This window comes from Aulonocara sp. 'chitande type north' Nkhata Bay, linkage group LG6 (genome assembly GCF_057382095.1).
Source record: "Aulonocara sp. 'chitande type north' Nkhata Bay isolate Kocher_YH1m ecotype deep benthic linkage group LG6, A_spYH_male_GT1.1, whole genome shotgun sequence".
NCBI lineage: Eukaryota > Metazoa > Chordata > Actinopteri > Cichliformes > Cichlidae > Aulonocara > Aulonocara sp. 'chitande type north' Nkhata Bay.
Genome location: NC_141349.1, coordinates 11305754 through 11366701, shown reverse-complemented (window position 1 = coordinate 11366701; position 60948 = coordinate 11305754). Strand labels below are relative to the sequence as shown.

The following is a 60948-nucleotide window of genomic DNA, read 5'->3' as shown; positions in this document are numbered from 1 at the left end:
CGAGAGTTGCGGTGTCCACCGGGGGCGAGGGCTGGTCGCCCATTGCTACTAGCATGTCAGTTTGGCTAGCATTGTTCATCACGACGGCCGTGGTCTTTCGAGATTGTATCTTCGTCTGCTTCGACATTATTTAACTTCCAAAAAGCGTATTTAGGACTGCTGAGTATTCCCAAAGCTCTCAGTCACTAGTTTAGGTAAAAATATAGACAGTAGTGCGCATTACACTGTGATAAGTACAGGTGGGAGCGGGAGCACAGTGAAAGCACGTCTTCTAGCCTACCATATTCACCGGAACCCCCATGGTTTTGTTTTTTTGTTGAGCTTTATATATTTCAGAATGCCTAGAGTTTGTTTGTTTCCCATGTTTTGTGATACAGAACATCTCCTCTCAGACGGCTGTTGTCTCATAATGGGTCATTACCTGGTCTGATGGGGTGTTTGTTCCATTTATAAATCAAGTGATTGATTTGTGAAATGAGAGATGGCCTCTGACCTGCTGACTGGTGTCTGATCTTCTCTGCTCCCCTCAAATTTGACAACTACTCAGCTAATGTGATGGTGGACAGGAAGTCACTAAACCTGGGACTCTGGAAACACATTTCTAGGGATAGAAAAGTTAATGTAGATCGTTTCAGGGGATAAATATGAAATGATTGATTTGGTGATTATACTAATATAGTAAGAAAATAATGTATGAAAAAAAAGATTTTTTATCTATACACTTAAGCAACGACCAGAGTCTTAGAATTGCACTTTCACCAGGTTTTACTTGACTGAACAACAGAACTTCTCTGTCTCCTTTATAAGGGGTCACATCCTGAGTTACACAATGAGTCTTTCAAATGTGTGCGATAACCCACTGCATGTGTAGTCGTGCTGAGACCGCGTGGTCTTATTTTTATTACCCCTTGATTCAGCTGTGACCTGCTTATCAAGTCTTTTTACAAGTACATCATAATTATCTGCTATGTGCAGACATAAGTTGAGCAATGGTTTAACAAACTTTCCCATCAAAAACATGAAGGTTTAGCTTTAAGCTTATTTGTCCAAACAACAAAGGATAAACTGCCAGCACCTGGACTGAAACAGAACATAGTAGTGTTGGATGTAAGTAAAGGAAATACAAGTATAACTGTGACTATGGAACAAATCTCCTTCAATGTTAAACCTTAATGTTAACCTGATTGTGTTTATTAGAAAAATCAGCCATTACAGTGTCTGTGATTGCTTCACATAGTTAACTCTGGTTGTCTGTGGGTTTGTGTCAAACTTGGAGTGAACAAAAGCATAAAAACTGTGGAAGATGCAGACTGTGAAAGTCTAGTTTATTTCATGAATACAATTATTTTTTACAGTCGCTAGAACAAAGTAGCGTACATTCATGATAAAGTAAATACCACAACACAACATGGACAGTAAGAAGTAAACTGAATTGTCTTAGAACTTATTATATTCTTTAAGCTTAAAAGCAACACCCAGGATTAGACTGTTTGTGTTTTAAGCCTTTTATTCAAAGCTAGTATGTGTCAACACTTCTTTCTGCCAGCAGCATTATTGAAGTGACACTTTAACGACACTTTACCTGCTGATGCTTCACATCACAATCTTTATGACGAAAAAGCTCAGATGTCTGTGCTGTCACTTGTTATGAAAATGGACAGAACCTGGGCTCAGGCTTCCTCTTCTTCTTTCCTTCCTCTTTAATAATAACCATAGATCAGTAAAATAGCCATATTTTTAAACAAATGATTGTGATGAAGAGAATTTTTTTCCAGTGTGCATGAACTCAAAATCTTTTAAGTTTAAATCTTTTTTGTTTACCAACAACTGGGGAAATCCAAACTTGATGTACCAGGTCAACTGAGCGAGCTCCTGTCTTGACCTCCCCTCTGCCGAGCGTGTACACACGCACACACACACACACACACACACACACACACACACACACACAGAGTATCATCATAAATGCCATGATATCTTTCTTGTTCAAATAGTTTATTCACTTAACAAAGAGGTAGCTCGGAAACTCAGTAAGAAGGAGGAAAAATAGTTTAAGGACACTTTCTCAAATAAAGAGGATTTCATCATCTTTCTGTACATAATGGGGCGATTGTGGCTCAAGAGTTGGGAGTTCGCCTTGTAACTGGAAAGTTGCTGGTTCGAGCCCCGGCTTGTACAGTCTCGGTCGTTGTGTCCTTGGGCAAGATACTTCCCCCGTTGCCTACTGGTGGCGCCAGTGTCCGGCAGCCTCGCCTCTGTCAGTGCGCCCCTGGGTGGCTGTGGCTACAATGTAGCTTGCCATCACCAGTGTGTGAATGGGTGGATGACTGGTTGTGTAAAGCGCTTTGGGGACCTTAGGGACTAGTAAAGCGCTATACAAATACAGGCTAAATAAAAGAAGAGATACATCAGAAACAAATCAGTAGATCCAGAAATTATAGAGGCAAACTCTTTTCAGCTGTAGAGGTACACTTCATGTACTCATTAGCCTACAGTTCAAATGCCTGTGTTAGGGTGCATTGTTTCAGTTTCATTAAGTCTTCTTGCAGTTACATGATAATTATTATGCTGGAGTGATCAAAGCTCATAAACATCTGAGTTACACAATGAGTCTTTCAAATGTGTGGAATATCCCAGCTGTAACCTTTGCTTTCAGTTTGGTTAAATTCATCATTCAGATCACAGACTAAACAACAAGTACAGTAGGTCTTCCACTCCGCAATTAAAAATAGCAACACTCATGTAAGGCTTTATTCTCCATAGAGTCAACATTAAGCAACATTAAATAACGGATCTTTCATCTGAAATAATTACAGTTTGTATAAATTTACACCGAAGACCAAAATACACACACATACATAAAACCCATAAATCACTTAAACCTATTAAAACACATGGAAAATTACCTCATTTGTTGTGCTATTCAAAGATGTGTATGTGTGTGTATTCAGGCCAAGTCATAAAGAAAACAATAGAGGTCAATATACCCTATGTTCTACAGTCGCTGCAGATTAATGAAATATAGTGGAAACCTGAAGATCCTAGGTATAGTAGTTTGTGGGAAATAAATACAGTGAAGTGACCATTTAGCTCTTGTGGCATGAAACTGCTTAGTGCATTATTATTTGCTTTTCTACAATATTTGTTTAATAATTGATTGATTTAGTGCATAAAATAGTTGATAAATAAAATGTTAAATATCTAATCATCATATCAAAAATCATATATTTGGAGGGAGTGTCTTTGACACATGCTGACTGCATTCTTCTTATAACCAGAACAGGAAGTGAGATCAGAGGAGAACAAGAGTGAGCAGTTTGGTGAAAGGAACAGGAAGGATGAAGAAGAGGTGAACATCCACACAGTTTAAAAGGAGACATCATGGCACAATAAGAGCACAAGCTCTAAGATGAAGACTGGTAATGATTAAAAACTGCACTAAATAGTATCATTCTGTGACTTCACACTTTAGGTAGTGCAAACATTTACCACTTTATATTAATTTTACTATATGTTTAAATAAATAAAAACAAATAACTTTAAAAGGTGCTGTTATTGAGTGAAAACTCAAAAGACTTCAGGGCTGTTGTAAGCCCTGTATGCTTCAAGATCCTAGCAACACCCTCGCCAGCAGCAGCAAACTGATATGGACCAGTTTATGCCTTTTATTCGGTTGTAAACTCTGATATACTTTTATAATTAACCTTTGGGTGACTGCACAAAGACTGAGAGGGGATGACAGAGAGGGAGAAAGATGGAGGAACTCAGCACATATAAGAAACAGGTAAGAGTGGACATGAAGTCAAAGTCAGGGACATGTCCGATAATAAAGACCTTCCACCTGGCTACATATATGTCACTTCTGCTTTGCCCACATTCATCTATGGTGATCGCTCATAACTAAGCAGGGTGCTATGCTCTTATCAAACGACGCCTTTAAAATAATTATTACAAGAATATATTTTTCGTTGTTGTTTTAGTTGAATATAAAATGTTTGTGTGTGATTGTCAGTACAAAGAGGAAGCGCGGACAGAGAGACTGGAACTAACAGAGATCAGGTGGATTTTTCACAAAATCTACATGCATTAAATGGATGCGTTGTGTGCTTTTCAGTAGCACTCTGCTATTAATGTGAATAATAGCATTTAGCAGCATTCACATCACTGTAAACTTGAACAGGATGAATGCTACTATACTGATGTGACAGACTACAAATCTGTTCTCCACTCTCTGAATTGGTGTACACGAGTCTCTGTGCTGAGTCTGCTCAACAAAGTGTTTGGGTTTGCATGAATTCAAAAGCTGCCATTTAAAACCAGCTCTATTACCAGTTTTCTTCTTGTGCAGGTGGAGTCGCAGGGGGATTTTGAACTGTCTGTATTGTATAATGGTACTTTAAATACTTGATGATTTGGTGGACTGGCCTCTATGTGGTTAAGAGACTGAAACAATGCCGTGCAGGTTTCTCCTCTGATCTGCTTTTTCTTAAACTGTTTTTGAAATTTACTGGTCAACATGACTGTGCCATTGCATCGGGTTTTAAACTAAAGTGACCACCGTAAAGCTGATGTATTATATTAAAATCTGTTATTCTTAGACACTGCTGTAGGTCATCCAAAAATTACATTTCTTTTGAAGGCAACACTAAAAGCATGACATTAAGACTGAGCTGAGCCCTCCTAAAGGTTTGATGCTGGAGTCGTCCCTGATTGAGTGCTTCTCACACATTTATGATTTTGAACAATTTACAGAAAATAATATCAACAGTAAGTACTTTTAAAGATTAAACATATAATAATAGTTGCTAAATTCATGCAAGTCAAATAACTGATTGATCAACTACAGAAACAAAATTGTACTTCATGTGTTTCATGAGCACAAATCTTCATCTGTAAAATAACAACTAAAGATGTCAGATATTTGTAGTGAAGTTAAATGTACCAATTTCCACTTAGAAGCAGCGGAGAAGAAGCCACAAATGTGATGGAAAGACCAAATAAAATAAAATAAAGTACAAATTCCTTACATTTGTACTTTACTGTAGTAATTGTACTTAATATCATCTGGCAAAAAGGACCCAACAACCTTCATGCAAACTTCACAGTTTCTGAACAACTGAATGATCTACTTGATGCCTGAAACTACATTGAAAACACACATGACATATTTATATTTTAACAATCGAAAGTTCACATGTAGAAACAATTCACACCGAAGCAGTTTCTTGCAGAGCGGACTGTTTATTTTGAATGTTATTTTAATTTTATTATTTTCCATTACTCCGTGTAATGACTTGATTTATCCAACCAATGTAAGAGCAGACCTTCAGAGAAATAGTTGGTCCGGTACAGGCAGGTTCACAACCACCAACATGCACACCATGAATCTTGTTGTTTTTGGCCATCACTCCACCACCAGAATCACCCTGAGAGAGAAAACATAAATATTTTGTACCAAAACATCTGATAATGATACAGATAAAATGTTGGCAGCATGGTAACTCACCTTACATATGTCCACTCGAGGTTCTTTGTAACACATCGTGTTTCCATTTGGCCATAAGAATGCTGAATTACATGGATGGAGGTTAAGCTCACACTCAACAACATGCATCTTTGCACACTGGAGATGAGGCGGTTCATCAGGGACTAGAGAAAAAAGGAAAATAACAAAAGCTACTGCATGTTTCATGCAAGGAAATCAGATATTGAAAGAAACATGATTTGCCTCATTTCTGGAACAAAATGTGTTCTTTAAAAGAAGCTGAGCAGCATTTAAAAAGGAGGGAAATTGACAGTATATCCACAAAAAAATGAAATAAATACTTTATGTCATCACAGTTTTCAAATAAAATGGAAAAGTAACTATAACAGGCACACAAGACAAAATCAAAGTATAATATAAACTAAAAAATTGTGAAATAATCAAAACAATACTGGTCTTACGTTTGTTGTAGTTTACATCAACCGTATAGCCACCATGGCCTGCAATCTGAATGACATCCATCCTACAAATTAAAAAATAAATAAAATTCCATCTCCATGTCTGCAGGCTGAGTATTTCCAGTTCACTCTAAGTCAGCTAATCTTTTCAGATTCAAACATTTTATTAAAACATTACATTTCCTTCCATTTCCTCATGCTCGTGTTTTATTGTCAGTTATTATAGATCATGGATGTAGCTCCTAAGCAGGTACCTAAAATCAAAACCAGAACCCTCTGCTCAATATTCAAGTCTCAGTTACATTATTGTTAATAAAGAAGCTCTGCAGTCACTAATGGGGGTTTGTAACTTCAAAAGCATGATGTCATTTTGTTCATAGACTACAGATGTTGCTACATTTTTTTGCTCTTCCTGGAAGTTTAAAAAACCAACCAACTAAACAAGAAAAATACATATTATGTCAACATATTCCAGAATTCAAACTTTACACTTAAAAGGTTACTCAAAACTCACTTTTTGCGACGTGTACATTTAGGGAAGACAACAGGCTTAATCTTATTCTCTGGTGGGTCGATTTTCAGAAGCATGATGTCATGTTTTCCTGTTTGGTCCTCAAAGATTTTGTGATCAATAATTGTCACCATTCTTCCTGGACCTGGATGAATTCCTACATATGCAGACATAGTCCTAAACAATGGAAATGGTAAAAGAACAAAATACCAGTAATGATTTTTGTCTCTGGACTGGTTTTTTTTTTTTAAATATGTGAAACAGTCATTTCTCACCATCCAGGTTGATCTTTCCAGCAGTGAGCTGCAGTTAGAACCCACTGGCTGTGGATCAGAGAGCCGCCACATAGATGATGGTAATGTGTTCCATGGGTCAGAGTTATGTGCACGTGATACAGACGATCATTTTTCTCACAGCTATGGTCGTGAAAGATTCTCTTGTGCAAATCCACCTCTGTGCACACCGTGAAACCTGAGAGAAGAGTAATATACTTACAGATGGTTGGCTTACCACCTGAACAACATATTGTGCAGCAACTATACTCGCAGTCCCAATTGTTCTGTTTCACAAACTCTTTGCCTTTTTCAGTGATATAGATGCAAAGCTCAGTGACAGTTATTTATTTGCTTCAGTAGCTCATTAGGGTCTGTCTCAAACTTTTTATAAAAGCAGTATAAAAAAAGCATGAAACATCAGTTGTTCAGTTAATGTGATATTGGCTCACTTGATATAACAATTTCTTTTCTTTTATTTGTCTTGTACATATCGTTATTGCACTTCCATAAGTGACAACATTGAACACCGATGTTTGACAGAAACGAATCCACAATGTCTCATTCACTCAGTACAAAACCTTGAGGCTGTTTTCCTGCCTTAGTGAACAAAGATATGAAATGCTATTTGATTATGAGTAAGCTCAAAATGAAGTTCATTGTTCTGTGACATACAGCTGTCTTACAGCCTTAAAACTTTTTGTGTGGGCCTCTTTCAGTGGTCACTTATTGCACTCTTAGTTGTTAATACTCAGTATTCAGTTTTCCCCCATGCAGGTTAATCAGTCATGTTTGCATGGTTGTAAAATAAACATATTCATTGTTAATTATTGATAATCAATAAGTACATAACCTAAGAAGTTGTTTCACATCCTCCTGAATCATATCTTGATATTGTTACCTTTTTAATAATAGCACAACTTTAATCAATTGAATTCTTTCACCTCAGGTGTCTATTTCCAAATCCACTCTAAGCTTCTTCAGAGCGGTTGGTGTGTGTGTGTCCAGGTGGCAAAGACCTTAAGGTCAGATTTGTGATATTTGGCTGTATAAATTAAAATATGCATACTATGTGATGTGATTGCAGAGAGATTCAGATGGTGCAAGAGGAGATTTAATGGTTCATTACCTGGACACAATTTAAACTACCATTTATCACAACTACCACCACCATCACCCAGGACCTGAAGTGGGAGCCCACCATCACCTCCGTCATTAAGAAAGCCCAGCAGAGGATGTACTTCCTGAGGCAGCTGAAGAAATTCAACCTGCCAACACGGACGATGACGCAATTCTACACTGCAATCATCGAGTCCATCCTCACCTCCTCCATCACTGTGTGGTACGCTGGAGCCACTATCAGGGACAAACAGAGACTGCAGCGTGTTGTGCGCTCTGCTGAGAAGGTGATTGGCTGCAGACTCCCATCTCTGCAGGACCTGTACACCTCCAGGACACTGGGGCGTGCAGCTCGGATCACAGCTGACCCTTCTCACCCTGGACACAGTCTTTGACCTGCTCCCCTCAGGCAGGAGGCTCCGGTCCATTCGCACCAAAACCTCTCGCCATAAGAACAGTTTCTTCCCCTCTGCTGTCGGACACATGAACAATAACCGTATGACTGTTCCCACCACTAACACATGACCCTACGCTGTGTTCACTGCATCATTCCATGTTTGGCACTGATCACCACCTGCACTCATGTATATATCATGTATATATCTATCTACTTAGCACTTTTAATTCTTACTCTTATTTTTATTTTCATGTCTATTTAAACGTAATTTATAACAGTATGTTTGCACTGAAGCACCGCAGCAATTTCCTAATGTTGTAAACCTGCTCAACATTTGGCAATAAAACCCTTTCTGATTTCTGAACTAGCTTGTAGCAGTATTTCTCTCTTTCTCTTTCTTTCCCACACATGCATGAGCGTGCAGTGGCGTGTGAGCACCTACAGAGTTAGTTTTTCGAATATATTTCAAATATGGACCCAAATGCAGAACTCAGGAGACAAAGGATGAACTCAAAGATCAGCTTCAATGCAGTAGCAAAAAATACAAAAACACAGTGGCAGGGCAGCAGCAGGGAAACTGGATACTAGCAAAACCAGGGAAACACTGAGGAAGGAAACAATACAGAGAGGGAGGACACAGCAACCAATTAAGACAAACTGAGGGAGTAAATACACAAGGAGCTCAGGACAAACAGGAGACACCTGGGAGGGCAGCTGAAGCTAAATAAGAAAACGAGACAAGCGACGTAAAACTAAATAAAAACCACAAGAGACAACAGACTAACACAATAAGTAACTTGGTGTGCAAGAACAGAAACACAGACGTGACACAGAACGCAGGACAATGGAGGAAAATAAACTCACTGAACTATTTTTACAAATTACAAAAGGAGATAGTCTGAGAAATAAGCTCGAGGCTACAAAATTCAAAGTAACCAGAACAAACTAAGCATAAAGATGAAAGGTGAAAATTTAAATCACAAATAAACTAAGAAACAAATTGAAACTATTTAATAATAACAGCAGTATCTTGGGCTACGTCCACACGTACCCGGGTATTTTTGAAAACGCAGATTTTTCTATGCGTTTGCACCTTTCGTCCACACGTAAACGGCGTTTTCGGTCACTGAAAACGGAGATTTTTAAAAACTCCAGCCAGGGTGGATATTTTTGAAAACTCAGTTTTTGCGTTTACGTGTGGACGAGAAAAATGGAGAAAACGCAGCGTCAAAGGTGTGCGCATTTTTTGACGTCACACTGTGCGCCAGGTTATTGTTTCGGTGAAATGAATTTCTACAATGGCGGACTTACACAAAATACCATTACTGTTCATTTTACTCTCTGCAGTGTTTAAATGCTTACACAGTTACTGTCCCTCCACACATAGGACTCAGTTCTGCTTCTATGCGCCATCTTTGTTTACTCTTTCCCACCCAGGCTGACTTCTGATTGGCCAACATTTCTACATGGATAGGAATATAGCGCCATCTGCTGCTTTGGCATGTTCCTAGCAGCGTTTTCCTTCGTCTTTGGCTTTTACGTGTGGACGGGATTTTTAAAAAAACCGAAAACGGAAAATCTCCGTTTTCAAAAACACCCGTGTACGTGTGGACGTAGCCTTGTTTTGTGTTTCTGGCTTCTAGGGATTCTAGAAGTGGAAAAATGTACTTGATGGAAGGGAAGAGCAGTCATGCTGTCAAAATGTAAAGTAAAACATGAGTTGAATCTATTAATTTACACACTTTTCTTATTTGCCTTTCCATCATACTGTGTCATAATGTGCTATTTCTTCTCTGCTGTGCTGAATTTCACAATAGAAGACGACCATTTGGCAGCCACTGTGCAGAGCTGTGGCCCAACTCCAAATGTGACCAGAGCTCTTATCCATCCATTTAGTGGGTTTATCAGCAGTGATCAGTCCCATAGATATGGGCTAGTCGGGCTTTCTACACCTGCTAGTCAGTTCAGAAGGTTGTTATCATCCATTCAGATGGAGGATCACTAACAGGAGGATGGGAAGACTCCAGAATCCATTCTCACTGATCTCCGGTGGATACGGCAGTGTTTACAAGTGAGATGATTTAAATGGACAGCATTTATAGAGTGACTATAAAAAGTCAGCAAGTCTGTGTCTGTGCTGAACCATTTAGAATCAGGTTTTGAGTCAGGCTGCATTGAGTGTGGGACTTAAAAGCATTAGGCTTGAAGATGGTATGAAAATCTCTACTTACCTTCTACGCTATATTTTTGTTACTGATTTATTAATACATTTTACATTGTTTCTTTTGTTTATCAGTAGAGAGAACACAGATTTCAGAGGCGCAAAGAGAAGCACTGTTGCTTCATACTTAATACTTTAAAGCTGCATTAGGGGAAGACAAGAAGCAGAAGTACTTCCAGGCACAGCCACAGTGAGGGAGCAGACACCTTACACTGAGTTCGGTGCTGGACCAAGGCCAGGAAGATCGTGAAGGACCTCAGCCATCCCAACAACAGACTGTTCTCTCTGTTGAGGTCAGGAAAGCGATTCCGCTCCCTGAAGACCAACACAGAGAGACTGAGGAGGAGCTTCTTCCCGCAGGCGATACGGTCTCTCAATCACACCACCACACAGTACTGACCCACACATACAGTTCTTACACACACACTGGACTTTCTGGACTTTGGTTTTGCACAACACTGGTCACTATATTCTTCATTTCCGGTTAATACTTGTACAGCTGCTGTTATTGTGTATATATTTATTTATATTTAGATTTCTTCATACATTCTTATATAGTTCTATATTGTGTATTTTGTTGTACAGTTATTTTATTTTCAACTTTAATTTATATATTTATCTTTATCTTATTCTTCCCAGTTAAATTTACCCTTCATTCTAATTTGTGTTGTACAGTTATTTCATTTTTAACCTTAATTTATATTCTATTCCTTCCTAGTTAAATTTACCCTTTTTAATTTTTCATATTTATTTCCTATCTTATTCATAGCCTTTTCCTTTTTTTGTTTTCTTTAGGTCACGAGCAGTTGTCCAAGCATTTCACTACATATCGTACTGTGTATGACTGTGTACGTGACAAATAAAATTTGAATTTGTATTTGTATTTTGAATTTGTATTTGTATTTGAATTTGAGTTCAGAGAAGTCAGAATTTCAAGAAGCGTCTGAAACAGCTCAGGTTTGGAAAGAAGCCTTTTATGTTGGGTGTTATAAAAAATATACACATATTTATAATAACAACTATAATATTATTATAAATAGTAGTTATTCTCTTATTATTATAAATAAATATCAAACATTTCAGTTGATTTTCTATCACATATATTGTGTTAGCCCTGTGATAAACTGGCAGCCTGTCCTGCTTTTGCCCTGTGGCAGCTTCAACCTCCCACTGTCACGATCCTGGGTCTTTTGACCCAGCGTTTTAAGTTTTAGTTTATTTTTGATGTTTATGGTTTATTTTTAAGTTCATCAGGTTATCTAAGCTCATTTGTTTATTTAGATTCCTCTTGTGTCTTCTACCCCTGTGTTTTAGTCTCCCTTTGCCCTCTTATGTTATCAAGTTTATATTGTCTTGTCTGCGTCTCATGTTTCCTGTTTTATTTTGAAGGTCTGTGTCCTATTTCAGTGTTGTCAGCTTTGCTTCCTTTGTCTCCTTATGTCAGAGTAGTGTCAGCTGTTTCCCCATGTGTTTCCACTTCCCCCTAATCACCCTTGTGTGTATTTATTCTGTGTGTTTCTGTTCATTCTTTGTCAGGTTGTCTGTTGTTCCATGTCTCCAGGGCCCTGTTTCAGGAAGCCGGTTTAGTGGAAAAACTGAGTAAGTATACCCTGAGTTAACGAAAACTCTGGGTTTTCGGTTTCACAAAGCGAGTTCAGCTGCAGCCTGAGTGAGTCACTATGACGACACACTCCGTGAAGCTAACCTGCCCCCTAGCAGGTTTACTACAACTAACCCTGACTGTCTCCGCCCCTTTGTCGGAAACCTGACAGTAGGAAGTGTCAGACATGGCGTGCCACTTCCTTGAAGAGCCAGTAGATCGTGAAGCCCAAATTCTCCGCAGAGCTCTCCGCCGGGAGAGAGTGATCAGAGCGCGTTTGGACATTTTATCATTTCCTGATGATTTATACCTGTATACAAAAAAAATATTTCATAGTTCAGCAATACTGATCAATCTAATAAACTTAGACCTACACCATCCTCCCTATTCTGGTATTTTAAAGAGTACTTAGCATAAATATTAAGCAACCTAACTAATAGGGTTCCAACTCCCAGCAACAACAAAAATAAATAAATAAAAAATAGGGAACCACCCCTCACGCTCCACCTCATGATGCTTAATCGACGTAATCAACCTTAATTTGATGCAGTGTGAAAAAAAATGCACAGAAATCAATTATTTTTCAAGAAATATTAAATAGATTCAACATCTTTCTTCAACAAAATTGCAGACTGCACAGATGGTACCTTCCCAAAGGAAAAAGTACTATAGCTTACTAGGGTATATATATTAGACTTAATAGTCACTATATACAGTAATTGACTTCTATTCATTTTACATCAAATTAAAACTTTGGGTGTCAGATAATTATTTATTAAAAGCTAGACATTTTAAATGAGAATAAGAAAGAAAAGTATGTCTTTGTGCCCCCTTTTCCCAGTTAATGCCCTATCGGCCCCCCTGGCTAAACTTTGCTAGATCCGCCCCTGCACAGTTACCAGCCGTCAGCTACGTAGAAAAAGATCCTGGTGTAGAAAGTAATATTAAATAAATTCTAACAACAGCTTATCAAGCTTAAACGTGCTGCTGTTGTTCAGCCGCTGGTTTCCTCTTTCTGGCGCAAAGTGGACCAAAAACAAACAAGAGAGACGGACTCGCCACAGAAAAGCCGATCAGCTGATCATTAGCAGTTTCACGATTGAAGTAGCAGCCGGAGAGCAAGAGGCAGTCGCTCGTTAAGCTTAACGTGGGAATGCTTTACAAACATTCAGAGATGGACTTACACACTTGCTTTACTTCTCTCGGGGATAACTTTGTGGAGATGAAATGCCAGGTTGCTAGCGAAGCTCCAAATGCTATCCAGACCACCGACAGGTCCCGCATGCCACAGCCGCTCTATCACGTGATGCATACTGCTCCGACGTTCTGAGGCGAGTTACGGCGTGTTGCAAGTTTTGTGAGGTGCTTTCGTGATATTTAATGGATCGGATTACATTTTTTATTTTTCTCCGATATCCGATCCAGTAATTTAGGTCAGTATCGGACCGATACGTAATATCGGATCGGTCCATCTCTAGTAGAAAGCATCGTTTGTTTGGAACGCGTCATCACTGTTCATAAGAGTTAAATTTAATCAAACCTCATTTCAGGATCTACGTGGCTCCTCATCACTCGCCGATTCATCATTTTATTTAAATATCTGAATTTTCAGAATGGTGATCCAAGCGGGACACAGAGGCTGCTAGTTTTAACGCACCAGAATGCCGCAAATATAAATAAAAGTCTGACTATCCCGAGAGCCTAGCCGCAGTGACACCTTTCTTTCAAATGGATGCCTGCAGGTGCGTTGGAGCCGACTTTGCTACCCGCACAGAGCGTTTCTGACAGTCGGGCGCTGCTTATGCAATAAAGAAAAACAACAATACAGCATGTTTCTCTGCTCCAAGACATCCGCGGTCCTTTCACAGGGTAAGCATGTCTGTTATACCCAGCGCATAAATGTCTGTATGTCAGCGCTGATTAAACCCTGTTTAAAAAAAAAGAAAGAAAAAAAGAAAGAAAAAAAGAAATGTTTACGTGGAGGCTGTTGGCTCATTGGTGTCAGATGAACTTTTTTTCAATCACTGCACTGAGGGCATTAAAATAAATACAGTAACCATCAAAATAAGTTTTGTTGATAAAATACATTTCTTGAAACCGTCCATTGTTTTGTCCGAACTCTAAACACTGAATCCAATTTTCAAACTAAAAGCAGTGCTTTCAAAATTTACACTAAAGCAAAAAACCTACAAGAACAAAAAATAAACAAAATAAAATTATAGTACATAGTGACATGTTTTATTTCTCATAACACATCATTTCCATCTTGTCTTCAGTCCTGCATTTTTATACTTCTAAGACCAAACTGAAAACTAAACTCTTCATATTCACAAACACTATTTGTTTCAGGATTTCATCATGATTCATTTTCCATATGAGGCAGTGCTTTCAAATTACTTTTGAAGTAGTACAGAGAAATTACTCTTCTCCTCTTCTTTTAAATTGCATCAATATTTTCCAACTGAGCAGTAAAAGGACACGGAAGTCAAACATGAAGCATCAACGTGATGTTTAGATGTCGATTAATATTACAATAAGAGACTAAAGTAACTCGCTTTGAACACTTCAGTTTTCTCTCTTGATGCTGCTGTTTGTTTCCTCCTCCACTTGTATTTTTCTGCACTTCAGTGAATGTGCATAGCGCCCTCTGTTGTATGTTTGGGAGAACTGCACTGCATTGTCATCAAATGAAACTGTGCAGAGGTGGAAAATGAGCAAAGGAAGCACATCAACTGAAGAAGCTTCTTGGATCAGAAGTTAAACATCATCCAGAACCTTAAAGAAGTAAAGTCGCTTTCTTTCCAGGCTCCTTAGACAACCATGACCTGGATGACTGAGAACCTACAAACACACATGAGCAGCAGTTTATTTAATGTGGACCTGAGCAGTGCCCAAACCAACAACCAAACAATTTTTATTGGACCCTACTTCAGCCAATCAGCAGTCTTTATCTGTTTCAGCATCAAACACAAACCACACCTTGAAGAGAGGTGACAAATCCACAAACACCTTCAAATGTAAACACACATCACACATGATGAACATGGATCCTAACATAGTTGATACTTTTTTTTGTAAAGCCTGATACTAAATGTATGCAGGCCACCTGAACTGCTTCGTCTCGAGTGCCGCCCACTGGGTTGGTCACTAGAACTGTGTGTTGCCATCACTGGAGCCGTGGTTGGTCTTTTAGATTATTTAGACTGGGACTGTTTTTTGTTGATTAGGCGGCATGGTGTCCTGACGGCTGCCTCTGTTGTTTTTTTTCCCAGGAGGAGGAGAGTGGAGCACAGGTGGACAGCAGCCACGGAGCAGAGAGCACGGAGTTTTGGGTGAAGACATGACACAGGAGTCGAGGGAGCTCAAGAGATTATTGTGTTGTCTTATTTACTCCACTGTAAATAAAGAGCACTCTCCATCGCACGAGTCCTGCTTTTGGGTCCTCCTTCCCCACTTCACAAAGACTGAAACTAATTATACAGGTAATAATAAAGGAACCAAAAGTTCACATCTATAGCTTTAAATTTGGACAAATCTGTCAACACAACCATCAAGAATAGAATAAAATACAAACAAACACTAAAACTAATGAAAAATTACACATGATATATGAACTGTGGAAACTAACTGAACAATAAAACTCAGAATAAACAAATTCAAACATTATATGAAAGGTATAAACTGATTTGCATCTTATTGATTTGCAGGCTCACTTTGCTCCAGGACTTGACGACTGGCCCAACCCGTACAGTCTTTGTCTCTTAATACTGAATGTTGAAAACTGATACTCATGGACACCTTATTTCAGCCTCTTTACTTTGCATAAGAGACCCAAAGCTTTACATCAACATGATGTTGTCTAGTGGACCAGCACGTCCATTACATGTTTTGCCGTTATTGCTGTTTGTTACGAGTTCAAATATTGAGGGTGAGCACAAAACAATAATGGTCCAGAAGAGCTTCGGTCAAACAATGATTTTAATGAACACGTGCGTGGGGAGATGAACACTGCCCACAGACAGCATCGATCTCCGCCCAATGATACACAAGCAGTTGTTTTATACCATCAGGGTTTACTTTTATGACGCCCCCTCATGCGTCAAGCAGATACAACACAGGCATAAGTTTCAAAACCACAAATGTTCTGTTGACGACTTTGGACACATTTAAAAGGACATCTTCTCCGTCTGGAGGCCAGGTGCTTCCTATTAATCTTCTAACTCTCGCTTATCTCCTGGAACAAACTGTCCCTTAGGCAGACACAATTTTGCAGTCACAAGCTTTTGCAAACTATTATTTGAACTCTTACACCAACAACGCCGTTAAACTCGCCCTCCCAGAAGCCATCGTCCTCGTGGGTCTCTCTGCTCAGGATGGGGATGATGGCGCCTTCTGGGAACGACAGCTCATCTTCCGTTTGTCCGCGTAGTCGTACAAAGCCTTTGCGAATGAAACTGCAACACAAACAGTGGCAACGAGGGTATTAAACAAAGCAGGAAATCAAAACTCCGATATTATCTGGTGGAGGCGGATCTCACTCCTCGAGTCTCCGTTGACGGAGCCGGTTGGGAGTTCGGTTTCAGGTTCGGTGGAGTTGCTGGAGGACTGGGATCGGGCGTCCAGCGCGGCCAGCGCGGCCAGCGACTGCAGCATGCTCAGCAGGCTGTTGGAGGAGGGCAGCTGCAGGTATTTCTCCGGGACGTAGCCCACCTGTCCGCTACGGTTTCTGGCCTGGAAACACAGACAATGCACACAGACGATGACAACAGCCAAAAATGTTTCAACAGGAAAACTCCTAATGAGAAAAAATAAAGTCAGATGTAAAGAGTAGGGCTGTAACAATATCACTGCATCGTCGCCAGAATTTAATAACAGCCACAAAGAGAATAATAGGAGAGCTTTTGTTCTCTCTTCCTGAATTAACGAGAAATCTAAAATCCTAAACAAGCCTCTGCTGAATTCATGAAGCTTGATTTCATGAACACCGGTGGCCTCCCCTGCCGCTGCTTACTTATTTTCATTCAGATTGAAAACACTCAGAGGTATTGGGATCTCTGTTGGGGCATGCTGTGGGGAATCACAGCACTAAAACAGATCTATATAAATGATATTGCTCACATTTTTATGTATGATTATATTCATTAAAATAAATACCCCATTAAAACACTATATCTGTATATGAAAAGATAATCACCTAAGTAAATACACATAAAATATTGGCTCAACACGTGGAACATTTGCACAATGGCTCACAGGAAAGCCAGACTTACACAATAAACAAAAGTAAAACAGCAACAATGCACAATGTTCCTTCAGGGAAATGATCTGAAAACAACCACACACAAAGTACACAATGACTACACACCAGCAGCTCTGCAGAGGCGTTTATAAAAGAATGACTTCACACAATGATGGGAGCATCCACAGCTGACATTTCTACATTTAAGTAGACACCACTGACCACCCGAAAAATGTCCTCAAAGACTTCTCAAATTTTCTCCCAAAGGTCCAGGAGCAACTTTGTAACAGTCTGTGACAAACAAAGTGAAAATGATAACTAAGTAGCTGGGAGATCATCAAATTAACATTTTATATCCATGACCAGGTCACTCCGCAGATCTCAAACTGATCAAGAGTCCACGAACCGCTGTTAAAAAGCAGAAGCTGACAAACTGTGATCAAACCGGAGCGCTGCTGAGGCAGGATTGGATCACCATCAATCAGGATTTGGTCCAGATTTTCAGTAGCTGCACTTAAGGTATGAATTTAAAAACTGCCTCATTCATGAATTATTGCATTCACAAACTTGGGTGCCATGCCCGCCCACCTGCCTGCCCGGCTGGGTGACGAGAATCTCCCATCAGCCCTTTACGGCTGCAGGGCCAAAAAAGAAGCAGAGAACTGTGTATTTGTACATTTTTTGATTTGTCTTTATGTTCAGCAGAGCTTCTACCACCCAGGCCAACCTGACCTGCCTCAATGCACCGCAGGCATTTTAGTTGAATTATTCTAATTCCTGAAGCCACATCAGTTCAACTGATCCCAGAGAAACACTAAAACGTCCAGTAGATAGTCTGTACCGGTGCGAGGTCTTATAAAAACTGAAACTAAATGTTTGTCAAACAGTCTAAGAGCCAGAGAGTGAACTAATACACAAAACAACCAAGCCTCAAACATGAGAGTGCATCTGCTACATAACTGTGTTTGTGTTATTTTTGTACCTTGACCCAGTCCTCCATGTCGCCATCATCGATGACCTCCAAGATTTCCTGCTCCTCGATGGTCAGCTCGTCTGGCTGAGAAGCCTGCAGAGAGACAAACACGTTCATTCAAATTAAAGCTGCGATGTAACAGTTTAACCATCTTCATTTCACCCGTGATGTATATTTTTTCAAATACCGCCACACTGGTGAACGGACAAAAATGCTCACTGTGGCTTCAATAACATCAGCCAGAACACTGAAGAAAACACTGAGACCATGCCTGCATTTATACCACACTTTACTCAGGACTCAGGTAATATAAAACAACTAATACTCCAAAGCAGCACAAAACTCAGACTTAAACTAGAATTTCTGTACAAATTCAAAGAGCAGGTGTTTTAAACCTGGACACAGAATCATTAGTGCCACAAAGTTTGGGAAAGTAAATCTAAATGGGGGTTAAACACGACTGGAACTGATTAAAAACAGCCAAAACAAAAAGTGGCTTCACTTCAAAGTCAGAATTATAACTGGTATCCCAGTATTCGCTGCCTGTCTGTTGTCAGACGCATTTGTGTGACCATAAATACCACTTAAGTGGGAAAAGGAACTTCTGGTCATCTCTGCTTGGACTGCTGACTCAAGTGTCAAAAAATGATTTGATAGAGGAACTTGTATTGGAAAAAAGAGGAGCAGGGTATTGATCCCTGTTGATTTACCCGTCAGTCTACAGTCATACCTTTACCTATGACTAAAATCTGACACAAATGAGCATCTTCTGAAGGATGTCACCAGTCCTTCACCTGGTGACATGTTAAAGATCCACGTCCAATCCAAATATTTAATTAAAAGTGGAGGTTGTGCATTTATTTAGGAAGATAAACAGTCTGATAAAGTCGGAACAAACACGAGCTGGAAATAGTCCCACGGTGAGGAAATGAGACGACACATCTGTAAATAAAAACTAAAAATGGGAAATAATCTAAGTTCCTGTGCAGGGCAAGGAGTACAGTACAAAGTTCACTGTTCTGCCTTCAGGCTCATAGTTCAGACTAACAAAGATAAAGACCAATCACGCAGGACTTATTATGTTTCCTGCTTTGACTTCTTACCCAGACTGTTCCATAATGTGTGTGCAGCACTTTTGTGATTAAAATCTATTTAAATTAGTTGTTTATTTCAGTGCAGACAGATTATTGACACTCAAACAATGGAGCTACTTTGTCTGTTACTTACAATTTTTTAGAAAATTAGAACATTTTTTCCTGCTTGTGTATCAATTTAGAGGAAAGGTCATCACCCAGCTTCTCAAGCTTCATACTCCAGTGATCATGAATGTCTAAAAAAAAAAAAAATCTTTTCTGCATCTGGTATTGTTGAGATGTTTAACTCTGGACCAAAAAGGTGGATCTGCTCTGCCTAAAGCCGCTTTGAGCATCAAGGTCCTGAGCCGAGTCCAGTCCGGGCTTTTGTGGCCACGGCCAGCTCAGCTTTCAGGATGCCCGTGAGCTGCTTGTTCCACTCGTCTGATTTTGTATTGATTGTTGTCTAAACAAATTAATCTGTCATCTGTTGAGCTTTGTTCCACTTCTCAACAATCTCCTCTGATCTGTGTTCATTACAGCATTTTACCTGTGGTTTCCAACCTGTGCAGTTCAAACCTGAAGGATCCACATTTCACTTCACTTTTCTGTAGAAATTGATTTTCCGGTAAACTGATTAACACCTCCTGCCAACTAAATTAGTCAAACACGAACCTTATTTTATGCTACAAAATTTGTATTAAAAGCAACCCAAACACTTTGAGATTTGGATTTTAATAGTTTCAAAAATTATTCTTCAAGTTTTACTTGAACATTTTAGAGAAATCATGTTAAGTTCTAAATTTTTAAGGTTGGGGATTTCATTCCATGCATAATAAATACGAGTTTATTTTCCCCAATAATCACTAAAAGCAATCGCATGTGATATTTTATGCATTTAATAATGAATAAAAAGAGAAAAACATCAGTATTTACCGTACTGCTTGCTGGAACGCCATGTTCTTCTGCACAAACAGCTGCTGTTGAAACTCCTGCAGAACCTGCATGCGTTTCAAGGGAACAGACAAAAATATACATATATACTTATTTAAGGTTTATCACAAGCTTACAAATCAGCCCATGTCTAAACCTGCATAATTAACACTTAGTAAAGCCTTTAGGGTTCAGGCTTGCTCCCTATTTAGTTTTAATTTCTTGCCCACATTTATTTCTATTTAAAATTAACTTTGAAAAAAAAAAAGACCTCCAGCTGAATGAATTGTGGCCAGTGATCCGTGTAGCTTTGGGCCACATTTATCATTTTTTATTTTCCATTACTCTGTCAGTTTATTTCTGTTGTATTAAGTTATGTGATTTGCTTATAAAATGAACCCAAATCAGCTTTTTATTATTTTAAACAAGTCAAATAAAAGAAAACGCCAATAACAATTAAGAGAATGACCATAAAGCCGTTTCTGGTTACTATCAGCTGATCTGAATGCTGATGACCACTCTGGTGTTTGTGGTCACAGCCTGACATTAAAAACGTATCACAGGCTCGAGTTCACCGCCTGCCTATTTTCACACAGACTATTTTTAACTCTCCAGCTGCTGAAAGCTTAAAGAGACAGTTAACAAATTACATAACATATCACTGTAAGTAACACAGGTGAAGGTACAAACAGTTTTAATTCTAATTTCAGGTTTTTTCTAAAGCCAGCTAAAGCAGCCGGGGACTGGACCACAACCTGGACCACAAAGCTCTCTGCCCACCCGAGGGAGGACGAAGTACCTGTGTGGATATTTTAAGCTGAACTCATGGGGCACAGCTATTAGCTGTTCTGGAAAACAAAGAAACCTCCCCAGTACTGGTCCCAGGCTAGTAACTTTGGTCTTTTGAATTGTACTTAAGTTTGGCCCCTCATCAAGAACCAGTTGCCTTGGGGAGACCATACCAGGGGACAGCATAGCTTCTCCTCCTCAACTGCGATCATTCACAGAAAGGAAAGGAGCCAGTGTAGGTGGTTTGACTGGCATCTGAAATAGGAGGCCTCCAGAATTTGTGTGACCATAAATACCACTTAAGTGGGAAAAGGAACTTCTGGACATCTCTGCTTGGACTGCTGACTCAAGTGTCAAAAAATGATTTGATAGAGGAACTTGTATTGGAAAAAAGAGGAGCAGGGTATTGATCCCTGTTGATTTACCCGTCAGTCTACAGTCATACCTTTACCTATGACTAAAATCTGACACAAATGAGCATCTTCTGAAGGATGTCTGACCTCTGCCTTAGAAACACGATGAAGAGCTGAGTTATTTGGAAAGCTACTCGTTTACACCGAAAGGCACCAGAGTGGCGGCTCACTGTTCTCCAGGAAGAGCAGGAGTAGGTGGCTGGGGAGGGGGACGTCTGGGCATCATGACCGGACTCAGATAAGCAGCAGAAAATAGATGGAAGGAAATCAGGTTTAGTAATATCAGTTTTATATTCTTTAATCTTGTACACCGTATAAATGCCTAACATTTTAATCAGGCTTCCTGTAGAAACAAGATGCTGCTGCGTCTCTGCTCACATGGAGAGGCAGAGGTTGAGGTTGTGTGTGAGAAATATATTACTATGAATTACTAGGCTAACAATTACACCAAACTGCCAGGCTTGACACCATCTGAAAAGTAAAATGAGCATAAAATGAGCAGCTTACCCAACCCAAGTTAAACAGTATCCCACAAGTAGCTCATTTTACTTTTGCTCCCCCAACTTATTTAATCAACCAGCCACAGTGTGGAGCTGACATTCCAATCAAGCTTAATCAAACAATTAAGCTCTCTCTTTCATAGATATAAATAACTGCTGCTAGCTATGACGTTTAAGGAGTGAATAGTGAACTTCTTTTAATGGTGTGTTTAATTAATTTTATTTAATAACTTGTGACCTTTGAGTCCCTTCCTTGCAAGAATTATGGCCAATGACGGAAATGTATGTATTACATTTAAGATTGGAAAACAATGTTAATGCCACAAACGTGAGTTGTCATATACATCTGTGAGTTAATCTGCACAACCGTGTGCACATGTGCTCTGTGCATGTACACACACAAAGAATTGACCTTCGTTCCTTAAATTTGTAGCATTGCCTCTGTGCTGACTGATGGTGCTCAGTGGCTTTTGCTTCTTGCTTTTAAATCAGATGTCACTCTCAACATAAACACAAGCTACAGCAGCCAAGCAGTCTTAGCTGAGGAAACAAAGATACATTTCCTCATTTAATGTAAAATATTGTGGTGATGTTATGTTATATTAGGCAGGCAGCTGCCCAAATAACACTGTGACAATCAAAAGTATATCTATTTTGAACGCCTCAGCTGGAAAAATTCAAAATGGTTTATAAAGTTGGCCACAGGTCTGTATGTAAATGGGAGTTAAAACATTGCTTCATATTTGGATATGTATGATGTTAGTGTTTCTAAAATACTAAAAAATGTGTTTATTAACAAAGTAAACTAAAAATAGACATTATTAAACTTTATACTTTTAACTACAGAATTGAACATAATATGAGATAATGTGTTTCCACTGTGGGAATGATGGATCCAATGACAAATAACTTTCAGATTAGTAAAGCTATATTTTTAATCTTTCTAGTTTTCCATTTCTATTTAGATGGTTTATATTTATATTTAAAAGGAACAGGATCATAACAAAATAACACCACTGCAAGTGTAACAAAAATATGTTGAAATCAAATGGTATGTTATTTGAAATCAATATGAAACAATGACACATGCATTTTATCCAATTTTTTTTATTTATTTAATTTTTCCCAATTGTCCAAATTAGTCTGTGATTTGCCTTATTGTCCAACAAATCATATTTATATACAAATATATGTGACTCTCAAATATGATTTAAATGGATCATTCCTCACTTGATGACGAATTATCCATTTAAATATTTGCAGAGTCCTAAACTTGATGCCAGTGAACTTATCAGCGGTTGGTTTTAAGAAAAAAAGCCCAAAAAATCCCCTATGAGCAAGCACTTGGCGACGGTGGGGAGGAAAAACTCCCTTTTAACAGGGAGAAACCTCCGACAGAACCAGGCTCAGGAAGGGGTGGCCATCTGTCGCTGCCGAGTGGGCTTAAAATGTTCACTGTCCATCCTCCTTCTGACAGGAACTTCCTACAGACCAGGTATGAAGGATGCCTGAGTGGATATATAAAACTCACAAGTTCCTGGCTCTCACGGCTCCTCTGCAGAGGGTTAGTCGAAGAAGGAGGGGCATCGCGAGGGGCGTCGGGGGACGGGGGACTGTGCCTCACTGCCCTCCCCTTCTCCAAGAAACCCGTCTTCAACCGAGCCGAGAGAGCCGGGAACTTGTGAGGTGTGCATGTCCTGGTGAGCCTCCACCGTTTTATGGGTGGGTGCAGCCTGGACTGTACAGAGACAGACCAGACCAGCTGCACCACACAGACACTTCAAACCTGATCTGTGGACAATAAACAGACACACACAGACACACACAGACAGACACACATACACACACACACACAGACAGACACACATATATATACACACACACACACACACACACACACACACACACACACACACACACACACACACACACACACACACACACACACACACAGACAGACAGACAGACAGACAGATAGACAGACAGACAGACACACACACACACACATACATACATACATACATCTTACTATTAAAAAAATAAATAAAGTTAGGGTTCCTAACAATTAGCAATACAAGACATACATACACACATAATCATTACAAGACATAAATACACACATAAACATTATAAGACATAAAAACAAGTCAAAGATATTTGCAACAAACAGACCTCAGTGCAAGAAAGTTATTTAACAGCAATTGAAGACATACATACAGACATAAACATTATAAGACATAAAAACAAGTCAAAGATATTTGCAACAAACAGACCTCAGTGCAAGAAAGTTACTTACCAGCAATACAAGACATAAGTACAAATATAAACATTATAAGACATAAAAACAGGTCAAAGATATTTGCAACAAACAGACCTCAGTGCAAGAAAGTTACTTACCAGCAATACAAGACATAAGTACAAATATAAACATAAGACATAAAAACAGGTCAAAGATATTTGCAACAAACAGACCTCAGTGCAAGAAAGTTACTTAACAGCAATTGAAGACATACATACAGACATAAACATTATAAGACATAAAAACAAGTCAAAGATATTTGCAACAAACAGACCTCAGTGCAAGAAAGTTACTTACCAGCAATACAAGACATAAATACACACATAAACATTATAAAACATAAAAGCAAGTCAAAGATATTTGCAACAAACAGACCTCAGTGCAAGAAAGTTACTTACCAGCAATACAAGACATAAATACACACATAAACATTATAAAACATAAAAGCAAGTCAAAGATATTTGCAACAAACAGACCTCAGTGCAAGAAAGTTACTTACCAGCAATACAAGACATAAGTACAAATATAAACATTATAAGACATAAAAACAGGTCAAAGATATTTGCAATAAACAGACCTCAGTGCAAGAAAGTTACTTACCAGCAATACAAGACATAAGTACAAATATAAACATTATAAGACATAAAAACAGGTCAAAGATATTTGCAATAAACAGACCTAAGTGCAAGAAAGTTACTTACCAGCAACACAAGACATAAGTACAAATATAAACATTATAAGACATAAAAACAGGTCAAAGATATTTGCAATAAACAGACCTCAGTGCAAGAAAGTTACTTACCAGCAATACAAGACATAAGTACAAATATAAACATTATAAGACATAAAAACAGGTCAAAGATATTTGCAATAAACAGACCTCAGTGCAAGAAAGTTACTTACCAGCAATACAAGACATAAGTACAAATATAAACATTATAAGACATAAAAACAGGTCAAAGATATTTGCAATAAACAGACCTAAGTGCAAGAAAGTTACTTACCAGCAATTGAAGACATACATACACACATAAACATTAAAAGACATAAAAACAAGTCAAAGATATTTGCAACAAACAGACCTCAGTGCAAGAAAGTTACTTAACAGCAATCCAAGACATACATACACACATAAACATTAGAAGACATAAAAACAAGTCAAAGATATTTGCAACAAACAGACCTCAGTGCAAGAAAGTTACTTACCAGCAATACAAGACATAAGTACAAATATAAACATTATAAGACATAAAAACAGGTCAAAGATATTTGCAACAAACAGACCTCAGTGCAAGAAAGTTACTTACCAGCAATCCAAGACATACATACACACATAATCATTACAAGACATAAATACACACATAAACATTATAAGACATAAAAACAAGTCAAAGATATTTGCAACAAACAGACCTCAGTGCAAGAAAGTTACTTACCAGCAATACAAGACATAAGTACAAATATAAACATTATAAGACATAAAAACAGGTCAAAGATATTTGCAACAAACAGACCTCAGTGCAAGAAAGTTACTTACCAGCAATACAAGACATAAGTACAAATATAAACATTATAAGACATAAAAACAGGTCAAAGATATTTGCAACAAACAGACCTAAGTGCAAGAAAGTTACTTACCAGCAATACAAGACATAAGTACAAATATAAACATAAGACATAAAAACAGGTCAAAGATATTTGCAACAAACAGACCTCGGTGCAAGAAAGTTACTTAACAGCAATTGAAGACATACATACAGACATAAACATTATAAGACATAAAAACAGGTCAAAGATATTTGCAACAAACAGACCTCAGTGCAAGAAAGTTACTTACCAGCAATACAAGACATAAATACACACATAAACATTATAAAACATAAAAGCAAGTCAAAGATATTTGCAACAAACAGACCTCAGTGCAAGAAAGTTACTTACCAGCAATACAAGACATAAGTACAAATATAAACATTATAAGACATAAAAACAGGTCAAAGATATTTGCAACAAACAGACCTCAGTGCAAGAAAGTTACTTACCAGCAATACAAGACATAAATACACACATAAACATTATAAAACATAAAAGCAAGTCAAAGATATTTGCAACAAACAGACCTCAGTGCAAGAAAGTTACTTACCAGCAATACAAGACATAAGTACAAATATAAACATTATAAGACATAAAAACAGGTCAAAGATATTTGCAACAAACAGACCTCAGTGCAAGAAAGTTACTTACCAGCAATACAAGACATAAGTACACACATAAACATTACAAGACATAAAAACAAGTCAAAGATATTTGCAACAAACAGACCTCAGTGCAAGAAAGTTACTTAACAGCAATTGAAGACATACATACAGACATAAACATTATAAGACATAAAAACAAGTCAAAGATATTTGCAACAAACAGACCTCAGTGCAAGAAAGTTACTTACCAGCAATACAAGACATAAGTACAAATATAAACATTATAAGACATAAAAACAGGTCAAAGATATTTGCAATAAACAGACCTCAGTGCAAGAAAGTTACGTACCAGCAATACAAGACATAAGTACAAATATAAACATTATAAGACATAAAAACAGGTCAAAGATATTTGCAATAAACAGACCTCAGTGCAAGAAAGTTACTTAACAGCAACTGAAGACATACATACAGACATAAACATTAAAAGACATAAAAACAAGTCAAAGATATTTGCAACAAACAGACCTCAGTGCAAGAAAGTTACTTACCAGCAATACAAGACATAAGTACAAATATAAACATTATAAGACATAAAAACAGGTCAAAGATATTTGCAACAAACAGACCTCAGTGCAAGAAAGTTACTTACCAGCAATACAAGACATAAGTACAAATATAAACATTATAAGACATAAAAACAAGTCAAAGATATTTGCAATAAACAGACCTCAGTGCAAGAAAGTTACTTACCAGCAATACAAGACATAAGTACAAATATAAACATTATAAGACATAAAAACAGGTCAAAGATATTTGCAACAAACAGACCTCAGTGCAAGAAAGTTACTTACCAGCAATACAAGACATAAATACACACATAAAGATTACAAGACATAAAAACAAGTCAAAGATATTTGCAACAAACAGTCCTCAGTGCAAGAAAGTTACTTACCAGCAATACAAGACATAAATACACACATAAAGATTACAAGACATAAAAACAAGTCAAAGATATTTGCAACAAACAGACCTCAGTGCAAGAAAGTTACTTACCAGCAATACAAGACATAAGTACAAATATAAACATTATAAGACATAAAAACAGGTCAAAGATATTTGCAACAAACAGACCTCAGTGCAAGAAAGTTACTTACCAGCAATACAAGACATAAATAGACACATAAACATTATAAAACATAAAAGCAAGTCAAAGATATTTGCAACAAACAGACCTCAGTGCAAGAAAGTTACTTACCAGCAATACAAGACATAAGTACAAATATAAACATTATAAGACATAAAAACAGGTCAAAGATATTTGCAATAAACAGACCTCAGTGCAAGAAAGTTACTTACCAGCAATACAAGACATAAGTACAAATATAAACATTATAAGACATAAAAACAGGTCAAAGATATTTGCAACAAACAGACCTCAGTGCAAGAAAGTTACTTACCAGCAATACAAGACATAAATACACACATAAAGATTACAAGACATAAAAACAAGTCAAAGATATTTGCAACAAACAGTCCTCAGTGCAAGAAAGTTACTTACCAGCAATACAAGACATAAATACACACATAAAGATTACAAGACATAAAAACAAGTCAAAGATATTTGCAACAAACAGACCTCAGTGCAAGAAAGTTACTTACCAGCAATACAAGACATAAGTACAAATATAAACATTATAAGACATAAAAACAGGTCAAAGATATTTGCAACAAACAGACCTCAGTGCAAGAAAGTTACTTACCAGCAATACAAGACATAAATAGACACATAAACATTATAAAACATAAAAGCAAGTCAAAGATATTTGCAACAAACAGACCTCAGTGCAAGAAAGTTACTTACCAGCAATACAAGACATAAGTACAAATATAAACATTATAAGACATAAAAACAGGTCAAAGATATTTGCAATAAACAGACCTAAGTGCAAGAAAGTTACTTACCAGCAATACAAGACATAAGTACAAATATAAACATTATAAGACATAAAAACAGGTCAAAGATATTTGCAATAAACAGACGTCAGTGCAAGAAAGTTACTTACCAGCAATTGAAGACATAAGTACAAATATAAACATTATAAGACATAAAAACAGGTCAAAGATATTTGCAACAAACAGACCTCAGTGCAAGAAAGTTACTTAACAGCAATTGAAGACATACATACAGACATAAACATTATAAGACATAAAAACAAGTCAAAGATATTTGCAATAAACAGACCTCAGTGCAAGAAAGTTACTTACCAGCAATACAAGACATAAGTACAAATATAAACATTATAAGACATAAAAACAGGTCAAAGATATTTGCAACAAACAGACCTCAGTGCAAGAAAGTTACTTAACAGCAATTGAAGACATACATACAGACATAAACATTATAAGACATAAAAACAAGTCAAAGATATTTGCAATAAACAGACCTAAGTGCAAGAAAGTTACTTACCAGCAATACAAGACATAAGTACAAATATAAACATTATAAGACATAAAAACAGGTCAAAGATATTTGCAACAAACAGACCTCAGTGCAAGAAAGTTACTTAACAGCAATACAAGACATAAGTACAAATATAAACATTATAAGACATAAAAACAAGTCAAAGATATTTGCAATAAACAGACCTAAGTGCAAGAAAGTTACTTACCAGCAATACAAGACATAAGTACAAATATAAACATTATAAGACATAAAAACAGGTCAAAGATATTTGCAATAAACAGACCTAAGTGCAAGAAAGTTACTTACCAGCAATACAAGACATAAGTACAAATATAAACATTATAAGACATAAAAACAGGTCAAAGATATTTGCAATAAACAGACCTCAGTGCAAGAAAGTTACTTAACAGCAACTGAAGACATACATACAGACATAAACATTAAAAGACATAAAAACAAGTCAAAGATATTTGCAACAAACAGACCTCAGTGCAAGAAAGTTACTTAACAGCAATTGAAGACATACATACAGACATAAACATTAAAAGACATAAAAACAAGTCAAAGATATTTGCAACAAACAGACCTCAGTGCAAGAAAGTTACTTACCAGCAATGCAACACATAAGTACAAATATAAACATTATAAGACATAAAAACAAGTCAAAGATATTTGCAATAAACAGACCTCAGTGCAAGAAAGTTACTTACCAGCAATACAAGACATAAGTACAAATATAAACATTATAAGACATAAAAACAGGTCAAAGATATTTGCAACAAACAGACCTCAGTGCAAGAAAGTTAATTAACAGCAATACAAGACATAAGTACAAATATAAACATTATAAGACATAAAAACAGGTCAAAGATATTTGCAACAAACAGACCTCAGTGCAAGAAAGTTACTTAACAGCAATTGAAGACATACATACAGACATAAACATTATAAGACATAAAAACAAGTAAAAGATATTTGCAACAAACAGACCTCAGTGCAAGAAAGTTACTTACCAGCAATACAAGACATAAGTACAAATATAAACATTATAAGACATAAAAACAAGTCAAAGATATTTGCAATAAACAGACCTAAGTGCAAGAAAGTTACTTAACAGCAATTGAAGACATACATACAGACATTAACATTATAAGACATAAAAACAAGTCAAAGATATTTGCAACAAACAGACCTCAGTGCAAGAAAGTTACTTAACAGCAATTGAAGACATACATACAGACATAAACATTATAAGACATAAAAACAAGTCAAAGATATTTGCAACAAACAGACCTCAGTGCAAGAAAGTTACTTACCAGCAATGCAAGACATAAGTACAAATATAAACATTATAAGACATAAAAACAGGTCAAAGATATTTGCAATAAACAGACCTAAGTGCAAGAAAGTTACTTACCAGCAATACAAGACATAAGTAAAAATATAAACATTATAAGACATAAAAACAGGTCAAAGATATTTCCAACAAACAGACCTCAGTGCAAGAAAGTTACTTAACAGCAATTGAAGACATACATACAGACATAAACATTATAAGACATAAAAACAGGTCAAAGATATTTGCAACAAACAGACCTCAGTGCAAGAAAGTTACTTAAGAGCAATTGAAGACATACATACAGACATAAACATTAAAAGACATAAAAACAACTCAAAGATATTTGCAACAAACAGACCTCAGTGCAAGAAAGTTACTTAACAGCAATACAAGACATAAATACACACATAAACATTATAAGACATAAAAACAAGTGAAAGATATTTGCAACAAACAGACCTCAGTGCAAGAAAGTTACTTAAGAGCAATTGAAGACATAAATACACACATAAACATTATAAGACATAAAAGCAAGTCAAAGATATTTCCAACAAACAGACCTCAGTGCAAGAAAGTTACTTACCAGCAATACAACACATAAGTACAAATATAAACATTACAAGACATAAAAACAGGTCAAAGATATTTGCAACAAACAGTCCTCAGTGCAGGAAAGTTACTTACCAGCAATGCAACACATGAGTACAAATATAAACATTATAAGACATAAAAACAGGTCAAAGATATTTGCAACAAACAGACCTCAGTGCAAGAAAGTTACTTAGCAGCAATACAAGACATAAGTACAAATATAAACATTATAAGACATAAAAACAGGTCAAAGATATTTGCAACAAACAGACCTCAGTGCAAGAAAGTTACTTACCAGCAATACAAGACATAAGTACAAATATAAACATTATAAGACATAAAAACAGGTCAAAGATATTTGCAATAAACAGACCTCAGTGCAAGAAATTTACTTAAGAGCAATTGAAGACATACATACACACATAAACATTACAAGACATAAAAACAGGTCAAAGATATTTGCAACAAACAGACCTCAGTGCAAGAAAGTTACTTACCAGCAATACAAGACATAAATACACACATAAACATTATAAAACATAAAAGCAAGTCAAAGATATTTGCAACAAACAGACCTCAGTGCAAGAAAGTTACTTAAGAGCAATTGAAGACATACATACACACATAAACATTATAAGACATAAAAACAAGTCAAAGATATTTGCAATAAACAGACCTCAGTGCAAGAAAGTTACTTACCAGCAATACAAGACATAAATACACACATAAACATTATAAAACATAAAAGCAAGTCAAAGATATTTGCAACAAACAGACCTCAGTGCAAGAAAGTTACTTACCAGCAATACAAGACATAAATACACACATAAACATTACGAGACATAAAAACAGGTCAAAGATATTTGCAATAAACAGACCTCAGCGCAAGAAAGTTACTTACCAGCAATACAAGACATACATACAGACATAAACATTAAAAGACATAAAAACAAGTCAAAGATATTTGCAACAAACAGACCTCAGTGCAAGAAAGTTACTTACCAGCAATACAAGACATAAGTACAAATATAAACATTATAAGACATAAAAACAGGTCAAAGATATTTGCAATAAACAGACCTCAGTGCAAGAAATTTACTTAAGAGCAATTGAAGACATACATACACACATAAACATTACAAGACATAAAAACAGGTCAAAGATATTTGCAATAAACAGACCTCAGTGCAAGAAAGTTACTTAACAGCAATTGAAGACACACATACAGACATAAACATTATAAAACATAAAAACAGGTCAAAGATATTTGCAATAAACAGACCTAAGTGCAAGAAAGTTACTTACCAGCAATACAAGACATAAGTACAAATATAAACATTATAAGACATAAAAACAGGTCAAAGATATTTGCAATAAACAGACCTCAGTGCAAGAAAGTTACTTACCAGCAATACAAGACATAAATACACACATAAACATTATAAAACATAAAAGCAAGTCAAAGATATTTGCAACAAACAGACCTTAGTGCAAGAAAGTTACTTAAGAGCAATTGAAGACATACATACACACATAAACATTATAAGACATAAAAACAAGTCAAAGATATTTGCAATAAACAGACCTCAGTGCAAGAAAGTTACTTACCAGCAATACAAGACATAAATACACACATAAACATTATAAAACATAAAAGCAAGTCAAAGATATTTGCAACAAACAGACCTCAGTGCAAGAAAGTTACTTACCAGCAATACAAGACATAAATACACACATAAACATTACGAGACATAAAAACAGGTCAAAGATATTTGCAATAAACAGACCTCAGCGCAAGAAAGTTACTTACCAGCAATACAAGACATAAATACACACATAAACATTACGAGACATAAAAACAGGTCAAAGATATTTGCAATAAACAGACCTCAGCGCAAGAAAGTTACTTACCAGCAATACAAGACATAAGTACAAATATAAACATTATAAGACATAAAAACAAGTCAAAGATATTTGCAACAAACAGACCTCAGTGCAAGAAAGTTACTTAACAGCAATTGAAGACATACATACAGACATAAACATTATAAGACATAAAAACAAGTAAAAGATATTTGCAACAAACAGACCTCAGTGCAAGAAAGTTACTTACCAGCAATACAAGACATAAGTACAAATATAAACATTATAAGACATAAAAACAAGTCAAAGATATTTGCAATAAACAGACCTAAGTGCAAGAAAGTTACTTAACAGCAATTGAAGACATACATACAGACATAAACATTATAAGACATAAAAACAAGTCAAAGATATTTGCAACAAACAGACCTCAGTGCAAGAAAGTTACTTACCAACAATGCAAGACATAAGTACAAATATAAACATTATAAGACATAAAAACAGGTCAAAGATATTTGCAATAAACAGACCTAAGTGCAAGAAAGTTACTTACCAGCAATACAAGACATAAGTAAAAATATAAACATTATAAGACATAAAAACAGGTCAAAGATATTTGCAACAAACAGACCTCAGTGCAAGAAAGTTACTTAACAGCAATTGAAGACATACATACAGACATAAACATTATAAGACATAAAAACAGGTCAAAGATATTTGCAACAAACAGACCTCAGTGCAAGAAAGTTACTTACCAGCAATACAGGACATAAATACACACATAAACATTATAAAACATAAAAGCAAGTCAAAGATATTTGCAACAAACAGACCTCAGTGCAAGAAAGTTACTTAAGAGCAATTGAAGACATACATACAGACATAAACATTAAAAGACATAAAAACAACTCAAAGATATTTGCAACAAACAGACCTCAGTGCAAGAAAGTTACTTAACAGCAATACAAGACATAAGTACAAATATAAACATTATAAGACATAAAAGCAAGTCAAAGATATTTCCAACAAACAGACCTCAGTGCAAGAAAGTTACTTACCAGCAATACAAGACATAAATACACACATAAACATTATAAGACATAAAAGCAAGTCAAAGATATTTCCAACAAACAGACCTCAGTGCAAGAAAGTTACTTACCAGCAATACAAGACATAAATACACACATAAACATTATAAAACATAAAAGCAAGTCAAAGATATTTCCAACAAACAGACCTCAGTGCAAGAAAGTTACTTACCAGCAATGCAACACATAAGTACAAATATAAACATTATAAGACATAAAAACAGGTCAAAGATATTTGCAACAAACAGACCTCAGTGCAAGAAAGTTACTTACCAGCAATGCAACACATAAGTACAAATATAAACATTATAAGTCATAAAAACAGGTCAAAGATATTTGCAACAAACAGACCTCAGTGCAAGAAAGTTACTTACCAGCAATACAAGACATAAATACACACATAAACATTATAAAACATAAAAGCAAGTCAAAGATATTTGCAACAAACAGACCTCAGTGCAAGAAAGTTACTTAGCAGCAATACAAGACATAAGTACAAATACAAACATTATAAGACATAAAAACAGGTCAAAGATATTTGCAACAAACAGACCTCAGTGCAAGAAAGTTACTTAACAGCAATTGAAGACATACATACAGACATAAACATTATAAAACATAAAAGCAAGTCAAAGATATTTGCAACAAACAGACCTCAGTGCAAGAAAGTTACTTACCAGCAATACAAGACATACATACACACATAATCATTACAAGACATAAATACACACAAAAACATTAGAAGACATAAAAACAAGTCAAAGATATTTGCAACAAACAGACCTCAGTGCAAGAAAGTTACTTACCAGCAATACAAGACATAAATACACATTTAACAGCAATACCAGACATAAATACACACATAAACATTATAAGACATAAAAACAGGTCAAAGATATTTGCAACAAATAGAGCTCAGTGCAAGAAAGTTACTTACCAGCAATACAAGACATAAGTACAAATATAAACATTATAAGACATAAAAACAGGTCAAAGATATTTCCAATAAACAGACCTAAGTGCAAGAAAGTTTCTTACCAGCAATACAAGACATAAATACACACATAAAGATTACAAGACATAAAAGCAAGTCAAAGATATTTGCAACAAACAGACCTCAGTGCAATAAAGTTACTTACCAGCAATACAAGACATAAATACACATATAAACATGATAAGACATAAAAACAAATCAAAGATATTTGCAACAAAAAAAACTCAGTGCAAGAAAGTTACTTACCAGCAATACAAGACATAAATACACATATAAACATTATAAGACATAAAAGCAAGTCAAAGATATTTGCAACAAACAGACCTCAGTGCAAGAAAGTTACTTACCAGCAATACAAGACATACATACACACATAATCATTACAAGACATACATACAGACATAAACATTAAAAGACATAAAAACAAGTCAAAGATATTTGCAACAAACAGACCTCAGTGCAAGAAAGTTACTTACCAGCAATGCAACACATAAGTACAAATATAAACATTATAAGTCATAAAAACAGGTCAAAGATATTTGCAACAAACAGACCTCAGTGCAAGAAAGTTACTTACCAGCAATACAAGACATAAATACACACATAAACATTATAAAACATAAAAGCAAGTCAAAGATATTTGCAATAAACAGACCTCAGTGCAAGAAAGTTACTTACCAGCAATACAAGACATAAATACACACATAAACATTATAAAACATAAAAGCAAGTCAAAGATATTTGCAACAAACAGACCTCAGTGCAAGAAAGTTACTTAGCAGCAATACAAGACATAAGTACAAATACAAACATTATAAGACATAAAAACAGGTCAAAGATATTTGCAACAAACAGACCTCAGTGCAAGAAAGTTACTTAACAGCAATTGAAGACATACATACAGACATAAACATTATAAGACATAAAAACAAGTCAAAGATATTTGCAACAAACAGACCTCAGTGCAAGAAAGTTACTTACCAGCAATACAAGACATAAGTACAAATATAAACATTATAAGACATAAAAACAGGTCAAAGATATTTGCAATAAACAGACCTCAGTGCAAGAAATTTACTTAAGAGCAATTGAAGACATACATACACACATAAACATTAAAAGACATAAATACACACAAAAACATTAGAAGACATAAAAACAAGTCAAAGATATTTGCAACAAACAGACCTCAGTGCAAGAAAGTTACTTACCAGCAATACAAGACATAAATACACATTTAACAGCAATACAAGACATAAGTACAAATATAAACATTATAAGACATAAAAACAGGTCAAAGATATTTGCAATAAACAGACCTCAGTGCAAGAAATTTACTTAAGAGCAATTGAAGACATACATACACACATAAACATTAAAAGACATAAATACACACATAAACATTATAAGACATAAAAACAAGTCAAAGATATTTGCAACAAATAGAGCTCAGTGCAAGAAAGTTACTTACCAGCAATACAAGACATAAGTACAAATATAAACATTATAAGACATAAAAACAGGTCAAAGATATTTCCAATAAACAGACCTAAGTGCAAGAAAGTTTCTTACCAGCAATACAAGACATAAATACACATATAAACATTACAAGACATAAGAACAAATCAAAGATATTTGCAACAAAAAAAACTCAGTGCAAGAAAGTTACTTACCAGCAATACAAGACATAAATACACACATAAAGATTACAAGACATAAAAGCAAGTCAAAGATATTTGCAACAAACAGACCTCAGTGCAATAAAGTTACTTACCAGCAATACAAGACATAAATACACATATAAACATGATAAGACATAAAAACAAATCAAAGATATTTGCAACAAAAAAAACTCAGTGCAAGAAAGTTACTTACCAGCAATACAAGACATAAATACACATATAAACATTACAAGTCATAAAAACAAGTCAAAGATATTTGCAACAAACAGACCTCAGTGCAAGAAAGTTACTTACCTGCAATACAAGACATAAATACACATATAAACATTACAAGACATAAAAACAGGTCAAAGATATTTGCAATAAACAGACCTCAGTGCAAGAAAGTTACTTACCAGCAATACAAGACATAAATACACACATAATCATTACAAGACATAAATACACACATAAACATTAGAAGACATAAAAACAAGTCAAAGATATTTGCAACAAACAGACCTCAGTGCAAGAAAGTTACTTACCAGCAATGCAAGACATAAGTAAAAATATAAACATTATAAGACATAAAAGCAAGTCAAAGATATTTGCAATAAACAGACCTCAGTGCAAGAAAGTTACTTACCAGCAATGCAAGACATAAGTAAAAATATAAACATTAGAAGACATAAAAACAAGTCAAAGATATTTGCAACAAACAGACCTCAGTGCAAGAAAGTTACTTACCAGCAATGCAAGACATAAGTAAAAATATAAACATTATAAGACATAAAAGCAAGTCAAAGATATTTGCAACAAACAGACCTCAGTGCAAGAAATTTACTTAAGAGCAATTGAAGACATACATACACACATAAACATTATAAGACATAAAAACAAGTCAAAGATATTTGCAACAAACAGACCTCAGTGCAAGAAAGTTACTTACCAGCAATACAAGACATAAATACACACATAAACATTACAAGACATAAAAACAAGTCAAAGATATTTGCAACAAACAGACCTCAGTGCAAGAAAGTTACTTACCAGCAATGCAACACATAAGTACAAATATAAACATTATAAGACATAAAAACAGGTTAAAGATATTTGCAACAAACAGACCTCAGTGCAAGAAAGTTACTTAAGAGCAATTGAAGACATAAATACACATATAAACATTATAAGACATAAAAGCAAGTCAAAGATATTTCCAACAAACAGACCTCAGTGCAAGAAAGTTACTTACCAGCAATGCAACACATAAGTACAAATATAAACATTATAAGACATAAAAACAGGTCAAAGATATTTGCAATAAACAGACCTCAGTGCAAGAAAGTTACTTAGCAGCAATACAAGACATACATACAGACATAAACATTATAAGACATAAAAACAAGTCAAAGATATTTGCAACAAACAGACCTCAGTGCAAGAAAGTTACTTACCAGCAATGCAACACATAAGTACAAATATAAACATTATAAGACATAAAAACAGGTCAAAGATATTTGCAACAAACAGACCTCAGTGCAAGAAAGTTACTTAACAGGAATTGAAGACATACATACAGACATAAACATTATAAGACATAAAAACAAGTCAAAGATATTTGCAACAAATGGAGCTCAGTGCAAGAAAGTTTCTTACCAGCAATACAAGACATAAATACACACATAAACATTACAAGACATAAGAACAAATCAAAGATATTTGCAACAAAAAAAACTCAGTGCAAGAAAGTTACTTACCTGCAATACAAGACATAAATACACATATAAACATTACAAGACATAAATACACATATAAACATGATAAGACATAAAAACAAGTCAAAGATATTTGCAACAAACAAAACTCAGTGCAAGAAAGTTACTTACCAGCAATACAAGACATAAATACACACATAAAGATTACAAGACATAAAAACAAATCAAAGATATTTGCAACAAACAAAACTCAGTGCAAGAAAGTTACTTACCAGCAATACAAGACATAAATACACACATAAAGATTACAAGACATAAAAACAAATCAAAGATATTTGCAACAAATAAAACTCAGTGCAAGAAAGTTACTTACCAGCAATACAAGACATAAATACACACATAAACATTATAAGACATAAAAACAAGTCAAAGATATTTGCAACAAACAGACCTCAGTGCAAGAAAGTTACTTACCAGCAATACAAGACATAAGTACAAATATAAACATTATAAGACATAAAAACAGGTCAAAGATATTTGCAACAAACAGACCTCAGTGCAAGAAAGTTACTTAACAGCAATCCAAGACATACATACACACATAAACATTAGAAGACATAAAAACAAGTCAAAGATATTTGCAACAAACAGACCTCAGTGCAAGAAAGTTACTTACCAGCAATCCAAGACATACATACACACATAAACATTAGAAGACATAAAAACAAGTCAAAGATATTTGCAACAAACAGACCTCAGTGCAAGAAAGTTACTTACCAGCAATTGAAGACATAAGTACAAATATAAACATTATAAGACATAAAAACAGGTCAAAGATATTTGCAATAAACAGACCTAAGTGCAAGAAAGTTACTTACCAGCAATACAAGACATAAGTACAAATATAAACATTATAAGACATAAAAACAGGTCAAAGATATTTGCAACAAACAGACCTAAGTGCAAGAAAGTTACTTACCAGCAATCCAAGACATACATACACACATAATCATTACAAGACATAAATACACACATAAACATTATAAGACATAAAAACAAGTCAAAGATATTTGCAACAAACAGACCTCAGTGCAAGAAAGTTACTTACCAGCAATACAAGACATAAGTACAAATATAAACATTATAAGACATAAAAACAGGTCAAAGATATTTGCAACAAACAGACCTCAGTGCAAGAAAGTTACTTAACAGCAATTGAAGACATACATACAGACATAAACATTATAAGACATAAAAACAGGTCAAAGATATTTGCAATAAACAGACCTAAGTGCAAGAAAGTTACTTACCAGCAATACAAGACATAAGTACAAATATAAACATTATAAGACATAAAAACAGGTCAAAGATATTTGCAACAAACAGACCTCAGTGCAAGAAAGTTACTTACCAGCAATACAAGACATAAGTACAAATATAAACATTATAAGACATAAAAACAGGTCAAAGATATTTGCAATAAACAGACCTCAGTGCAAGAAAGTTACTTAACAGCAATTGAAGACATAAGTACAAATATAAACATTATAAGACATAAAAACAGGTCAAAGATATTTGCAACAAACAGACCTCAGTGCAAGAAAGTTACTTACCAGCAATACAAGACATAAGTACAAATATAAACATTATAAGACATAAAAACAGGTCAAAGATATTTGCAACAAACAGACCTCAGTGCAAGAAAGTTACTTAACAGCAATTGAAGACATACATACAGACATAAACATTATAAGACATAAAAACAAGTCAAAGATATTTGCAACAAACAGACCTCAGTGCAAGAAAGTTACTTAACAACAATACAAGAAATAAGTACAAATATAAACATTATAAGACATAAAAACAGGTCAAAGATATTTGCAATAAACAGACCTCAGTGCAAGAAAGTTACTTACCAGCAATACAAGACATAAGTACAAATATAAACATTATAAGACATAAAAACAGGTCAAAGATATTTGCAACAAACAGTCCTCAGTGCAAGAAAGTTACTTACCAGCAATACAAGACATAAGTACAAATATAAACATTATAAGACATAAAAACAGGTCAAAGATATTTGCAATAAACAGACCTCAGTGCAAGAAAGTTACTTACCAGCAATACAAGACATAAGTACAAATATAAACATTATAAGACATAAAAACAGGTCAAAGATATTTGCAATAAACAGACCTCAGTGCAAGAAAGTTACGTACCAGCAATACAAGACATAAGTACAAATATAAACATTATAAGACATAAAAACAGGTCAAAGATATTTGCAATAAACAGACCTCAGTGCAAGAAAGTTACTTAACAGCAACTGAAGACATACATACAGACATAAACATTAAAAGACATAAAAACAAGTCAAAGATATTTGCAACAAACAGACCTCAGTGCAAGAAAGTTACTTAACAGCAATTGAAGACATACATACAGACATAAACATTAAAAGACATAAAAACAAGTCAAAGATATTTGCAACAAACAGACCTCAGTGCAAGAAAGTTACTTACCAGCAATACAACACATAAGTACAAATATAAACATTATAAGACATAAAAACAAGTCAAAGATATTTGCAATAAACAGACCTCAGTGCAAGAAAGTTACTTACCAGCAATACAAGACATAAGTACAAATATAAACATTATAAGACATAAAAACAGGTCAAAGATATTTGCAACAAACAGACCTCAGTGCAAGAAAGTTACTTACCAGCAATACAAGACATAAATACACACATAAAGATTACAAGACATAAAAACAAGTCAAAGATATTTGCAACAAACAGACCTCAGTGCAAGAAAGTTACTTACCAGCAATACAAGACATAAATAGACACATAAACATTATAAAACATAAAAGCAAGTCAAAGATATTTGCAACAAACAGACCTCAGTGCAAGAAAGTTACTTAACAGCAATACAAGACATAAGTACAAATATAAACATTATAAGACATAAAAACAGGTCAAAGATATTTGCAATAAACAGACCTAAGTGCAAGAAAGTTACTTACCAGCAATACAAGACATAAGTACAAATATAAACATTATAAGACATAAAAACAGGTCAAAGATATTTGCAACAAACAGACCTCAGTGCAAGAAAGTTACTTACCAGCAATACAAGACATAAGTACAAATATAAACATTATAAGACATAAAAACAGGTCAAAGATATTTGCAATAAACAGACCTCAGTGCAAGAAAGTTACTTACCAGCAATACAAGACATAAGTACAAATATAAACATTATAAGACATAAAAACAGGTCAAAGATATTTGCAATAAACAGACCTAAGTGCAAGAAAGTTACTTACCAGCAATACAAGACATAAGTACAAATATAAACATTATAAGACATAAAAACAGGTCAAAGATATTTGCAATAAACAGACCTCAGTGCAAGAAAGTTACTTACCAGCAATTGAAGACATAAGTACAAATATAAACATTATAAGACATAAAAACAGGTCAAAGATATTTGCAATAAACAGACCTAAGTGCAAGAAAGTTACTTACCAGCAATACAAGACATAAGTACAAATATAAACATTATAAGACATAAAAACAGGTCAAAGATATTTGCAACAAACAGACCTCAGTGCAAGAAAGTTACTTAACAGCAATTGAAGACATACATACAGACATAAACATTATAAGACATAAAAACAAGTCAAAGATATTTGCAATAAACAGACCTAAGTGCAAGAAAGTTACTTACCAGCAATACAAGACATAAGTACAAATATAAACATTATAAGACATAAAAACAGGTCAAAGATATTTGCAACAAACAGACCTCAGTGCAAGAAAGTTACTTAACAGCAATACAAGACATAAGTACAAATATAAACATTATAAGACATAAAAACAAGTCAAAGATATTTGCAATAAACAGACCTAAGTGCAAGAAAGTTACTTACCAGCAATACAAGACATAAGTACAAATATAAACATTATAAGACATAAAAACAGGTCAAAGATATTTGCAATAAACAGACCTAAGTGCAAGAAAGTTACTTACCAGCAATACAAGACATAAGTACAAATATAAACATTATAAGACATAAAAACAGGTCAAAGATATTTGCAACAAACAGACCTCAGTGCAAGAAAGTTACTTAACAGCAATTGAAGACATACATACAGACATAAACATTAAAAGACATAAAAACAAGTCAAAGATATTTGCAACAAACAGACCTCAGTGCAAGAAAGTTACTTACCAGCAATACAAGACATAAATAGACACATAAACATTATAAAACATAAAAGCAAGTCAAAGATATTTGCAACAAACAGTCCTCAGTGCAAGAAAGTTACTTACCAGCAATGCAACACATAAGTACAAATATAAACATTATAAGACATAAAAACAAGTAAAAGATATTTGCAACAAACAGACCTCAGTGCAAGAAAGTTACTTACCAGCAATACAAGACATAAGTACAAATATAAACATTATAAGACATAAAAACAAGTCAAAGATATTTGCAATAAACAGACCTAAGTGCAAGAAAGTTACTTAACAGCAATTGAAGACATACATACAGACATTAACATTATAAGACATAAAAACAAGTCAAAGATATTTGCAACAAACAGACCTCAGTGCAAGAAAGTTACTTACCAGCAATGCAAGACATAAGTACAAATATAAACATTATAAGACATAAAAACAGGTCAAAGATATTTGCAATAAACAGACCTAAGTGCAAGAAAGTTACTTACCAGCAATACAAGACATAAGTAAAAATATAAACATTATAAGACATAAAAACAGGTCACAGATATTTCCAACAAACAGACCTCAGTGCAAGAAAGTTACTTACCAGCAATACAAGACATACATACACACATAATCATTACAAGACATACATACAGACATAAACATTATAAGACATAAAAACAGGTCAAAGATATTTGCAATAAACAGACCTCAGTGCAAGAAAGTTACTTACCAGCAATACAAGACATAAATACACACAAAAACATTATAAGACATAAAAAAAGGGTCAAAGATATTTGCAACAAACAGACCTCAGTGCAAGAAAGTTACTTAACAGCAATTGAAGACATACATACAGACATAAACATTATAAGACATAAAAACAAGTAAAAGATATTTGCAACAAACAGACCTCAGTGCAAGAAAGTTACTTACCAGCAATACAAGACATAAGTACAAATATAAACATTATAAAACATAAAAGCAAGTCAAAGATATTTGCAACAAACAGACCTCAGTGCAAGAAAGTTACTTACCAGCAATACAAGACATAAATACACACATAAACATTATAAAACATAAAAGCAAGTCAAAGATATTTGCAACCAACAGACCTCAGTGCAAGAAAGTTACTTACCAGCAATACAAGACATAAATACACACATAAACATTACGAGACATAAAAACAGGTCAAAGATATTTGCAATAAACAGACCTCAGCGCAAGAAAGTTACTTACCAGCAATACAAGACATAAGTACAAATATAAACATTATAAGACATAAAAAAAGGGTCAAAGATATTTGCAACAAACAGACCTCAGTGCAAGAAAGTTACTTAACAGCAATTGAAGACATACATACAGACATAAACATTATAAGACATAAAAACAAGTAAAAGATATTTGCAACAAACAGACCTCAGTGCAAGAAAGTTACTTACCAGCAATACAAGACATAAGTACAAATATAAACATTATAAGACATAAAAACAAGTCAAAGATATTTGCAATAAACAGACCTAAGTGCAAGAAAGTTACTTAACAGCAATTGAAGACATACATACAGACATAAACATTATAAGACATAAAAACAAGTCAAAGATATTTGCAACAAACAGACCTCAGTGCAAGAAAGTTACTTACCAACAATGCAAGACATAAGTACAAATATAAACATTATAAGACATAAAAACAGGTCAAAGATATTTGCAATAAACAGACCTAAGTGCAAGAAAGTTACTTACCAGCAATACAAGACATAAGTAAAAATATAAACATTATAAGACATAAAAACAGGTCAAAGATATTTGCAACAAACAGACCTCAGTGCAAGAAAGTTACTTAACAGCAATTGAAGACATACATACAGACATAAACATTATAAGACATAAAAACAGGTCAAAGATATTTGCAACAAACAGACCTCAGTGCAAGAAAGTTACTTAACAGCAATTGAAGACATAAATACACACATAAACATTATAAGACATAAAAGCAAGTCAAAGATATTTCCAACAAACAGACCTCAGTGCAAGAAAGTTACTTACCAGCAATACAAGACATAAATACACACATAAACATTATAAGACATAAAAGCAAGTCAAAGATATTTCCAACAAACAGACCTCAGTGCAAGAAAGTTACTTACCAGCAATACAAGACATAAATACACACATAAACATTACAAGACATAAAAACAGGTCAAAGATATTCGCAATAAACAGACCTCAGTGCAAGAAAGTTACTTACCAGCAATACCAGACATAAATACACACATAAACATTATAAGACATAAAAACAGGTCAAGGATATTTGCAATAAACAGACCTCAGTGCAAGAAAGTTACTTACCAGCAATACAAGACATAAATACACACATAAACATTACAAGACATAAAAGCAAGTCAAAGATATTTGCAACAAACAGTCCTCAGTGCAGGAAAGTTACTTACCAGCAATGCAACACATAAGTACAAATATAAACATTATAAGACATAAAAACAGGTCAAAGATATTTGCAACAAACAGACCTCAGTGCAAGAAAGTTACTTACCAGCAATGCAACACATAAGTACAAATATAAACATTATAAGTCATAAAAACAGGTCAAAGATATTTGCAACAAACAGACCTCAGTGCAAGAAAGTTACTTACCAGCAATACAAGACATAAATACACACATAAACATTATAAAACATAAAATCAAGTCAAAGATATTTGCAACAAACAGACCTCAGTGCAAGAAAGTTACTTAGCAGCAATACAAGACATAAGTACAAATACAAACATTATAAGACATAAAAACAGGTCAAAGATATTTGCAACAAACAGACCTCAGTGCAAGAAAGTTACTTAACAGCAATTGAAGACATACATACAGACATAAACATTATAAAACATAAAAGCAAGTCAAAGATATTTGCAACAAACAGACCTCAGTGCAAGAAAGTTACTTACCAGCAATACAAGACATAAATACACATTTAACAGCAATACCAGACATAAATACACACATAAACATTATAAGACATAAAAACAGGTCAAAGATATTTGCAACAAATAGAGCTCAGTGCAAGAAAGTTACTTACCAGCAATACAAGACATAAGTACAAATATAAACATTATAAGACATAAAAACAGGTCAAAGATATTTGCAACAAATAGAGCTCAGTGCAAGAAAGTTACTTAACAGCAATTGAAGACATAAATACACACATAAACATTACAAGACATAAAAACAAGTCAAAGATATTTGCAACAAATAGAGCTCAGTGCAAGAAAGTTACTTACCAGCAATACAAGACATAAGTACAAATATAAACATTATAAGACATAAAAACAGGTCAAAGATATTTCCAATAAACAGACCTAAGTGCAAGAAAGTTTCTTACCAGCAATACAAGACATAAATACACACATAAAGATTACAAGACATAAAAGCAAGTCAAAGATATTTGCAACAAACAGACCTCAGTGCAATAAAGTTACTTACCAGCAATACAAGACATAAATACACATATAAACATGATAAGACATAAAAACAAATCAAAGATATTTGCAACAAAAAAAACTCAGTGCAAGAAAGTTACTTACCAGCAATACAAGACATACATACACACATAATCATTACAAGACATAAAAACAAGTCAAAGATATTTGCAACAAACAGACCTCAGTGCAAGAAAGTTACTTACCAGCAATGCAACACATAAGTACAAATATAAACATTATAAGTCATAAAAACAGGTCAAAGATATTTGCAACAAACAGACCTCAGTGCAAGAAAGTTACTTACCAGCAATACAAGACATAAATACACACATAAACATTATAAAACATAAAAGCAAGTCAAAGATATTTGCAATAAACAGACCTCAGTGCAAGAAAGTTACTTACCAGCAATACAAGACATAAATACACACATAAACATTATAAAACATAAAAGCCAGTCAAAGATATTTGCAACAAACAGACCTCAGTGCAAGAAAGTTACTTAGCAGCAATACAAGACATAAGTACAAATACAAACATTATAAGACATAAAAACAGGTCAAAGATATTTGCAACAAACAGACCTCAGTGCAAGAAAGTTACTTAACAGCAATTGAAGACATACATACAGACATAAACATTATAAGACATAAAAACAAGTCAAAGATATTTGCAACAAACAGACCTCAGTGCAAGAAAGTTACTTACCAGCAATACAAGACATAAGTACAAATATAAACATTATAAGACATAAAAACAGGTCAAAGATATTTGCAATAAACAGACCTCAGTGCAAGAAATTTACTTAAGAGCAATTGAAGACATACATACACACATAAACATTAAAAGACATAAATACACACAAAAACATTAGAAGACATAAAAACAAGTCAAAGATATTTGCAACAAACAGACCTCAGTGCAAGAAAGTTACTTACCAGCAATACAAGACATAAATACACATTTAACAGCAATACCAGACATAAATACACACATAAACATTATAAGACATAAAAACAAGTCAAAGATATTTGCAACAAATAGAGCTCAGTGCAAGAAAGTTACTTACCAGCAATACAAGACATAAGTACAAATATAAACATTATAAGACATAAAAACAGGTCAAAGATATTTCCAATAAACAGACCTAAGTGCAAGAAAGTTTCTTACCAGCAATACAAGACATAAATACACATATAAACATTACAAGACATAAGAACAAATCAAAGATATTTGCAACAAAAAAAACTCAGTGCAAGAAAGTTACTTACCAGCAATACAAGACATAAATACACACATAAAGATTACAAGACATAAAAGCAAGTCAAAGATATTTGCAACAAACAGACCTCAGTGCAATAAAGTTACTTACCAGCAATACAAGACATAAATACACATATAAACATTACAAGACATAAGAACAAATCAAAGATATTTGCAACAAAAAAAACTCAGTGCAAGAAAGTTACTTACCAGCAATACAAGACATAAATACACATATAAACATTACAAGACATAAAAACAAGTCAAAGATATTTGCAACAAACAGACCTCAGTGCAAGAAAGTTACTTACCTGCAATACAAGACATAAATACACATATAAACATTATAAGACATAAAAACAGGTCAAAGATATTTGCAATAAACAGACCTCAGTGCAAGAAAGTTACTTACCAGCAATACAAGACATAAATACACACATAATAATTACAAGACATAAATACACACATAAACATTAGAAGACATAAAAACAAGTCAAAGATATTTGCAACAAACAGACCTCAGTGCAAGAAAGTTACTTACCAGCAATGCAAGACATAAGTAAAAATATAAACATTATAAGACATAAAAGCAAGTCAAAGATATTTGCAATAAACAGACCTCAGTGCAAGAAAGTTACTTACCAGCAATACAAGACATAAATACACACATAAACATTATAAAACATAAAAGCAAGTCAAAGATATTTGCAACAAACAGACCTCAGTGCAAGAAATTTACTTAAGAGCAATTGAAGACATACATACACACATAAACATTATAAGACATAAAAACAAGTCAAAGATATTTGCAACAAACAGACCTCAGTGCAAGAAAGTTACTTACCAGCAATGCAACACATAAGTACAAATATAAACATTATAAGACATAAAAACAGGTCAAAGATATTTGCAACAAACAGACCTCAGTGCAAGAAAGTTACTTAACAGCAATTGAAGACATACATACAGACATAAACATTATAAGACATAAAAACAAGTCAAAGATATTTGCAACAAACAGACCTCAGTGCAAGAAAGTTACTTAACAGCAATTGAAGACATACATACAGACATAAACATTATAAGACATAAAAACAAGTCAAAGATATTTGCAACAAATGGAGCTCAGTGCAAGAAAGTTTCTTACCAGCAATACAAGACATAAATACACACATAAACATTACAAGACATAAGAACAAGTCAAAGATATTTGCAACAAACAAAACTCAGTGCAAGAAAGTTACTTACCAGCAATACAAGACATAAATACACACATAAAGATTACAAGACATAAAAACAAATCAAAGATATTTGCAACAAACAAAACTCAGTGCAAGAAAGTTACTTACCAGCAATACAAGACATAAATACACACATAAACATTATAAGACATAAAAACAAGTCAAAGATATTTGCAACAAACAGACCTCAGTGCAAGAAAGTTACTTACCAGCAATACAAGACATAAGTACAAATATAAACATTAAAAGACATAAAAACAAGTCAAAGATATTTGCAATAAACAGACCTCAGTGCAAGAAAGTTACTTAACAGCAATTGAAGACATAAATACACACATAAACATTACAAGACATAAGAACAAATCAAAGATATTTGCAACAAACAAAACTCAGTGCAAGAAAGTTACTTACCAGCAATACAAGACATAAATACACATATAAACATGATAAGACATAAAAACAAGTCAAAGATATTTGCAACAAACAAAACTCAGTGCAAGAAAGTTACTTACCAGCAATACAAGACATAAATACACACATAAAGATTACAAGACATAAAAACAAGTCAAAGATATTTGCAACAAACAGACCTCAGTGCAATAAAGTTACTTACCAGCAATACAAGACATAAATACACACATAAAGATTACAAGACATAAAAACAAGTCAAAGATATTTGCAACAAACAAAACTCAGTGCAATAAAGTTACTTACCAGCAATACAAGACATAAATACACATATAAACATGATAAGACATAAAAACAAGTCAAAGATATTTGCAACAAACAGACCTCAGTGCAATAAAGTTACTTACCAGCAATACAAGACATAAATACACATATACACATGATAAGACATAAAAACAAGTCAAAGATATTTGCAACAAACAGACCTCAGTGCAATAAAGTTACTTACCAGCAATACAAGACATAAATACACACATAAAGATTACAAGACATAAAAACAAATCAAAGATATTTGCAACAAACAAAACTCAGCGCAAGAAAGTTACTTACCAGCAATACAAGACATAAATACACACATAAAGATTACAAGACATAAAAACAAGTCAAAGATATTTGCAACAAACAGACCTCAGTGCAATAAAGTTACTTACCAGCAATACAAGACATAAATACACACATAAACATGATAAGACATAAAAACAAATCAAAGATATTTGCAACAAAAAAAACTCAGTGCAAGAAAGTTACTTACCAGCAACACAAGACATGAATACACATATAAACATGATAAGACATAAAAACAAGTCAAAGATATTTGCAACAAAAAGAGCTCAGTGCAAGAAAGTTACTTACCAGCAACACAAGACATAAATACACATATAAACATGATAAGACATAAAAACAAGTCAAAGATATTTGCAACAAACAGACCTCAGTGCAATAAAGTTACTTACCAGCAATACAAGACATAAATACACACATAAAGATTACAAGACATAAAAACAAATCAAAGATATTTGCAACAAACAAAACTCAGCGCAAGAAAGTTACTTACCAGCAATACAAGACATAAATACACACATAAAGATTACAAGACATAAAAACAAGTCAAAGATATTTGCAACAAACAGACCTCAGTGCAATAAAGTTACTTACCAGCAATACAAGACATAAATACACATATAAACATGATAAGACATAAAAACAAATCAAAGATATTTGCAACAAAAAAAACTCAGTGCAAGAAAGTTACTTACCAGCAATACAAGACATAAATACACACATAAACATTATAAAACATAAAAGCAAGTCAAAGATATTTGCAACAAACAGACCTCAGTGCAATAAAGTTACTTACCAGCAATGCAACACATAAGTACAAATATAAACATTATAAGACATAAAAACAGGTCAAAGATATTTGCAACAAACAGACCTCAGTGCAAGAAAGTTACTTAGCAGCAATACAAGACATAAGTACAAATATAAACATTATAAGACATAAAAACAGGTCAAAGATATTTGCAACAAACAGACCTCAGTGCAAGAAAGTTACTTAACAGCAATTGAAGACATACATACAGACATAAACATTATAAGACATAAAAACAAGTCAAAGATATTTGCAACAAACAGACCTCAGTGCAAGAAAGTTACTTAACAGCAATTGAAGACATACATACAGACATAAACATTATAAGACATAAAAACAAGTCAAAGATATTTGCAACAAATAGAGCTCAGTGCAAGAAAGTTTCTTACCAGCAATACAAGACATAAATACACACATAAACATTACAAGACATAAGAACAAATCAAAGATATTTGCAACAAAAAAAACTCAGTGCAAGAAAGTTACTTACCTGCAATACAAGACATAAATACACATATAAACATTACAAGACATAAATACACATATAAACATGATAAGACATAAAAACAAGTCAAAGATATTTGCAACAAACAGACCTCAGTGCAAGAAAGTTACTTACCAGCAATGCAACACATAAGTACAAATATAAACATTATAAGACATAAAAACAGGTCAAAGATATTTGCAACAAACAGACCTCAGTGCAAGAAAGTTACTTAACAGCAATTGAAGACATACATACACACATAAACATTAAAAGACATAAAAACAACTCAAAGATATTCGCAATAAACAGACCTCAGTGCAAGAAAGTTACTTACCAGCAATATAAGACAAAAATACACACATAAACATTACAAGACATAAAAACAACTCAAAGATATTTGCAATAAACAGACCTCAGTGCAAGAAAGTTACTTAGCAGCAATACAAGACATAAATACACATTTAACAGCAATACCAGACATAAATACACACATAAACATTATAAGACATAAAAACAGGTCAAAGATATTTGCAATAAACAGACCTCAGTGCAAGAAAGTTACTTACCAGCAATACAAGACATAAATACACATATAAACATGATAAGACATAAAAACAAGTCAAAGATATTTGCAACAAACAGACCTCAGTGCAAGAAAGTTACTTACCAGCAATACAAGACATAAATACACACATAAAGATTACAAGACATAAAAACAAATCAAAGATATTTGCAACAAACAAAACTCAGCGCAAGAAAGTTACTTACCAGCAATACAAGACATAAATACACATATAAACATGATAAGACATAAAAACAAGTCAAAGATATTTGCAACAAACAAAACTCAGTGCAATAAAGTTACTTACCAGCAATACAAGACATAAATACACACATAAAGATTACAAGACATAAAAACAAATCAAAGATATTTGCAACAAACAAAACTCAGCGCAAGAAAGTTACTTACCAGCAATACAAGACATAAATACACATATAAACATGATAAGACATAAAAACAAGTCAAAGATATTTGCAACAAACAAAACTCAGTGCAATAAAGTTACTTACCAGCAATACAAGACATAAATACACACATAAAGATTACAAGACATAAAAACAAATCAAAGATATTTGCAACAAACAAAACTCAGCGCAAGAAAGTTACTTACCAGCAATACAAGACATAAATACACATATAAACATGATAAGACATAAAAACAAGTCAAAGATATTTGCAACAAACAAAACTCAGTGCAATAAAGTTACTTACCAGCAATACAAGACATAAATACACATATAAACATGATAAGACATAAAAACAAGTCAAAGATATTTGCAACAAAAAGACCTCAGTGCAATAAAGTTACTTACCAGCAATACAAGACATAAATACACATATAAACATGATAAGACATAAAAACAAGTCAAAGATATTTGCAACAAACAAAACTCAGCGCAAGAAAGTTACTTACCAGCAATACAAGACATAAATACACACATAAAGATTACAAGACATAAAAACAAGTCAAAGATATTTGCAACAAACAAAACTCAGTGCAATAAAGTTACTTACCAGCAATACAAGACATAAATACACATATAAACATGATAAGACATAAAAACAAGTCAAAGATATTTGCAACAAAAAGACCTCAGTGCAATAAAGTTACTTACCAGCAATACAAGACATAAATACACATATAAACATGATAAGACATAAAAACAAGTCAAAGATATTTGCAACAAACAGACCTCAGTGCAATAAAGTTACTTACCAGCAATACAAGACATAAATACACACATAAAGATTACAAGACATAAAAACAAATCAAAGATATTTGCAACAAACAAAACTCAGCGCAAGAAAGTTACTTACCAGCAATACAAGACATAAATACACACATAAAGATTACAAGACATAAAAACAAGTCAAAGATATTTGCAACAAACAGACCTCAGTGCAATAAAGTTACTTACCAGCAATACAAGACATAAATACACATATAAACATGATAAGACATAAAAACAAATCAAAGATATTTGCAACAAAAAAAACTCAGTGCAAGAAAGTTACTTACCAGCAATACAAGACATAAATACACATATAAACATTACAAGACATAAAAACAAGTCAAAGATATTTGCAACAAACAGACCTCAGTGCAAGAAAGTTACTTACCAGCAATACAAGACATAAATACACACATAAAGATTACAAGACATAAAAACAAGTCAAAGATATTTGCAACAAACAGACCTCAGTGCAATAAAGTTACTTACCAGCAATACAAGACATAAATACACATATAAACATGATAAGACATAAAAACAAGTCAAAGATATTTGCAACAAACAGACCTCAGTGCAATAAAGTTACTTACCAGCAATACAAGACATAAATACACATATAAACATGATAAGACATAAAAACAAGTCAAAGATATTTGCAACAAAAAGACCTCAGTGCAAGAAAGTTACTTACCAGCAATACAAGACATAAATACACATTTAACAGCAATACCAGACATAAATACACACATAAACATTATAAGACATAAAAACAAGTCAAAGATATTTGCAACAAATAGAGCTCAGTGCAAGAAAGTTACTTACCAGCAATACAAGACATAAGTACAAATATAAACATTATAAGACATAAAAACAGGTCAAAGATATTTCCAATAAACAGACCTAAGTGCAAGAAAGTTTCTTACCAGCAATACAAGACATAAATACACATATAAACATTACAAGACATAAGAACAAATCAAAGATATTTGCAACAAAAAAAACTCAGTGCAAGAAAGTTACTTACCAGCAATACAAGACATAAATACACACATAAAGATTACAAGACATAAAAGCAAGTCAAAGATATTTGCAACAAACAGACCTCAGTGCAATAAAGTTACTTACCAGCAATACAAGACATAAATACACATATAAACATTACAAGACATAAGAACAAATCAAAGATATTTGCAACAAAAAAAACTCAGTGCAAGAAAGTTACTTACCAGCAATACAAGACATAAATACACATATAAACATTACAAGACATAAAAACAAGTCAAAGATATTTGCAACAAACAGACCTCAGTGCAAGAAAGTTACTTACCTGCAATACAAGACATAAATACACATATAAACATTATAAGACATAAAAACAGGTCAAAGATATTTGCAATAAACAGACCTCAGTGCAAGAAAGTTACTTACCAGCAATACAAGACATAAATACACACATAATAATTACAAGACATAAATACACACATAAACATTAGAAGACATAAAAACAAGTCAAAGATATTTGCAACAAACAGACCTCAGTGCAAGAAAGTTACTTACCAGCAATGCAAGACATAAGTAAAAATATAAACATTATAAGACATAAAAGCAAGTCAAAGATATTTGCAATAAACAGACCTCAGTGCAAGAAAGTTACTTACCAGCAATACAAGACATAAATACACACATAAACATTATAAAACATAAAAGCAAGTCAAAGATATTTGCAACAAACAGACCTCAGTGCAAGAAATTTACTTAAGAGCAATTGAAGACATACATACACACATAAACATTATAAGACATAAAAACAAGTCAAAGATATTTGCAACAAACAGACCTCAGTGCAAGAAAGTTACTTACCAGCAATGCAACACATAAGTACAAATATAAACATTATAAGACATAAAAACAGGTCAAAGATATTTGCAACAAACAGACCTCAGTGCAAGAAAGTTACTTAACAGCAATTGAAGACATACATACAGACATAAACATTATAAGACATAAAAACAAGTCAAAGATATTTGCAACAAACAGACCTCAGTGCAAGAAAGTTACTTAACAGCAATTGAAGACATACATACAGACATAAACATTATAAGACATAAAAACAAGTCAAAGATATTTGCAACAAATGGAGCTCAGTGCAAGAAAGTTTCTTACCAGCAATACAAGACATAAATACACACATAAACATTACAAGACATAAGAACAAGTCAAAGATATTTGCAACAAACAAAACTCAGTGCAAGAAAGTTACTTACCAGCAATACAAGACATAAATACACACATAAAGATTACAAGACATAAAAACAAATCAAAGATATTTGCAACAAACAAAACTCAGTGCAAGAAAGTTACTTACCAGCAATACAAGACATAAATACACACATAAACATTATAAGACATAAAAACAAGTCAAAGATATTTGCAACAAACAGACCTCAGTGCAAGAAAGTTACTTACCAGCAATACAAGACATAAGTACAAATATAAACATTAAAAGACATAAAAACAAGTCAAAGATATTTGCAATAAACAGACCTCAGTGCAAGAAAGTTACTTAACAGCAATTGAAGACATAAATACACACATAAACATTACAAGACATAAGAACAAATCAAAGATATTTGCAACAAACAAAACTCAGTGCAAGAAAGTTACTTACCAGCAATACAAGACATAAATACACATATAAACATGATAAGACATAAAAACAAGTCAAAGATATTTGCAACAAACAAAACTCAGTGCAAGAAAGTTACTTACCAGCAATACAAGACATAAATACACACATAAAGATTACAAGACATAAAAACAAGTCAAAGATATTTGCAACAAACAGACCTCAGTGCAATAAAGTTACTTACCAGCAATACAAGACATAAATACACATATAAACATGATAAGACATAAAAACAAGTCAAAGATATTTGCAACAAACAGACCTCAGTGCAAGAAAGTTACTTACCAGCAATACAAGACATAAATACACACATAAAGATTACAAGACATAAAAACAAGTCAAAGATATTTGCAACAAACAAAACTCAGTGCAATAAAGTTACTTACCAGCAATACAAGACATAAATACACATATAAACATGATAAGACATAAAAACAAGTCAAAGATATTTGCAACAAACAGACCTCAGTGCAATAAAGTTACTTACCAGCAATACAAGACATAAATACACATATACACATGATAAGACATAAAAACAAGTCAAAGATATTTGCAACAAACAGACCTCAGTGCAATAAAGTTACTTACCAGCAATACAAGACATAAATACACACATAAAGATTACAAGACATAAAAACAAATCAAAGATATTTGCAACAAACAAAACTCAGCGCAAGAAAGTTACTTACCAGCAATACAAGACATAAATACACACATAAAGATTACAAGACATAAAAACAAGTCAAAGATATTTGCAACAAACAGACCTCAGTGCAATAAAGTTACTTACCAGCAATACAAGACATAAATACACACATAAACATGATAAGACATAAAAACAAATCAAAGATATTTGCAACAAAAAAAACTCAGTGCAAGAAAGTTACTTACCAGCAACACAAGACATGAATACACATATAAACATGATAAGACATAAAAACAAGTCAAAGATATTTGCAACAAAAAGAGCTCAGTGCAAGAAAGTTACTTACCAGCAACACAAGACATAAATACACATATAAACATGATAAGACATAAAAACAAGTCAAAGATATTTGCAACAAACAGACCTCAGTGCAATAAAGTTACTTACCAGCAATACAAGACATAAATACACACATAAAGATTACAAGACATAAAAACAAATCAAAGATATTTGCAACAAACAAAACTCAGCGCAAGAAAGTTACTTACCAGCAATACAAGACATAAATACACACATAAAGATTACAAGACATAAAAACAAGTCAAAGATATTTGCAACAAACAGACCTCAGTGCAATAAAGTTACTTACCAGCAATACAAGACATAAATACACATATAAACATGATAAGACATAAAAACAAATCAAAGATATTTGCAACAAAAAAAACTCAGTGCAAGAAAGTTACTTACCAGCAATACAAGACATAAATACACACATAAACATTATAAAACATAAAAGCAAGTCAAAGATATTTGCAACAAACAGACCTCAGTGCAATAAAGTTACTTACCAGCAATGCAACACATAAGTACAAATATAAACATTATAAGACATAAAAACAGGTCAAAGATATTTGCAACAAACAGACCTCAGTGCAAGAAAGTTACTTAGCAGCAATACAAGACATAAGTACAAATATAAACATTATAAGACATAAAAACAGGTCAAAGATATTTGCAACAAACAGACCTCAGTGCAAGAAAGTTACTTAACAGCAATTGAAGACATACATACAGACATAAACATTATAAGACATAAAAACAAGTCAAAGATATTTGCAACAAACAGACCTCAGTGCAAGAAAGTTACTTAACAGCAATTGAAGACATACATACAGACATAAACATTATAAGACATAAAAACAAGTCAAAGATATTTGCAACAAATAGAGCTCAGTGCAAGAAAGTTTCTTACCAGCAATACAAGACATAAATACACACATAAACATTACAAGACATAAGAACAAATCAAAGATATTTGCAACAAAAAAAACTCAGTGCAAGAAAGTTACTTACCTGCAATACAAGACATAAATACACATATAAACATTACAAGACATAAATACACATATAAACATGATAAGACATAAAAACAAGTCAAAGATATTTGCAACAAACAGACCTCAGTGCAAGAAAGTTACTTACCAGCAATGCAACACATAAGTACAAATATAAACATTATAAGACATAAAAACAGGTCAAAGATATTTGCAACAAACAGACCTCAGTGCAAGAAAGTTACTTAACAGCAATTGAAGACATACATACACACATAAACATTAAAAGACATAAAAACAACTCAAAGATATTCGCAATAAACAGACCTCAGTGCAAGAAAGTTACTTACCAGCAATATAAGACAAAAATACACACATAAACATTACAAGACATAAAAACAACTCAAAGATATTTGCAATAAACAGACCTCAGTGCAAGAAAGTTACTTAGCAGCAATACAAGACATAAATACACATTTAACAGCAATACCAGACATAAATACACACATAAACATTATAAGACATAAAAACAGGTCAAAGATATTTGCAATAAACAGACCTCAGTGCAAGAAAGTTACTTACCAGCAATACAAGACATAAATACACATATAAACATGATAAGACATAAAAACAAGTCAAAGATATTTGCAACAAACAGACCTCAGTGCAAGAAAGTTACTTACCAGCAATACAAGACATAAATACACACATAAAGATTACAAGACATAAAAACAAATCAAAGATATTTGCAACAAACAAAACTCAGCGCAAGAAAGTTACTTACCAGCAATACAAGACATAAATACACATATAAACATGATAAGACATAAAAACAAGTCAAAGATATTTGCAACAAACAAAACTCAGTGCAATAAAGTTACTTACCAGCAATACAAGACATAAATACACACATAAAGATTACAAGACATAAAAACAAATCAAAGATATTTGCAACAAACAAAACTCAGCGCAAGAAAGTTACTTACCAGCAATACAAGACATAAATACACATATAAACATGATAAGACATAAAAACAAGTCAAAGATATTTGCAACAAACAAAACTCAGTGCAATAAAGTTACTTACCAGCAATACAAGACATAAATACACACATAAAGATTACAAGACATAAAAACAAATCAAAGATATTTGCAACAAACAAAACTCAGCGCAAGAAAGTTACTTACCAGCAATACAAGACATAAATACACATATAAACATGATAAGACATAAAAACAAGTCAAAGATATTTGCAACAAACAAAACTCAGTGCAATAAAGTTACTTACCAGCAATACAAGACATAAATACACATATAAACATGATAAGACATAAAAACAAGTCAAAGATATTTGCAACAAAAAGACCTCAGTGCAATAAAGTTACTTACCAGCAATACAAGACATAAATACACATATAAACATGATAAGACATAAAAACAAGTCAAAGATATTTGCAACAAACAAAACTCAGCGCAAGAAAGTTACTTACCAGCAATACAAGACATAAATACACACATAAAGATTACAAGACATAAAAACAAGTCAAAGATATTTGCAACAAACAAAACTCAGTGCAATAAAGTTACTTACCAGCAATACAAGACATAAATACACATATAAACATGATAAGACATAAAAACAAGTCAAAGATATTTGCAACAAAAAGACCTCAGTGCAATAAAGTTACTTACCAGCAATACAAGACATAAATACACATATAAACATGATAAGACATAAAAACAAGTCAAAGATATTTGCAACAAACAGACCTCAGTGCAATAAAGTTACTTACCAGCAATACAAGACATAAATACACACATAAAGATTACAAGACATAAAAACAAATCAAAGATATTTGCAACAAACAAAACTCAGCGCAAGAAAGTTACTTACCAGCAATACAAGACATAAATACACACATAAAGATTACAAGACATAAAAACAAGTCAAAGATATTTGCAACAAACAGACCTCAGTGCAATAAAGTTACTTACCAGCAATACAAGACATAAATACACATATAAACATGATAAGACATAAAAACAAATCAAAGATATTTGCAACAAAAAAAACTCAGTGCAAGAAAGTTACTTACCAGCAATACAAGACATAAATACACATATAAACATTACAAGACATAAAAACAAGTCAAAGATATTTGCAACAAACAGACCTCAGTGCAAGAAAGTTACTTACCAGCAATACAAGACATAAATACACACATAAAGATTACAAGACATAAAAACAAGTCAAAGATATTTGCAACAAACAGACCTCAGTGCAATAAAGTTACTTACCAGCAATACAAGACATAAATACACATATAAACATGATAAGACATAAAAACAAGTCAAAGATATTTGCAACAAACAGACCTCAGTGCAATAAAGTTACTTACCAGCAATACAAGACATAAATACACATATAAACATGATAAGACATAAAAACAAGTCAAAGATATTTGCAACAAAAAGACCTCAGTGCAATAAAGTTACTTACCAGCAATACAAGACATAAATACACATATAAACATTATAAGACATAAAAACAAGTCAAAGATATTTGCAACAAAAAGACCTCAGTGCAATAAAGTTACTTACCAGCAATACAAGACATAAATACACACATAAAGATTACAAGACATAAAAACAAATCAAAGATATTTGCAACAAACAAAACTCAGCGCAAGAAAGTTACTTACCAGCAATACAAGACATAAATACACACATAAAGATTACAAGACATAAAAACAAGTCAAAGATATTTGCAACAAACAGACCTCAGTGCAATAAAGTTACTTACCAGCAATACAAGACATAAATACACATATAAACATGATAAGACATAAAAACAAGTCAAAGATATTTGCAACAAACAAAACTCAGTGCAATAAAGTTACTTACCAGCAATACAAGACATAAATACACATATAAACATGATAAGACATAAAAACAAGTCAAAGATATTTGCAACAAACAGACCTCAGTGCAATAAAGTTACTTACCAGCAATACAAGACATAAATACACATATAAACATGATAAGACATAAAAACAAGTCAAAGATATTTGCAACAAACAGACCTCAGTGCAAGAAAGTTACTTACCAGCAATACAAGACATAAATACACACATAAAGATTACAAGACATAAAAACAAGTCAAAGATATTTGCAACAAACAGACCTCAGTGCAATAAAGTTACTTACCAGCAATACAAGACATAAATACACATATAAACATGATAAGACATAAAAACAAATCAAAGATATTTGCAACAAACAAAACTCAGTGCAAGAAAGTTACTTACCAGCAATACAAGACATAAATACACATATAAACATAAGACATAAAAACAAGTCAAAGATATTTGCAACAAAAAGACCTCAGTGCAATAAAGTTACTTACCAGCAATACAAGACATAAATACACATATAAACATGATAAGACATAAAAACAAGTCAAAGATATTTGCAACAAACAAAACTCAGTGCAAGAAAGTTACTTACCAGCAATACAAGACATAAATACACACATAAAGATTACAAGACATAAAAACAAGTCAAAGATATTTGCAACAAACAGACCTCAGTGCAATAAAGTTACTTACCAGCAATACAAGACATAAATACACATATAAACATGATAAGACATAAAAACAAATCAAAGATATTTGCAACAAAAAAAACTCAGTGCAAGAAAGTTACTTACCAGCAATACAAGACATA

General features: G+C 33.7%; 1 protein-coding gene and 1 long non-coding RNA gene across 2 annotated transcripts; both read right to left on the bottom strand.

Annotated features, from left to right (window-relative positions):
- Positions 1-5237: 5237 nt before the first annotated feature.
- On the bottom strand, positions 5238-17880 carry LOC147327304 (serine protease 1-like). Its single transcript, XM_086297391.1, has 8 exons — positions 17866-17880; positions 16602-16794; positions 16373-16503; positions 6730-7058; positions 6458-6631; positions 5947-6008; positions 5507-5649; positions 5238-5426 (listed from the first exon to the last, which is right to left on the bottom strand). The coding sequence occupies exons 1-8, from the start codon at positions 17878-17880 to the stop codon at positions 5268-5270; spliced, it is 1206 nt and encodes a 401-aa protein (XP_086153517.1). The 3' UTR covers positions 5238-5267.
- Positions 17881-18268: 388 nt separating this feature from the next.
- On the bottom strand, positions 18269-24638 carry LOC147327303 (uncharacterized). The gene is made up of 3 exons (XR_015129839.1): positions 21571-24638; positions 20285-20349; positions 18269-18368 (listed from the first exon to the last, which is right to left on the bottom strand). It is a non-coding gene; the product is annotated as an uncharacterized LOC147327303 (long non-coding RNA).
- Positions 24639-60948: the final 36310 nt, after the last annotated feature.

Bases quoted from the DNA above. Each gene is read 5' to 3' on its own strand.
- LOC147327304 (XM_086297391.1), bottom strand. The intron at 16,504-16,601 runs GTGAGATCCGCC...TCATTCGCAAAG, and splicing joins CGTCAACGGAGACTCGAGGA to GCTTTGTACGACTACGCGGA. The intron at 5,427-5,506 runs GTGAGTTACCAT...TTTCTCTCTCAG, and splicing joins CTCGAGTGGACATATGTAAG to GGTGATTCTGGTGGTGGAGT.